Source organism: Trematomus bernacchii, unplaced genomic scaffold, assembly GCF_902827165.1.
Source record: "Trematomus bernacchii unplaced genomic scaffold, fTreBer1.1, whole genome shotgun sequence".
NCBI lineage: Eukaryota > Metazoa > Chordata > Actinopteri > Perciformes > Nototheniidae > Trematomus > Trematomus bernacchii.
Window position 1 is genome coordinate 60,920 of NW_022987531.1, and position 72,089 is coordinate 133,008.

General features: G+C 40.3%; 2 protein-coding genes across 3 annotated transcripts in view; both read left to right on the plus strand.

The window, feature by feature from the left end:
• The first annotated feature begins 11,009 nt into the window (after positions 1–11,009).
• LOC117476053 (cytosolic phospholipase A2 zeta-like) lies at positions 11,010–48,454 on the plus strand. 2 transcript variants are annotated; one of them, XM_034122420.1, is made up of 22 exons: positions 11,010–11,123; positions 13,538–13,560; positions 13,709–13,766; positions 16,833–16,902; positions 17,080–17,216; positions 17,421–17,552; positions 17,744–17,784; positions 17,907–17,949; positions 20,666–20,720; positions 25,098–25,219; positions 26,039–26,134; positions 26,474–26,508; positions 27,068–27,206; positions 37,550–37,686; positions 38,844–39,066; positions 39,526–39,643; positions 39,825–39,962; positions 40,253–40,351; positions 41,292–41,465; positions 42,609–42,781; positions 42,869–43,055; positions 47,113–48,454. In XM_034122420.1, the coding sequence occupies exons 2-22, from the start codon at positions 13,550–13,552 to the stop codon at positions 47,310–47,312; spliced, it is 2,388 nt and encodes a 795-aa protein (XP_033978311.1). In that variant the 5' UTR covers positions 11,010–11,123; positions 13,538–13,549; the 3' UTR covers positions 47,313–48,454. The 2 variants fall into 2 exon arrangements, with proteins under 2 accessions (XP_033978311.1, XP_033978302.1); XM_034122411.1 differs by lacking the exon at positions 11,010–11,123 and adding an exon at positions 11,305–11,347.
• Positions 48,455–64,084: 15,630 nt separating this feature from the next.
• Positions 64,085–72,089, plus strand: part of kcnk18 (potassium channel, subfamily K, member 18) — an 11,053-nt gene continuing 3,048 nt past the window's right edge. The window contains exons 1-2 of the mRNA XM_034121707.1: positions 64,085–64,328; positions 64,620–64,748. Coding sequence (XP_033977598.1) covers positions 64,085–64,328; positions 64,620–64,748 — 373 coding nt within the window. The remainder of the gene's footprint in view (positions 64,329–64,619; positions 64,749–72,089) is intronic.

The window sequence follows — 72,089 nt, forward strand, 5'->3', positions numbered from 1 at the left end:
CAGGGCTGCAGACTTTCCCTGTCTGCCTATGGGCAGACGCACGGGAGTCCTCAGCACTATTTTTTAGCACACTTTTTTGCGAGGCAAGCGCGTCAGGGTGTGCCCGCAGCCCGGACTTCTCCACGGTTACAACCAAGGGAGAGGTGAGTGAGGCGCAGTGGCTGCTAAAGCCGGTCAGGGACAGTGAGGTGGAACGGTGTGCTGAACGACAGTGCGTGCATACATCGGGGCTCCGCCCACTGTACCCATAGAGTCCAGTAGAGGGCGTAGCCTGTGAGAGATATAACGCCGGGTTACGTATTGTAACCCTTGTTATATTAACACAGGCGGAGCCCTCTACCTTGGGGCACTGTCTGTCCTATACCGCTCGCTGAAGAGTGGTGTAGGATGGTGGTCAGGAGGCGAGGCCTCCTTTTATAGGGAAGTGAGATGCGCACGCATTCAGGTAGGCCCGCCCAGGGCCGGCTACGTCTATAGAAATCTCAGTAGGTGAATGCTTGCATGATAAGGTAGTACCCATAGAGTCCAGTAGAGGGCTCCGCCTGTGTTAATATAACTAGGGTTACAATACGTAACCCGGCGTTATGATTCAATGTGAAAGAGTATACTGCTCAATAAATAATGATCACTTCACCACCTCTCTTGACATCTAGGCACTTGAGAGTGAGTCAGAGGCAGAATACAGGGACAGTGGAGAGAGGTCCATTGCTGAGGTGAGTGATGAAAGGGAAATGACAGTTGAGAGTAAATTGTGATGTGGACTCTCATCCCAGGATTTTAAGGAAATCAGTGGGGATATTGAACAGGAAACATTTCAGTCAAGGGGCATCATATGACCAATATAGACAGAAGAGCAACATTTATTTGAACATTTAAGTCAATGATACCATTCCTAGGTGAACTTAACATCCGTATGGAGTCAGATCAGTCTCAATATTAATAAATGCTCACAGAAGGATTCACAAATGTATTTTGCGATTTATATATAAATGACTCTCCACAACAATATCTCTCAATGCACTCACAAATATTTATTGTTGTATATAGATGTACAAAAAATGGGCATTTAAACTGCTTTTTATTAATTCAAAGACAGCTCTGAATTAATAATCAAATATGTTTCCTTTCTTTACTACTGGATGAAATTACAAAATGTACCCATCATTTCCCTCATGCTAGTATAGCCACATAAAAGTATCAAACCACCTGTTAAAATGCACCAGAACACAGGAAATCTATATTTTTTTTCGCCCCCACACCCCCCGTTAAAAATGTCCCCCCCACATTCAGGATGCTTCCTACGCTCATGGACAGATCATTCGCCATCAAGTTAGTTCAAAAGTTTGCAGTTCAAATATTCTGCTGCTTTTCCAAGCCTTTTTACTTTCTTTTCTTCTCTCATCACACATTCAAGCCCCCAGTGTTCATGTATCATTTCAATCTAAATTCTTCACTTTCTTCTTACACATTACATTTCAGCATAGCAATTCAGCGTCAGCTTTTCAGCATAAAGCATTCCCACTAGCAATTTCTTCAGGAATTGCATTCTCTAGTTTCACATGAGTTCCAGTGTGGCAGCTTTTTAACCTGTTAAGCACCAAGCCTGTTTTTCATGTTTCAGGCTCGAAAATGACATGCCCAAAACAAATGACTACAAGTTAACTTCTAAAAGGATTATATGAATAATTTATTTTATCAAAGTAAGGTTACATCTGTGAGTTGGATGTAGAAGTGTCAGAATCAATATAGATGTTTTTTATTTTAAAGAAAATTCAGATTTTACATAGTAAAAAACTGTAAATTATAGTGTCCGTCCAAAAATTATTTTTTACAGATAGTGAAAACTACCCTTGGATGATGGGTTAGTAGACTAAAAGCTTTAGGAATCCAAAGTACAACATATACTAAGTACCCTGTATCAAGATTGATGCAAAACAAGTGACATTTGACATTTTTAGAGAGGTTTAGCCAAAACCACCCCACCTCTGAGGTGATTTGGATGAAAATGTTTTTTTTTCCATATCTCTGGCCCCCCTTGGTCGATTTGGATGGTTGACACCTCTTTCTGACCGTTAGAGCCAATAGAATCGAAGGGGGAGGCTCCCACACACACACGTTGTGAAGAGAAAAGGTGGGGGCTGCGCGCATGTAAATGTGCAGCAGAGTGGACCGATCTCTCGCTCTGACATTTGGAAACGAAAAAGCAGTTTTATTTCTTATGGATTATCAGAAATAATTTCAAAGAGGACACATATACATTCGATTAACCTATGGATTAACTGCAGCATCGTTTTTTTATCGTTTTAATGCCATTGAAGACCAGTTTTGACCAAGGTAAGCCATGTTAGCGTTTCTAGCTACCTCGCTCCACATGTTATGATGTACGCTTTCGTTTATAGCGTCGCAAATGTTTATCACTGAGTGTTGAGGTGGGCACCAAACGATTCTGTGTCTCCAGGACACCCAAAACGAGTGGTTTGCTGTGCATCTAGGATAAGTAATAAGGGAGTTATTGTGAGTTTAAGTGCCGTTTTAGGTTACATTTTTTCGTTCGTGGCTAATTCAGAGGCTAAGTGTTAGCATTGTGGGGTTTTTTTGGAGAAAAAAAATTAAAAAGATCAGTTAGCTGAGTTTCTTCCCGTTACATGGATATAAAACATTCATAGTTTATTAAATATTAAGATTCCTTAGACGTTGTTTCCTGCAAATGACGCGTTTATCCACCCGGTACCGGGCGGATGGTGCGTAACAGGTTAATCACTGCTCCCCCTGGTGGATCCATGATCCATTGCAGCTGGTTTCATTATAATTAAATGTATTTATCAAGGGGGCGTATCAAGTCCTGCGGGGGGTTTTCCTTTCAGCAGGGGTCCACCCTGTGCAGATCACGGACCCACATGGGTAGGGGCGTCCGAAATGAAGTGCTACATCTGTAAGAAGCCCAGGCCATGTAGTTTGAGGTTGAAAGAATCCTTGCAGTAAGCTCTTTAGTTTTACTAAGTACATCCAAGTATCACTGATTTACAATATTGTAAAGCCCAGGACTGTGTGAATCATTGTTTCCAATTATGGAACCACCCTGGCACGAACCAAGAACCTGTGAAGCTGGTTTGTCTCATTATATATACAAGCTCAGACTTGTGCAGCCAGTAGCTACTGCACCACCCGAGCAGAGAGGGAGAGTCACTGGGAGCGTCGACACAGACAGATCCTTTGTTTAATTTGTTGGCCATCATCCCGTCAATCCCTGCCTTGCCAACGAAACTCGGAGAAGGCAGTGAATCACTTCATCACAGGTAAGATGTAATGCTCCTCTAAATGTATGCTGAAATAAGAACAGACGTGCTACTGAAACGGAAAAAAGTGAGGGTTAACACTAACAGCAAGGTTTAAATGTGTGTTGTGTGTGTGTGTGTGTGTGTGTGTGTGTGTGTGTGTGTGTGTGTGTGTGTGTGTGTGTGTGTGTGTGTGTGTGTGTGTGTGTGTGTGTATGGATTACCTCAAGGACTTTAAAACGTGGATGACCTTAAATTGTTTTATGTTAAACACGGCCAAAACTGAAGTTATTGTACTCGGCCCAAAGAATCTACGCAACAAATTATCTAAAGATATACTCACTCTGGATGGCATTAATTTGGCCTCCAGTGACACTGTAAGGAATCTTGGTGTTATATTTGATCAGGATTTATCCTTTAACGCCAACATAAAATGAATCTCAAGGACCGCCTTCTTTCATCTACGTAACATTGCAAAAATCAGGCATATCTTGCGTCAAAACGATGCAGAGAAACTAGTCCATGCATTTGTTACTTCAAGGCTGGATTATTGTAACTCTTTATTATCAGGGTGTACCAAGAAGTCAGTTAAGTCGCTTCAGCTGATTCAAAATGCTGCAACACGTGTACTAACCAGAGCTCGGAAAAGGGACCACATTACTCCTGTTTTGGTTGCCTTACACTGGCTCCCTATAGAACACAGGATAACATTTAAAATATTTCTTCTTGCCTACAAAGCCCTTAACCTGTTAAGCCCGAGAGACCCCGGTACCGGGGCACTGCCGCAACATCTTGCAGGAAACAGTGTCTGAGGGCATGTTCATTTAATAAAACTATGAATGTTTTATATCCATGTAACGGGAAGAAACTCATCTAACTGATCATTTTTTTTTTTTTTTCAAAAGAAAACCCTCAATGCTAACACTGAGCCTCTGAATTAGCAACGAGCGAAAAATGCTAACACCTTACTGCACCGAAAATCACTCACAAAACCTTATTATTTATCTTTTCACCACATCCAACACATCGTTTCACATCGTGAGGTGACACAGAATCGATTGACACCGACATTACCACTGAATTATACGTATTTGCGACATTATAAGCAAAAACGGACATCAAAACAGGTGACGCTAGGTAGCTAAAAATGCTAACATTTTTACCTTGGCTCTGTAGTCTCTCCAAAGTGGTCTTCAATGGCATTACAACGATAAAAACGCTGCTGAAGTTAATCCATAGGTTAATCTAATGTGTCTGTGTCCCTTTGAAATGATTTCTGATAATCCATAAGCATTAAAACTGCTTTTCCGTTTCCAGATGTCAAAGCTAGAGATAGGTTCACTCTGATGGAAAATGACATGCGCGAAGCCCCCACCTTTTCTCTTCACAACGTGTGTATGTGGGGGACTCCCCCTTCGATTCTATTGGCTCTAACGGTCAGAAAGAGGTGTCAACCATCAAAGTCGAACAAGGGAAGCCAGAGATATGGAAAATCCCCCCAAATGACCCTAGAAGTGGTTTCTTTTTGCTAAATCTCTCTAAAATGGTCAAATGTCACTTGTTTTGCATCAATCTTGATACAGGGTACTTATTATATGTTGTACTTTTGTAGCTTTTAGTCTACTAACCCATCATCCAAGGGTAGTTTTCACTATAAGTAAAAAATAATTTTTGGACGGACACTATAACGGACACTGAATTTTCTTTAAAATAAAAAACATCTATATTGATTCTGACTTTTTTGTTCTGGGAATGTCATTTTCGAGCCTGAGACCTGAAAAACAGGCTCATGGCTTAACAGGTTAATGGGCAGGCGCCATCTTACCTTAAAGAATTCATTATACCCTACTGTCCTATTAGGGCATTGCGTTCCAAGAATGCAGGGTTGTTGGTTGTTCCTATAGTCTCTAAAAGTACAATGGGAGCCAGAGCCTTTTCTTATCAAGCTCCACTTTTGTGGAGTCAGCTTCCAGTTGTGTTCGGGCGGCAGACATCCTATCCGTTTTTAAAAGTCAGCTTAAGACCTTCCTTTTTGATAAAGCTTATAGTTAGGGCTGATTAGATTCAGCCCCTAGTTTTGCTGCTATAGGCTTAGACTGTCTGGGGACACATTACATTACATGTTACTTGTTAGATGCTTTTATCCAAAGCGACTCACATACTCAATACTGTGGCCAACCCCCCACAGCAGCCATTTGGGGTGAAGTGTCTTGCCCAGGGACACAACGACATGCTGACTGCAGTGGGGTTTGAACCTGTGCTCCCATGATCCGAACACCAACGCACTAGTCCACTGCGCCACACGCCTTACTTCTTCCTTCTCTCTGTCTATACCTGTGTACTCTCATGTTCAGAATAACCCAGCTTCCCCGAAATTTCTTTTTGGTGTCTGTCTACACCGGGATCCTGAGTCGTGGCTGATCCTGTTGCTGTGGTCCTGAGTCCTGGATCCTGAGTCGTGGCTGATCCTGTTGCTGTGGTCCTGAGTCCTGGATCCTGAGTCCTGCATCCTGAGTCCTGGATTTCGAGTCGTGGCTGAACCTGTCACTGTGGTCCTGCCTGACTCTCATCATACTACTTCCCTGATGGCTCTCACAGGATTGTTGACATCCTCGTGGATTCATCTTCTTATTATAGACACATGCATTTCCAAACATTCGGTCTACCTATGTTGTAAATGTATTATCTTTTCAATTTACACACGGCATTTATTGCACGTCTGTCCGTCCTGGGAGAGGGATCCCTCCTCTGTTGCTCTCCCCAAGGTTTCTTACATTTTCACCAGTGGCGAACCGTCAGGGCCTTCAAGGTATTCAGAGAATACCCTGGAACACTCAGATAAAACTAACAAAAAATCGATTTAATTATATAAATAAAATATATATAAAATGTAAATAAAATGAATAAATGAGAATCGTATCTGTGTTGTTGATCTGTAATATTACAGTGTTACGTTGATTTGCATGTCCTTCTCGGACCATGCACTACGCATTTCAGTGGTTTTGTGTTAGAAAAGAAAGCAACCAATCAGATCTTGTTCTGGGTCTCTGGGTAGAATATCCTTCAACCAAGGTATTCTATATCCTTGATAGAATGCCCTGGCCGTTGCACTGAATGAGAGCGTACATTTGAACTGACAGTTTGATCAGCCAATCATATATTGATTTGTAGCCAATGGGCGTGTTCTTTCAGAGTTTCCCTCGGTTCCAGGGTACTCGAGAAGGCCCGCTAGTTAACTGGCTCGAGACAGAGGATCTAGATGAATGTGACGAAGCAATTCATGCCGTTTTATTGTTTTTAACGTTGAAATGGCAAGTGCAACAGGTGAAGATGAAGTTGTTGCGGAATTGTTGTGAGTACCCTTTTCAAGACGACAATTCAGTGAAAAGACGGACATTATAACCCCGGGCGGCGGCGGCGGGGGGTGTGTGTGTCTACAGAAGGTCCAGTTGTGATAGACACGGTTCGCCACTGATTTTTGCCCAGACTTCTCCACGGTAAACTGTGGGGTTTCTTTGGAAGTTTTTCCTTGTACGATGTGAGGGTCCAAGGACAGAGGGTGTCCTATTGTCGTATTGATATTCTGTACAAACTGTGAAGTCCACTGAGACAAATGTAACATTTGTGATATTGGGCTATATAAGTAAACATTGATTGATTGATTGATTGATTGATTGATGGACTGATCAGTGATTGGTTTGTTGTTAATTAGTAGGAGCAGCTTTTACAAAATATGAATAAAAAGCTATCAGCAATAAGCGTCATGCTAATTTAATCATGAAAATGGTTTGTCATTGACACGTCGAAAGGCTTTTAAAATGGCTATCATAAGAGTATGAATTAATTTACATATAACTAAGGACAATTATAGCCAGTTAGAGGTTAGCAGTAATCACTCTCGTTCAAGTTAAACATTGATTCAAAATGAAATACGAATACAAAATAACTCAAATAAATTGTGTCTGTGTGGGGGGGTCGATGTGTCTTTGTTCAAACTTAATTGTAATCGCTTCAGTGAGAGGAAGTCAGTCACTCCGTTGTTTACCTTGCAAATACTGAGCTACTGGGACCTGCAGTCGCTCAGTCTGTAGGGACTTGGCTTGGGAACTGAAAGGTCGGCTGTTCAAGTCTTGATTGGACCAAAACATAAGGAGTCTGGACTGGTAGCTGAAGAGGTGCCAGTTCACCTCCTGGGTACTGCCAAGATTTCTGTGAGCAAAGCAACGAACCCCCAACTGCTCCCTGGCGCCTTTGTAAAAAATGCATGTGGATTATTAAAGGGTCATCTTCTCAACTTGCTTTTGGCTTGTTTTGTTGCAAAGTCTAGCTGGCTGTGTGGAACCTCTGCTTGCACCACCAGGAATATTCGATTGGGACACGTTGATCCTTATGCTGTAGTGTAAACAAATGGAGAGAATATTTGACAAGTTTATTCACGCACTGCAAAACTATAGTTGCCAATCCTTAGCCTGACTGATAAGACAGCAGTGTCGAACACCACCCTCAGGAGAGAAGGTGACAACCAAAGCATGTAGCATGATGAGGCACTTTGGTGTCTCACCAGGTGCCAATGTTCAGTAATGGAGCGTGCAACACATTACCATAAAGACAAAGTCCCTTGTCTTTCTGTACTGCTTTAACCTGTTGATATTTCTTGCTATGTTATACAGTATATATATTTTGCTTTATAGATCACCATTTCCAGTTCCTCATTGTTGCATATTTTTCATCAATCATTAAGAACCATTTATAAACCAGTTCTAACATAGTTTTCATACATCAACACAGGCACACTATTTGGCAAGATGACTAAGCCTTATATTGGCTACTTAGCGAGAATCAACTCAGTGAACAACAAATACCAAGGATGCTGACTGATGAAGAAGATGAAGTAAGCTAAGTAGCCAATATAAGGCTTAGCAGTACAGATAAATGTGGGCTCACGATTTGGCAAGCAACCGGTCACAGTTGCCCTGTTTATCTCATGTCTTGTCAAAGCTTATTAATGATTTATAAAGTGTTCACAACCTAATTAATAGATTAATTACAAACTATTCGTAAACCCTTTATAAGGGTAGTCTTATTGTAAAGTGGTTCTTTACAATAAGAACATAACTTCAACGTATATACACCAATATGATAATGCAAACAGACATACAAGTTATGGGAGTGATTTATTTCAGGATGCAGGTTCAGTGCATTAGGCTTCCTGATTAGGACACACAATTGTTTTAATAGCAACAATTTAAAGATCAAACAAGCCCATCAGAAAGAGAAAAATAACATAAGAAAACCAGTGTGGTCAAAATTGCATGGTCGTGCCATCAGGTGTGAAACGTTCACTAATATATTGGAATATCATAATTCCTAATTACCCCTTTGTTATGGTTAAGGGCACTGATACATGACGACACATCACTAGAGAACTAAGAACAAGTTGAACATGAACAAAATATGTACAAAAGATGAATTAAGGTGTAAATGAGAACAAGGCAAGGCAATTTATTTGTATAGCACAATTCATACAGTGATGCAATTCAAAGTGCTTGACAGGATCAAACAGATAAAACACAATACATTTTGACGATGGTCAAAGTGAGAAGAAATACAAACACACACAAAACAATTAAAAGAAAGAAAACCATGTTTAACAGTTTGAAAATTAGAACATTTAAATTTAAATTGAAAAAGAAATGTTTTTAGACCTGATTTAAATGATTCTAAAGTGCTAGCCATTCTCAGACGTTCTGGGAGTTTGTTCCATGCATTAGGAGCATAGATGCAGAAGGCTGCTTTCCCACGCTTTGATCTCACAAATGGAACAGTGAGCTGGCCTGCGCCTGAAGACCTGAGGGGTCTGCTGGATTCGTACCGCTGAAGGAGGTCCTTGATATATTTGGGTCCTAGCCCGTTTAGTGCTTTATATGTGTGCAATAACATCTTAAAATCAATTATCTCACTCACTGGAAGCCAATGCAGCGATCTCAGCACTGGAGTGATGTGATCTGTTTTCTTTGTCCAGGTTAAGACTCTGGCAGCAGCATTTTGAATTAGTTGGAGTTTATGGAGTGTATGGAGTTGGAGTGATTTTTTTGTGAGGCCTGTGTAGATGCTGTTGCAGTAGTCAAGCTTGCACTGAGGTCCAATAGAACTAAAACTGTGGTATTACAATGAATGTCATTTAAAATCTTTAATAAAACCGTCTCTGTGCTATGACGAGACCTAAAACTAGATTGGAAGGTGTCTAAAATGTTATTGGAGGTCAAAAAACTGTTAAGTTGTAGGTAGACAACCTTTTCAATTATTTTGCTTAAAAATGGTACATTTGAAATTGGCCTGTAATTACTGATTGTCAGTGTATCAAGGGTGTTCTTTTTTAGCAGTGGCTTAATAACTGCAGTTTTCAAGCCCTTGGGGAAGTCACCTGAATGGAGGTCTGCTGCTGATAGCTTATATTATCTTAACTTAAATCGATCGTTTTACAATTCTTGATCACGGCAGCTACCTGACGTTGTACTCACACGTTACTACAGCTTAAGCACTCACAACTCTCCTTCTCTTAGCAACTGTAACTCCACAGTTGCTTACACTCCTTTCGGGTTTGCTAACGCCCGGTAGCTACTTTAGCTTGATAGCTAGCCATGGCTCTTTCCCCACCCTCGGGTGCTATTTCCTGCTCTACCTGTCTCATGTTTGGTTACTTCCCTACCTAACACTAAGAAAGTGGATCACATCACTCCAGTTCTGAAGTCTTTACACTGGCTTCCTGTGTGTCAAAGAATAGATTTCAAAATACTGCTGCTGGTTTATAAAGCATTGAATGGTTTAGGCCCAAAATACATTTATGACCTACTGCTAAATTATGAACCATCCAGATCTCTCAGGTCTTCTGGGACTGGTCAGCTTTCTATCCCCAGAGTCAGAACTAAACATGGAGAAGCAGCGTTCAGTTATTATGCTCCAAATATCTGGAACAAACTCCCAGAAACCTGCAGGTCCACTGCAACTCTTACTACTTTTAAATCCAGGCTGAAGACTTTTATATATATTTATATTCATATCTTAAACTGCACTGTACCTTTTATTCATGTATTTTTTATTTTAATGTTTATTTTATTATCTTTGCTTTTTAATGACTGTTTTTAAATGCCATTTTCTTAATGTCTTTCATTTTTGTAAATCACTTTGAATGGCCTTGTGTTGAAAGGTGCTTTATAATTAAACTTGCCCTGCCTTGCCCTCGCCTCGCCTCGCCTTGCTGCTTAGCATAATACATTGTAGCAGTGGCATGCATATGACACTTTAGGGCCTTCTCAGAATTTCACTCTACATTTGTCTTTCTAATTATCTACCTGTTCCACTACACTTTGCCTTTCTAATCCACTACACTCACTCTCATCTCAAATTAGCTCCAAGGCCACAAAGCAGAGAATCTTCTGCTCATATTGCTGGTGGAGGATTGCAGATGTGGTGCCCTAAACACTTTAAGAAGCCCAGGCCATGTAGTTTGAGGTTGAAAGAATCCTTGCAGTAAGCTCTTTACTTTTACTAAGTACATCCAAGTATCACTGATTTACAATATTGTAAAGCCCAGGACTGTGTGAATCATTGTTTCCAATTATGGAACCACCCTGGCACGAACCAAGAACCTGAGAAGCCGGTTTGTCTCATTATATATAAAAGCTCAGACTTGTGCAGCCAGTAGCTACTACACCACCCGAGCAGAGAGGGAGAGTCACTGGGAGCGTCGACACAGACAGATCCTTTGCTTAATTTGTTGGCCCTCATTCCGTCAATCCCTGCCTTGCCAACGAAACTCGGAGAAGGCAGTGAATCACTTCATCACAGGTAAGATGTAATGCTCCTCTAAATGTATGCTGAAATAAGAACAGACGTGCTACTGAAACGGAAAAAAGTGAGGGTTAACAGCAAGGTTTAAATGTGTCTGTGTGTGTTTTTTTTCTTCCCACAGACCCTGAAAACTGCAGTCATTAAACCGCTCTTAAAAAAGAATAATCTAGATGCTTCAGTAATGAACAATTACAGGCCCATATCAAACCTCCAATTTCTAGGTAAAATCTTTGAAAAGGTTGTTTTTCAACAGTTGAGTAATTTCTTGCATTTAAATAACTGTTTCGATGTGTTCCAGTCAGGCTTTCGACCAAACCACAGCACTGAGACTGCTCTTGTTAAGGTCTTCAATGACATCCACTTAAACACAGACAGTGGCAGAACTTCAGTGTTAGTATTATTAGATCTCAGTGCTGCGTTTGATACTGTTGACCACAACATATTGCTAGACCGACTAGAAAACTGGGTGGGACTACGCTCCAATTCAAACACTGAGTAAGTGCATTGAACAAATCAATGATTGGATGTGTCAGAACTTTCTCCAATTAAACAAAGATAAAACTGAGGTAATGGTTTTTGGAGCCAAGGCAGAATGTATAAAAGTTAGCGCTGAGCTTCAGTCTGCAATGTTCAAAACAACAGATAAAGCCAGAAATCTAGGTGTAGTCATGGACTCTGACCTGAGTTTCAACAGTCACATTAAAACAGTTACTAAATCAGCCTACTATCACCTAAATAATATTTCTAGGATTAAAAGACTAATGTCACAGCAGGATTTGGAAAAACTTGTCCATGCTTTTATCTTCAGTAGACTCGACTACTGTAATGGTGTCTTCACAAGTCTCACTAAAAAATCTATTAGAAAGCTGCAGCTGATTCAGAACGCCGCTGCTCGAGTCCTCACTAACACTAAGAAAGTGGATCACATCACTCCTGTTCTGAAGTCTTTACACTGGCTTCCTGTGTGTCAAAGAATAGATTTCAAAATATTGTTGCTTGTTTATAAAGCATTGAATGGTTTAGGCCCAAAATACATGTCTGACCTACTGCTATATTATGAACCATCCAGAACTCTCAGGTCTTCTGGGACTGGTCAGCTTTCTGTCCCCAGAGTCAGAACTAAACATGGAGAAGCAGCGTTCAGTTATTATGCTCCAAATATCTGGAACAAACTCCCAGAAACCTGCAGGTCCGCTGCAACTCTTACTACTTTTAAATCCAGGCTGAAGACTTTTCTTTTTGCCGCTGCTTTTAATTGATATATTCATATCTTAAACTGCACTGTAACTTTTATTATCTTTGCTTTTTAATGCCATTTTCTGAATGTCTTTCATTTTTGTAAAGCACTTTGAATTGCCTCCCCCAAAGGTAGTTAAAGTCATTATTGGGGTTAAAGTCCCCTCGTAGGTGGTTAAAGTCCCCTACGTGTGCCGTTTTGGTTTCAAGACCCTGGTTCGCGGAGGACACCAAAAAGTCCTAGAAAAGACAACTTAAACTTAACTAATGTGCATTTAAAGAAAAGAGGAATAGCTTTGGCGAAAACTAAAAAGGTACCATGGGGTACAGGAATCCGTTTTGGTTTCAAGACCCTGGTTCACGGAGGACACCAAAAAAGTCCTAGAAAGACAAGGTAAACTTAACTATGTGCATTTAAAAATAAAAAAGAGGAATAGTTATGGCGAAAACTAAAAGGTACCATGGGGTCAGATTATAATTTTCCAAAGGGGGGTTCGTTTAGCATGAAACAATTGAAATAACTAAAGGACAAGTTAAACAAGAAAACAAAGAAAGAAAGGGAGGTCATAGAAAACTATTTCTGCTAAAAAGTCAGCAATGATTGTGAGTCAGACCTAAACATTTCAGATGTGTGTATCTCACACTGCTGTAACTTTTATTCATGTATCTTTGCTTCTAAATGAGTGTTTTTAGATATCATTTTATAATATGTTTCTTAATGCTATTAATGTCTTTCATTTTTGTAAAGCACTTTGAATTGCCTTGTGTTGAAATGTGCTATATAAATAAACTTGCCTTGCCGTGTGTGTGTGTGTGTGTGTGTGTGTGTGTGTGTGTGTGTGTGTGTGTGTGTGTGTGTGTGTGTGTGTGTGTGTGTGTGTGTGTGTGTGTGTGTGTGTGTGTGTGTGTGTGTGTGTGTGTGCGCGCGCACACAGGAGTTAAACCAGGACTTTAGTTTTGCATTAGAAAAAGAGGGGACGGTCTCAGCTTGTAATTTACTGTGGGAATCCAAGGAATTCTGATTCATTCAATATTTGGCAACCTTCATGTACATATGAATATGTTAGAGGTTTCTTATGTAATAAAAATGTGAATTGTTATGAACATTATCTCGTGTGGTAGTAGTTGTTAAGCACTTATTTTTTCCCTGCCATCTTCTCTTTGGTAAACTCTAGACGTCGTTTGACATGGAGGAGAGGTAACTGCTTTTCATTATTTCTCCAGTGGTTTTTGCTTTTCTCTGTTTGATGTTTTAGCATTTAAGTTGACTTGAAATCATTTCTGTTTTGTTCTGTTTTTTTAAGTGTGAAGAAAGTTTTAAATCCCCTCAAAAATATCATCTCCAGATCAACCACCCAGCAAACAAACCCAGGTGAAGACAATAGCAGGAAAAAGATAAAAAAGGTAACGTGAATGCAGTGACCAAACACATATGTATAATGTGAGGTTCATATATCCGCATTGATCAAATCCTGCAAACAAAATGTTTCACATCACTTATATTAGCCTAGTGGCAGTTCTAGATCAATTTTACCAGGGGGTGTGCCATGCTGGTCCCAGTTATTAAATGAGAGAAGCACATTTAATGGAGGACAAAGGAGACAATGACAGGGTTCCAGAGTACAGCACTTAGTACACTGGCAACTAACCTAATAAAGTTATGGGACATTTATTGACATAATACATATAATTAAAGTCAACGGTTCACTTTTTTCAGTGCAAATGTACCCGTTAGTGACTATCAACATATGTAATTAATATTAACATTTCTGATCAACTGTATCTTTCCAAACTTTGCATTGAGGCTGACAGGAGCGTAACGTAACATTTCGCTTTTTTAATTTGATTGAAACAACATCATTTAAAATAAAAGCAGCACTGATCGAGGTTTTCTGTAACTGTCCAAGTCTGTTTACAGTTTATTTTCCATGAACAAGTCCTTAAAGGTGGGGTAGGTAAGTTTGAGAAACCGGCTCGAGATACACTTTTTGTTATATTCCATGGAATGCTCTTAACATCCCGATAGCAATGAATATCTTAAGTGCTTTGACAAAAAATCCATTAAAAAATGTCATCTGTGGAAGCCGTAATACTGTAAAAAGTACGACCAATTATTTTAGCCGGCCCGGCTAACATATAACATTGTATTGTTTTATTTGTACACTGACTCAGATATAATGAAAAGACTACGAAGCTCAGCTTTGGTAAGGAAGAGACAGGACAGGCAGAGAGAAAGAGAGAGAGAGAAAGTGATGGAAGTCAGGGAGGAACTGCAGGTACAGTCACACAAAAGAATGTAGGCTTAATAACCCCTTCTATCTATCTATCTATCTATCTATCTATCTATCTATCTATCTATCTATCTATAACAATAGTCTTAATTTACACTATAGACAATAGGCATCATTTTAAAACAACATATATCTATTGCAGTTATGATGTCATAATAACATACAATTGTATAAAACCACACAATTTGCTTACATCTTTGTTCTCTTTTGAGAATCAAACAAAACAGATTTAAATAAAATAAATAATGCAAACAAACAAGTGAAATTAACTAAATGGCTGAATTGCTTTTAATTCACTGGCAGGAGCGACAAGTGAGAAGGAGCAACAAGTGAACAACGAGGGAGAGATTGAACAAAGAGAAAGAGTAGAGGACAGAGAGAGTAATGAACAGGAAGAAGACAGAGAGACTAAAGAAGATGGAAGAGAGGGTGCAGGTTGGAAAGGAGAGAGACATGGAAAATGAATGTTGACAATGTTTTGTGATCATTTTAGCCTCTTCTGCATGTCCAGATCATTAATAGTAACAATCAACGGATTCTTATGCATTACACTTTCAAAAATAATTTATGCTGCAGCCCACTGACATGGTTTGAAATCAATATATTATCCAATTTGTGACCCCCCACAGGACTTAAAAAGCACCTAACTACTGTAGATCATGAAAATCCCAAAAATCTCAGGGGGGGTATACCCCCGAACCCCCCTAGCATGTTTGGACCTCGGTATTTAGGAAATCCTGGATACGGCCCTGGGAGAAGTAGTTATTTAATTTAATCTGGCTTGATTAAAAGTAACACGATCGTCGACCCGGCGCATTGTTGTTGTTGTGAGCGTCGTTGGGGAGAAAATCAGCGACGTAAACAGTGACGTCATGATGACGCAGCAGCGGCAGCACCAGTCGGGCTCTGGGCGGTGTGAACAAAACGGGGGCTGAAAATAAAAACCGGTTCCCAACCAGAAGAGCGCAAGCACGGAGCTAGAACGGGAACCGCGTTGGTGTGAAAAGGGCATGAGAGATATTTGGTTAAAAAGAACACAATGGTGCTCTAGGAGGATATTCAGGTGATAAGGTGGGGAGGTGTTACCTTGGTTGGTGATTGGCTAATGGTTACACAAGCCAACAAATCGTTATGACATCATAAAGTGGCCAAAATCTGATCAGCTCATTTTCAGACAGGTTTTTATATAAATGGATCAGGACAAAAAGTCAGCGAATCTTTTTTCCTGAAACTTTCAGAGTCTCTTTACACAGAGGGGACACATGTTGATGAAGAAAAGACACGAAAAAGTGGATTTTGCATAATAGGTGACCTTTAACACATCATTGGGTTTACCCTCAGAACAGTTAGCTGTGCCCAGTCCCCAGCAGCTAAATGTGTGCATTGTGCGTTCCTGCACATCACAGATCTGTTTAATACAGTAGTACAGACCTTCAAGGACTATAATGAACGTGGCTAAGGAGGATCAAGAAAGAGAAAGGAAAAGAGGTTAAAAGACATCAGATAAATCACCAGAAGAAGACAGACAGGAAGTAAACAATAACAGGAACACGGAATGGGCTTTGTAGTGTTTAAGGACTTGTTAGTGGATCAGAAACTGTGAACAGAGTTAGACAGTGCTGCCGTAAAGTTGTTGTCACAGTTCCAGCTGTTGGTGCGCCGTGGAACTGAGTTTTGTTTTTCTTAGCGGAAGAAATACGATAATTTTTAAGTCAATAAAATAATTTCAATCAATATTGGGAGTCGATTCTTTAGTTTGTTTAGTATATGGCCGTGTAATAAGCGGGATAATGTGCAGCGATGCGGTCATTATGGGGAAAAGAACACCAGGTTTATTAATCTACCCGCACAATTTTTCTCTGGTGTCGGAATGTCTCGCGATGTTGGTGAATTCTTAAAAACATAAACACCACTTAATTTCGGGTTAAAATGTGTTGCAACGTGCGTTACTGAGAATTGTAATGGGTATTATATTACCCAAATTTCATTAGTAATGCGTTACATTACTGCGTTACAGCAAAAAGTAATACATTACTGTAACTCCGTTACTTTTGTAACGCGTTACACCCAACACTGGTTATTAAGTATTAACAAACTCTGAATTTTCCAAATTGACCAATCAGAATCAAGTCCTCAACTAAGCCGTGTAATAATTGCTATTATTGGACTTATTCAACAGGTCGCTGTATCCTACTGGACCTTGAATGTCACCATACTGAGGGCAGAAAGCGTTTGCTCCTTAGATTACTGTAAGTTATACTTTCCCATTACATGATTTCTAAGTAAAAAAATGCACTTTGTAAATTATGTTTAATCGCTTTTTACATCATTATGACTTATTAAGTATTTTTCATGAAACTGACACACACACTAGGTAGTATTTTCTAATTGAATTAACAGAAATGTTTCCTGTCTCTGTGTTACAGTTTCTGAATCTGACTGCTATGTTATTCTCACTCTTCCTACGGCAACGGCAACAACCTACCGCACAGCAGCAGTGAGGAACAATAACAACCCAGAGTGGAATGAAACTTTTACATTTAGGGTCCCCACAAAAGTAAAAGTGAGTCTAGTCGATATCTGACACCATCACAGTGATCCATCCCTCCTGGAAAGAACAAGTTCACCCTATCTTTCCTCACTCGTTTTCATGTTACGTTAAATAACCTAATAACAATACAACCTGGCTTTTTTGTTGCATTTCTAACTGCCACTAACTCATTTTGAAGAGTCAAACGTGTCAGTAACTCCTCTGCTGTTTTTCCAGAACATTTTAGAGTTCATGCTGTATGATGAGGATACATGGTCACCAGATGACCTGATCTCCACACTTCAGTTTGATATAAAAAACCTCACAATAGGGCAGAAAGAGACCAAGGAATTTGTCGTACACGCTGAGGTAAAAGCAACAAGGAAACACAGAAAACTCCCCTTCAACCCTTCTTCTGTAGCATTTTAAAATACATGGAACTGATCTGAACTTGATCCCAAGTAGAAAACAGTTTTCTGTATGTCAAGTTGTTGCTTATTTTTGTAGTGAGTATTTACAATGTGGTTAAATGTTATTTCCATGTCCTCTTTTCTTTATAGACAGAGGCCAAACTTCTAATAACATTTGAGTTACTTCAGAGGTAACTAACTGTATATTGCATTTTCTAATTGGTTATTTCACAAAGTATTTACATTTTCTCTTGAGTCCTTATAATACATTGTCTGTTTGGGTTTGAAATGAATAATGTGTGTCTTTTTATAGTGAGGACCCCCCTTGTGATTATTTCACAAATGACATCCTTCTGGTAAGACCTTTGACATGATGTCAGCATTAACACCTAAATTAATACATTCAGGAACAAGCCCTCCTTTCCCCACCCTTTGAACCCCTGGAGCAGGCAGAGCTTAAATGGCTTTCGGCAAAGGTTGCTTTTATTTTAGCGATGGCATCAGCCAAGCGTGTGAGTGAGCTTCACGCCTTGTCAGTGAGTGAAACTTGCATACGCTGTTACTCACTTGGCACAGGGGTGGCCCTTTGGCCTAACCCATATTTTCTACCAAAGAGGCTGCCTTCGGCCCACTTAAATCAGATCATAGAGCTAGCAGCCTATGACTCCTCAGGCTTGCAGAACGTGGAAGCTGCTTCGGCAGAGCACGCACTGTCCAAACAGAGGCTTTCTAGGTGGATTGTTGAGGTGATTGAAGAGGCATGCAGATCAAGAGGTCTGCCTTTGCCTCTTAATGTTAGGGGCCACTCCACCAGGAATGTGTCAACCTCCTGGGCAGCACTACGAGGGGTACATCTAAGTGAGATTTGTAGCTGTCTTTCAGGAACCCTCAGGCCGCTCCCTGTAAGGTGGGTACTGGATTCCTCGTGACTATGTTGGTAATAGTCATCCAGTGTTAAGCACTGCCTCTGGCGGTCAGTAGAAATGAAGTAGAACGATAGTTACGCATGTAACTACGGTTCTATGAATTCTGGATGACTGCCAGAGTTCTCTGTCACTCGGAATCTTGGCGAGAAGATTCCCTTGATACATTTCTGATGGTGACGTGGGCTGTTATAGGCGGGGCTGCCCTACGTCACCCCAGGTCACATATGACTTTGTTGATATTAAATACTCGACTTGCGCATGCACGAGCTGGATAATATCCAGTGTTAAGCACGGCCTCTGGCGGTCATCCAGAATTCATAGAACCGTAGTTACATGCATAACTATCGTTTTGATTCGATTCAGAGTCCTGGTATAGAGACAGCAATGCAGTTTAGCTTCCAACTGGAATTGCAAAAAGCAGTTAAGTGCAGAATACAGAATAATATACATATTATCCACCATAGCATACTTTGAGCTACAGAAACCATTCCAACATATATTTAGCTATTAAAGGCAACAAGGTGTAAGAATTTTGTTTGTATACCTTTTATACTTTTTATTAAGCTTTTTTGAATATTAAGCTTCTTCACTTTTTTTCAACTCTGCTAGTTTGACATTTCACCTTCATGTTTTCCAGCAGGAAATGGATTTTTCAGTTTGAAAATATCATTGTACACATCTGCAACATAAGTCACCTGCAGCAGGCAGTATAACAGCATTCACACTAAATAGTGAAGAAGCTTAATATTTAAAAGAAAAGGTTTAAAAAAGGTATAAACAACATGTATAGCCTCAATGTCCTGAAATAACTGAATAATGTAATAGTTGAATGGTTTCTGTAGCTGAAAGTAGGCTGAAGGAGTTAGATATTAAATGTAAGTAGTAGTGAATGAATGTGTATTAAGAAGAGAAAAGAAAGTAAAAACACTTTGAAAAGCAGCAGAATATTTTAACTGCAAACTTTTGAACTAAAACTATACGTCACCAATAATGTATAAAATATGTGGAACATGTTGAAGTCAGTATGAAGTCTCCATCAGACAGAAAAGAATAGGCTGAGACAGTCTGTTAAACTCCAGTCTGTGTGTTTGTGTTTGAGGTGACGACGTTATCAAACACCTGAGTGTGAGCCCAGAGATCAAAGGTTTCCATGGAGATATGCAGTGAAAGGAGAGCTTTTCCATTGTTCTGAATGAGAAATAAACCTCTTACATTTCTAACTATAGTTAAAAAACGGTAGCTGCTATCGGTAAAATGTCAACGCGTGAAGCATTTCAGGACCCTGAGGAGCATCTGAGTCTGCTTTTTGTGTACTTTCGGCTCAATAATGTAGCATTTTTGGCAGATTTACTAAAGGTGTGCAGCTGGTGCTGTGATGAAAAATCAGGCTGAATTTACAATGGGCCTTAATGGAGACATGTTGAAAGTTTTTGTCACTTCATGCCCTCAAGAGGCATTTTCTTAAAGTTCTTTGCTTAGAATGTTTTTATTTTTCAACCTAAGAGAGGTTTTCTTACAATTCAAGCATACAATTATGTCCCAGGATTGTAGGGTTTGGGAATTATGGCAGTTTTAAAAACAAATGTTAAGGCGAATTTCAAGCTCTCCTCCACTCTAGCTGTGACATCACGCACTCTAAGCCTTAACGACCTGCGCAATACACACTAATGTTAAAATCTGAAGAAGGCCTCTTTACCAAGCTCCAAACTAAGTTAAATATCTCAAAAACTGTAAAAGATCAAGAATCTGAATACAAGTTTAATAGCTGAATGTCTTGTGATCATTTTAAAGTTGGAATGCTGAAAGTATGTGGAAGGAGTAGCATTTTGCAAACAGTGTAGCTAAAAGCGGATTTGAAGGTTCCTCCCATTGAGTTCCATGTTAAAAAAAGAGTTTAAAAAGCTGAATATTTAAAAAAGTATAACATATTTTGAAGAAGTTGAAGGTTTCCCATCATGTGCTGAAAAGGCTGAATAGTTTGGTATTTGAATGGTTTCTGTATCTGAAAGTAGGCTGAAGTTATTCGAGGGCAAAATATTGGGTGAAATAATAATAAGAAGAAGAAGCAGAAGAATAAAGAAACAGAAGAACTATAGTGGAATGCTGTAAACAGCATTCGCACTAATAATCTCTTTGTGTCTTTCAGGCGGCTCCGTTCTCTGCACTGGAAGTTGACGTTCAAAATCTACAAAGGCATGACTGTAAGTAGGCTACAATAATGTTCTATCCTTCAGATTGAATTTATCACTGTAACAGTCCTGTTTGCAAAATGTTTTTTCATCAATTGGAAGACGGATTCAGATGACCTTCACAGATATAAGAAATGTATTGTCATCAAATTCATAGGGATAGCGAAAGGGAAAATTATCTTATGGATGGCCAACATTACCATTTAAACTGCTCTAATCAATATTATAACATTAGCATTAATTAGCATTAATGTGAGAGATATAACTATAGAATCCCTACGGAGCCCCTAAAGGGACATGGACAAAAAAAGAGAGAGAAAAAAAAAAGTCGGGATAATGAGAAAGTAAAGAAACTAACCCGTTATCCCGACCTTTTTATTTTTTATTTTGAGAAAGTTACCGGTGTGCCATGTAGGAAGGTGAGCACGCAGGAGACAACCATTTAATTGCAGACTGTTATGTTTACGTGGGGAAAGGACAGTGCATACATTATTTGAGATATATTTCGAACTCAGACTTAATTTTAAGGACATTTTCGGCCAGGGCTGTGTGGTTCAAATGTAGCAGCCTGCGGTAACTCCAGGAGGCAGCGGGACGTGTAACCCAGCAGCCTCTGCAGCACCAGCGGGCAAAGAGCTGTGCCTTTTACGCACCGCCTACACTGTGTTTACCTTCATTAGAACAGCTAAAGAGTGACCGCAGGCTGCTACGTTTTAACCACACATACCTCTACACACACACACACACACCTACACACATCGAACTGCCCGATTACTCCCCCTTTTATTAGTTTTATGAAGGAGATGGTCACCAGGGGGCATGATGTGAGTCTGTTTGTGCTCTGCTCAGCTCCGCTCTGTGTGTATGTGTTCTGAGTGTTTGTTTCCCTATAAAACAGCTGCAGGCAGCAGGTACTCTGAGAGTCACGGACATGAATTCATAGATCAAGGCAGACTGGTTTACAGACTCTCCTGTTTTGCCAATCCGGTGCTTAAACAAATAGCTCTACACCCCTGGCCGAAATGTCCTTAAAATTAGGTCTGAGTTAGAAATATATCTCAAATAATGTATGTCATTTCCCCACGTAAACACAACAGGTTGCAATGAAATGGTCTTCTCCTGTGTGCTCCACTTCCTCCATGGCGCACCGGTAACTTTCTCCACAAAAAAAAAAAGTTGGGATAATGGGTTAGTTTCTCGTTTCTTTTGTCTCTGTCTCTTATAAAAAAAAATGTCCATGTCCCTTAAGGAGCTCCGTAAATCCCAGATGTGAATTGAAACTCTAGTTTCTAATTCCCCTCAACTGTACGGGGCGTTTCAGCATCATCACATGTAGGTTGGTCTGAAAACCCTTTAACTTCACTGCTGTTGTTGGCCACTCTCAACAGCAGCACACAGCTGTTTTAGCTAAGGCAGGGGTCTGCCACCTTTTTGACCAAAAGAGCCATTTTGCCCCCTTTTCCACCAATTGTTTTTGCCTGGAGCCGCAAATCATATTTGATAGCTTGATAGCTTATGAAGTTGTATATATTGTTACATCAGACAAAAACTACAGTTTTTTTGCATTTATTATTTATTACATTATAGAAAACTGTTTACCTCTAATAATAAACAAAGAACTCTTATAAGGACAATAAAAAAAAATACACAGGCCTACTTTAAAATAAATCAACACAGCACTTGGGGAATCACAGCCCATTCATTTCGCCTTTCTTTCATGCTTTGCAAAGAAAAAGCAACCTCTTAATATCTTTTGGCTTTATTTTCAACGTTTTTATGTTATGCTTTGGAGAGAGTGTGTAAAAGGCGTAAAGGACCAAAATGCAGACACTCACTATGACTCGCACATGCATGCACGTGCACGGTTGTGGCATGACCACCAAAACAGAAATATATGGACAGATATGTGTGCAAATGTATTTAGTGTCCTATCCATGTGGACATGAGTTAAAGCATCAATCTGGTGCACTTTGAGAGCAAAATTAAGTGATCTATGGATACATCTCTCAACACCCATATGAAACAGAACGGTAAACAGATTTATTTTTCTTTATGGATATTTTACAAATCACTCCCCTTTTAAACTGTATTCTTGTTTATTAAAGGTAGGGTAGGTAAGTTTGAGAAACCGGCTCGAGATACACTTTTTGTTACATTCCATGGAATGCTCTTAACATCCCGATAGTAATGAATATCTTAAGTGCTTTGACACAAAATCCATAAAAAAATGTCATCTGTGGAAGCCGTAATACTGTAAAAAGCACAACCAATCATTTTAGCCGGCCCGGCTAAAATAACTGGATGGCCTACCTGCCTGTCAGCCTTCCATCTGTGCACAAACTTATCTCGTGCCCTCATTGGTCATGTGCGTGTGTGTTGGAGGAGGGGCTCTATAAGGAAGTGGCAGATTTTCTCCGGTTGTGTATTTTCAAATTCTAGCGATCTCGAGCCGGTTTCTCAAATTTACCTACCCCACCTTTAATAACAACTTTTTTTTACTGTCATATAGTATTTTATACCTGTTTTTCATTTATTCTCTTATTTTTAACTATAATGATCATATAAAGGTGGCCTTTACCTCACTGAGCTGAGGTTATCAGAGCCTCTCAGTCTCTCAGGAGAGAGAGAGCTCTCTTCCACCTGGTTGTAGAAACAGCTCCTTATATTCGTTAGCATAGCTAGCTAACCAGATGCTAACAACAACAATCCCCCCGGTACCGGCGCGCTCTCTCTCTCTTGCTCGCTCGTGCCACACAAACAGAGCCGAGCTTGAATGACACACAGAGACCCAGAAGTACTTGTACTGTAATGTAGCATATTCTTTTTGATGGCGTTATTGTATGATCATATGACATATGAACAGATCGCCACTGGGCTTACAACTAAAGACACAGCCACGCAAAAAACGCAGCATGTGTACGGCTCCTTATGTGTACTGCAATTTTTCAAGTGCCGGAGCGGCGTTCCGGTGCGTTTCGGCAGCACTACACCCCTGGACGTAACATGATATATACCACGTGATGACACGTTACGGTCGTTTTGTGTTCAAGGAACCTGACATTGGCCAGGAAAAACAGGCAGTCGCTTGTTTAATTCTATTGCGGTCTAGATTTCTTTAATTTTTTTTATTGCAGTTGATCGTTTTTTTTTTGCGTGTGTTTATAAATTACCTCGAGGGCCGTAACAAATGGTCTCGCGGACCGTATACGGCCCGTAGGCCGGAGGTTCCGCACCCCTGGTTTACAGGATCTGCGTTTATCACAATTCTTTGCTTCTGTTGAAGCCACAAAGAATTGTGGGACAGCATTACCTACCATGCTCTGGTAAAGGATGGTCTTGTGCAGGGGGGGGCAACCCGCGGCCCTTCAACCCCTCTGCAGTGGCTCCCTGTAGCTTTGACCAAACATAACTTGGCAAAAATGAACAGCTATTTTAGATTTTGGTTGCACATTGTTTATTGAAAAGGATAATCTTTTATTTTGGAGTATGAGGTGATATTGTGACACTGAAATAATATTATTATTTTATAAGCTATATGCGTCACGTCCTTCTACACCTATATTCTGGCGCTTTACGGGGGTGGCTAATCCTACATTTGAGACCCATATAGAGTATACATTGATAAATCCAAAAAAGTCACAAATTAAATAGAGAATCAAATTCTGCGTGTGGATTCCTTTCCTTTTACTGCCAAGAATGCTGGCTTTCATGCATGCATATATTGTGAGAAATTAGCAACCAAAAAACATTTAATTTCGAAAGACATTTCCAGAAAAAGCAGACAGCATCAGCTGCTCCCTCTGTTATAACAAGTAAAAATATCAATAGATTTTCAACATCTTTTACTTTATTCTTTTACTTTTTGTATAGTATAACACCATATATAATATAAAGCTTTATAAGCTGTGTTAACAAATATTTTTTGCGGCTCCAGATAAACTATATTTGGTGGCAGAGGAGGCAAAGATAATTGATAATAAATGAGCTGACCCCTGGACTAGTGTATACTTTGCTAAAAGAGTTAACAAAGGAAGAATGAACCTCCTTTTCTATCATCTTCAAACAGCTCTTATCATGGCTGCCAGGTTCTTCCGGGTCATTTCACTCTGTTAGGAACCTTCCTGAGCAACAAGACTGTTCGACTGGAGGCAGCAGCAGCAAACAGGAGAATGTTTTGTATTTCAAAACAAATCAGAATGTTACAGTACTTGCCAAGAATTTGAACTTGTATCCATCTATAAATCCAGTGTGAGTGAAAGTGAGCAATACAGCCTTAGTGTAGCTGTTCAGCCTTTTTTAAGTTTACTGACTAATGACTTTACTATAATGAGAACTATTACTTTTGACTTGTCAAGCTTCATATACATTGTTATGTATATAATGTATCAGCTTTTAGGAACAAGGTCCTGAAACTAAGGGGTGCCTATCCGGAGAATCATACATTTAATGGAAAGGAAACCTGCAAACGTTTCTACATCAACAGAGACTTGGAGACAGAACTTGGAGTCGCAGTAAGTTTGAATTGTAATTTAAATGTCAATACGTTTTAAATGTTAGACATTAGTGTAAGGTGTTCCTTTTCAACTCTACTTACATTGTATCTTTGTAAGGTTGTGTGTTCTTATTTTTGGAATGTTATCCTCTGCTCCTTTATGAAGTCCATTGAAAGTGTATCTTTGTGGAGTTGTGCTGAGAGCCAGTGGTTGGCTTTGCTTCTCCAAGCGATCTTGCAAGCTTGTTGTGATTTATAGCAAAATAAGGTTAAAGACTTTTATAACTAAATTAGAACATTGAAGTTTACCTATGGACTATATAATACCAGGTGAGATGTATTAATATAATATTGCACAACAACCCCCCCCCCCCTTCAAAATCAAATGTGTTTCTAATTATTAAACATCACAGTGTGAACAAATATAAATAATTGTTATCCTGGTATTTAGTATTGTAAATACAAGAGGCACTTTTTAGGAAATGTGACACTGCATTAAAATCAATGTAGTTTCATAACCATTAACATATTCCAGACTGTTCGGTTCAACCCAGTCAGACTCAGTAAAAGTGGAAGATAATATTAATATTTCACATTTTTACAGAATGTTTTTGTCCTCTAACGACATCAGAGAAATGTTTCCAAAGGGATGCAGAAGAGATTAACAAACTAGTGAGGGAGGAGGGAATTAAGTAAGGAAAGAAGTGAACAAAACACTTTCCACGTGTTATTCTTCTTTTAATACTTAATAGCAGCTTTCTTCCACAACAACTGCCACAAGCTCATGCCTAACTCAAAGACTGTATAACATGACATGTTTTTTTTCTCTGTGTGTCAGCACTCTGAGGACACTGTACATCCAATGGAAACTTCTATACATCTCCAGCCACTACAACCTAACCATAAAGGCAAAGTGTCCCTTGTTATTGGTCAGGTAAGAATTTTCACTATAGCTGAAGTTAAAAGGTGAGCTGATATGTAACAAATGCTAATTATGTAGCAACAAACATAAACCATTTACAATTGAAACTGAGATAGAGAACTGTTGAATTCATTTACTGCAAAGATGTCTTTCAAATCATTTATATGATTTAATTTGAATGTAATAATCCCCATAAAGCTATTGCAGTATGTGGATCGCTTCACTCTCTGACTGACCTGCCATTGGCCAAGTTACCCTGGTGTTTAAGATAACAGTAAACCTGTACATAATATTGCTCGCTAGTTTAATTTGTATTTGTTTTTATATTAATGTCACATTTTCTATTCACAGGAAGAGATCGAATTGCACTTACATACACATGACGGGTAAGGGACCTTTTACTTTCAGTATAAAGTATAACCAAAAGTATGTTGACACCCAAATATGTTGAGCTCCTAATTCCAAAAGCATGGGCATTTAGCCTCCTTACTGTAATCCAGACACATTTGATAAAAATTGTTATTGACGTGCACTCAATGATGATAAATGTGAATAGTCTTTTCTTTAGACCCAATCATAAGTCTTAACGGACTGTCAAATTTTTCAACAACAAACTGGAAAACTATTTGTTTATGAACCTGACATTCTGCACAGTTTTATTGTCATGTTGAAACAGGAAAGGGACACATCAAAACTTTTGAAAATCTTTAGAACACTATTGTCTAAAATGTAAATGTTAGCAGTAAAATGTCCCTTATTGGAACTAAGGGGCCTCAACAAAACAATAAAAGCAGCCCCAGACCAAAGGTATATGGACAGCTGACCTTGGCCAACATGGATGCAGTGAGTGCTCGGGGTGCAACACATTCTCAACCACAAGACCTCAGTGAAACAATACTTTAGCTTCATGTTTTGTTACACACACTTTACCTTGTAAATCCACAGCACGGAGGAAACTTTTGGAGTTCGTCTGGACTTTGACATTCCATCTCAAGAGAAAGAGTTTCTGAAGAAGAGGAAAGATGTGGTGGCACAGGCTTTGCAGAACTTTTTAGGCCTTGGCTCTTTACCTCAACCTAACAAGGTACTGTAGAGTGCAACTCTCTCACATCGTTACTAATGCCTTTGTGTTGTCTCCTACCCAATGTCAATTTGCTTACAATTTTGCTAATTGTTGCGTGAGACATTATATTCAGCAGAGGTCCCCACGTTTGCAGTCAACCAAAGTAGTTTGTAAGCATCATCTTAACTAGTTGTAATGGACAGAAAAAACACACGACCACATTTCACTGAGTTTGGCCTGGAGAACTGACCGTTTATTTCTGCGCATGCTCATTAGCATCACCACGCTTCTTTCACACTCAGGCACGCTCTGATGATGTCATATACACATGAACGGAAACATGACTTTGTTCTTATTCAAATATGCTTAACATTCCCACTCAAAGACATGTTGATAACTCTCTACAGTGGTACACAGAATCCAATAAACAAAACAAAAAATGTCTCTAGCAGTGTTCAATTTTTACATCTGCAATTCACATTACTCTCCAAACAAATACCCTTTGAACTTTTCAAATGTAGCCTTTGTCAACGGCTTGGTTAGGACAAGAGCTACCATATCTGCAGTAGGACAATATGTAATAGATATCTTCCCCTCAGCATGTGCAGATCGTACAAATTATATTTGATGTCTACATGCTTGCTTCTCTGTCTGCATACAGGGTTTTTGGATTGAGCTATTGCTCCCTGGTTGTCCTCATATATCTTTACTGGTACATGTGGGCTATTACGGTCTACCCATTTTAATAACTGTACAAGGTACATGCTCTCTTGAGTAGTAGCCGCTAATGCCATGTACTCGGCTTCACAGGTCGATAGCGCCACTGTTGGCTGTTATTGGCCGCTATAAGTAGGTAATCTACCCATATCAACAGAATGACTCTTTCGTTCTCAGACTCTTTGCTGTAGAGTGTAGACACAATGATCAGCATCATTTTGCACAAACCCATTCTCTGTAAGATGATCATGCAGTAACTTGTTCCAGTTTCGCCCGGATTGCTTTAAACCAGCGTTTCTCAAAGTGTGGGGCTCGCCCAAATAAAGCAGGTTAAAATAATTAGATTGCATACATTTTCTTTTAGTAAACACTGAAAACAGGTCCCACAGACCCAAACAGCACACAAAGGTTAAAGGTAAGCATATAATAATGTTAAAATGTGCTAAATATATACACTGCAAAAAACAAAAAAAGAGGAGAAAAAGTTGCTCACGACTTGTTATATTTTTTTAAAGTAGCCCTCATCCTAAAAAAGGTTGGAGACCCCTGTTATAGAATGATACATTTGACCATTTTAAGCTTGGCCTACCATTTTATTGGAGCGATGAGGAACAGGTGGGGCTTGAAAAGGCCCACTTGTTCAAAGTGGGGTTTTATTTATGTATTATAAAACCATACAATGACTTGTTGAGTTTGCACACTAAGTGTTCCCCTGTTTTTGATTTTGCCTCAAAACCTTCGGGCTGTTCCATATATAACTCGCAGTCTATTGGTGCATGGACAACCCAGTCTCACGGCATTTCGTGTTATAGTCACGACATAGTCCCCTTTTTTTCGTGTCACACAGAACGATTTTAAAAGCAATGTATTTCTATTGGTAGTATGTTTCGTGCCTGCAACACGTCTTTTTGTCCGGGTCTTGGAATACCGGAAGCTGTGTGGTTCATAAAAACATTTTCTTACTCAATATCAAGCCACGATTATTGTTTTTATTTTTAATTCTATAATTTCTGACTTTTTTTGCTGTCCGTGAGGAAAATAAATGGGGCTCAGAATACTGAAATATGTATTTTTAAATCTTTTTTTCCTTCTAATTTGTTATTCTTTTCTAAATAACACACTGTTATTTACTCAACAATAACACACAATTATCCTTGTTTTTATTTATTTGTTTGATTCTATAATCTCTGGGTTTTTTGCCGTCCATCAGGAACTGAATTTCAAAATAAACTATCAACAAAATTGCGTTGCCAGACAACAGCTTCGGGTGAAAACAGTATTTCCGGTCTCGAAGTTTTCATAGTAAAACCGAAAGTATTCCCCTCACTGTCAACTAAAAACATCAGTTTATCCAACATTGATTGGTTTAAATTGTGTACAATGCTTTTGTGTTTTCCCCCTTCGATTCGGAGAAACAAATAGTTTTTTCGGAGTTTAGGATGGCCGAAGACACTACACTACCCATAATCCTCAGCTAGCGTTTGGGACTACAGTCCCTTTGCTTGACAAACCCCGTGATTAGTCTTCAAGCTCTGTGATTGGATGTTCCAACATGTTCTATGGCATATCTCTACATGGAATTGTAGTTTTAAAAGACGTTTTCGTATTTCCCATAATTATAAGTTGCCAGTATTAAACTGTGTACACCCCTGGAGGTTTAGGAAACACATTGGTGTTATCAAATTTAAAACATATACTTAATAAATGGGTGGAAATTGCCTGTGTCTATAATGGGCAGCATTAATATATACCCACATGACAGCTCAGGTCAGAAGAGCTTTATTTAATAGCTGGTCTTATGTCTGTGACCCCTCCTGTTGTTAATTGATAAGCCTGAACAGTGGCGTTTTTATATGTACAAAAGTGGTGGGGCACAAAAAACTTAGATGTCTATATATAAGCTTCTGCTGTGACGTGCAGTGAGGTTCATGGCTGGTGAGGCACTGGCACTGACTCTTCAGGTTTACAAATATTATATTTTGACCTAAACCAAAATATAATATTATTTTCAAAAGCTTTTTTTGTCTGATGCTTCGATTAATTTTAAACAGACAGTTCAACAAAAGGATACCCAAAAAATGTAATTTTATCATTTAAATATTGAATTGTTCTCTCTTAGTAAGATCCCATTTTCAATAAAATTGCGGTCTTACCTTGACTTGAAGATGAAGTCCATTTGCCTATCCTTCTGGACAAATATCTCTATTACCTTTTTGTAAAAGTCCTCCTTATCTTTCAAAAGTCTATCATAAATCTAAATAGATGGATTTATGATTCAAAAATTATAAAAGTAGGGTAGACATGTGGATATTATCCGGCTGAACAAAACGTGCATTTATCTAACAGGTACGTTTCCCACAGATCTTATTTCGAGCTATTTTCTAAAATCCTATGGAGAAATCTCATTGCTTTTTTGTCGAGGGAAGCCATGCGCAGCTTACTTCCTGGTTTTAGGACGCGTCACTGCACCTCTCTCGTCTCCTCTTCACACACCACACTTTTCGCGGCACACGTACTTACAGCCAATCAGCTCTGAATTATGTGAGATGACGTATGGTGGGGATGGCAGCTCAGTGCCCCTATGGTCATTATTTTGTTGCCACACACATTAAATAGGAAAATACTCTGAGCATGCGCAGTGTAGTTTTTACAGTCACCATTCAGTTAGACAGTGAGAGGGAGGGGCATGATCAGGTTTTGTCCCACATGGCTCTAAACAGCTCAATAGGCACACACTGTGCACTAATTAGAAGAACACAGACTAAAACAGCAATGTACAGACGAATCAGATGATTAAACATGATCTTAAAATATATTTTATATTTTTTTTAATATTTTTTTTGCATTTTTTGTAATCATTATTTGTAATACTTTCTGCTGTCACTAGATTAGGGTGTGGCCACTTTGATGGACAGGTACGTGCCTCACTGTCAGCTAACAGCAACTTGTCCACTCTGCTAGGCTACAACGTTAGTTAGTTGTAGTTACTGTACTTGACCCTTTAGCCGTGTTCGTGGTGATTGTGCCTTTTAGGGAATATTGTTACAAATACCAGACAATTAAAATGTCGTGCTGTGCGCTTGAATGTACTAACAGAACTTCCAAGAAGTCTAAAATGATAATATTATACATGTTAACCCCGTTAGCAGGTGTTTGTGTGCTTGTTAGCTTAGCTTGTTATGTAGCTTATTAGCCAGCTAAGGACGTAACCCTTTATATATATATATACAGTTTAGTTTATGATTCAGCCTTGGGTAAGACTTTTATAGTATATGGCTATGACGCCCATAATGCTAAACGGGAGCAAATGTTAAAAGGGGACCCAATTATCCCAGTGGTGGCCGCCGGAGCTAACGGAGCCGCAGGGGGCTAGCTCCAGCCGGCGTCCAGCTGCAGCCGGCATCCCGGAGCCCCCTGCGGCTCCGTTAGCTCCGGGCGGTGGAGTCCAGCGTTATAACTGGAGATCAAGGAATGCAGCGAAACGCGGACTTGGTTCGCCTGCAGCCCGCTGTAGTATTAGCTAAATAAATTATGTTGAACAAGGCTTATTAAGCTGAACATCGCCACAATCGTTCTGCTATGTATCGGTACTTCTTTTATTTTATTAACGTGATGACAAGCATTAAGAATAACAAAAAATAGCTAATTCTCTTGCAGAGTGTCTCGTTTGATTATGAATGTAACGTTTATATAGGGGAACTACACTGTTTTATCAAAACCAAAGTGCCACGCAGTAACTTGGTATGCATGTATTTCATGTTAGCTTAGCTTCTTAGCCTGAGCTAGCTCTGTTTACTTCCAGTTCGGAGGCAGCAGGTCCCGCCTCGGCTCCGCCTCTTTGCCCTTATTTGGAGCAGGCTGGAGCAGGCGGGAGTTAGACTCTGACGTCACTGTCGAGCCGTTAGTGGCCGACTCCGCCTACTAAGGGCTTCTCTGCAACTCTGCAGAATCCTATGGGTGACGTCACGGACACTACATCCATTTATATATACAGTATATGCCTGAAACATGCACTTGTCAAGGTTCAGAGGCACATTTTGCAAATATGGCAGTAGTCATCGATCATCTTAAGATAAGATAAGATAAGATAAGATGTACTTTATTGATCCCAAGTAATACACAGCAGCATGTAAAACATGCAATTTATTGTTACTTTGTAATTCTACTCCACTACAATTCAGAGGTTAACCTGGTATTTTTACTCCACTACATTTATTTGAGTTACTTTGCAGATTCTGATTAATGATGTGAAATATAAACAACCCTTAAATCAGACTTTAGTTACACCTGAGTAAAATTCAGGGAAGGTGATTGTCAAGTGCCAACAATCAGGCGAGATATTAGATAATTGGAGCTTGAAAAGACTAAACATTTATCTGCAGATAAAGTATATTCATTACTCGTTATACTCTACTAATAGTTAATGAAAGACTGTATATAATGGCTATTTTACACATCCCTTTCAAGATTTCAAAATGTTCTAAGGTTTATTGACATATCATATACACAGCTACGGTGTAGTTATGCCATGAATGAAAAACTTGGGTTGCAGGTTCCTCAACAGTGCATTACAAGACATCTATCAATATTTCAATCAGGAGAGACGGTTTTGATGTAAGAATACATATTTATTGCCAGGAATACACGAATGAATGTAATGGTGTTTTGGCGATTAGGCCCCGTAGTGCAGGAGTATCATTCGGGAGGGGAAAACTCCGATCCGATGAAACCCCCCCGGGGTCTAGACACTGGTGGTGGTGAATGGATAGTTGGGTTCGGTCTGAAGGGGAGTGGCTTAGCTTGACCCTGGATTTGGAGGGACAGGAGGTGAAAAGGGGTGGAGGAGGGTTGCGTTGAGTCACCTGAAATGACAGCTGACAGAGAGGGGAGAGCAAATTTAAAGGGGTTAGCGGAGCGCTATGATAGGCTTGTGAGAATAGAGCGAAGTGATTGGTTAAGCTGGGGAGTGACGCCCCGATCACTTATTGAGAGGAGAGAGAGTAGTAACGTAGCATAGTAAATGAATGAGTAAAGAAGGTCTTCCTGGTTGAACTTGCGCTGAGCTCCATGTGTATACCTCCACCATTAAACTGTCCTATTCTGCAAATTTCTTATACTATCTACATACATTAGAGCAGGGGTCACCAACCTTTTTTAGGGTGAGGGCTACTTTCAAAAAATAAAACAAGTCGGGGGCTACTTTTACTCCTCTTTTCTTTCTTTTTTGCAGTGTATATATTTAGCACATTTTAACATTATGATATGCTGACCTTTAACCTTTGTGTGCTGTTTGGGTCTGTGGGACCCGTTTTCAGTGTTTACTAAAAGAACATGTATGCAATTTAATTATTTTAACCTGCTTTATTTGGGGGTGGACCTCACCTCCTCTAGGGGGGACCTCACCTCCTCTAGGGGGGTCCTCACCTCCTCTAGGATTATTTTTAAATGTTGAAGTGAAATGCATCAATCTGGAGCACTTTGAGCACAACATGAATTGATGGATACAGCTCTCAACACTCAGATGAAAGGGAGCTGTATACTTTTCAATAATCCAAACATCTTTAGAATATGATCACAACCAATAACAAATCATTTAAACTGGTTTATTCTTATCTTATGTTACCTAGTTAGCATTCTTTCTTTTTATTTATGCATATTTTACTAATCACTCCCCTTTCAAACTGTTTTTTTTGTTTTTTTTACTCTCCTATAGTACACATTGGAATGATTTCTTACTTTATCTATATTAAATAGATAAAGGTGTGCTCTCCCTAGCTCTCTCCCTCCCTCCCTCCCTCCCTAGCTCTCTCGCTCTCTCTGTCTCGCTCGCTCACAGAGGCTGTGTGCTCCTCCGTGGCGATGACGGCTTGCGTTAAAAAATAATAATAAACATATTTGTAAAGTGGGGGGGACACAAACGGGATTTCAAAAAGTGGGGGGGGACATTTCCCCCTGTCCCAGGTGGAAATTACGCCATGCGTGTGTGTGCGTCAAGTGCAATAAATATATATGCAAGTTGCAACACACACAGAGTAAAACTCTGCCCCTCATGTGTTGTATAGGCTGGCACCACAAGGCTGTTCAATGGGGCTGATGTGTTGTGTAGATTCTGCCAGAAGGAAAATCAGCGGGGAGGTGCCACATTGCTTTTCTTCCCGACTGCAACGCTGGTCCCGCAAATCAAGCAAGAACGTGATTGGTCGATATTCATTGTGGGGGTGGGGGGAGGAGGGGTGTTAGATAGATATAGAGTTGTAGTAAGTAGATAGAGTTCGCTATGATTTAGGTTTCGTTTATGCATAGGGTAGATTCTTTTAATTACATTTCCTTTTTTGTTTTGTGTATTTTATACATTTTGGATTTGCTTGGCGAGCTATTTTTAGAACATGCCCCGCGGGCGACTCACGTTGCCCCTGCGGGCGACTAAGTGCCCGCGGGCACCGTGTTGGCTACCCCTGCATTAGAGTATAATTAATATGTATAATATCAGTTAAAAGAAGTGCTGCAGGAAAGCAATATATTAGACGTTAAGTACTTTGTCAGGTTAAATATTTATCTGTAGATACCCCCAAAGCTTTTTTCTTATTTAAAAGACGACCTTAACATAAAGTATTCTTTAATGTTTAAATAAAGGTTCATTTGTTTTCCTGTTTTGCACATCCTCCTATTAATATCTTTGGACGTCCTGCACTAAACTGTTTTATTGTAGAGATCACTTACAGTATCTTCATGAATTTTTTATATTCTATATTTCTATCATTGACCTTCTACTTTCCCTTCTACTCTTAATATTTTTTTCATCAAATATAACATATTCAACAACTAAATTCAATAATGTGCTTTAACCACTAGGTGGTTGCTGATATATTTATGATCCACGTCACATATTCAGTTTTGGCGGCAGTTCTTCCAGTTTGTCTAGAAGTCTTCTCATCAGGGCTCTATAAATACAGAACTACGGCAGATATGTAATATTTAATGCAGCCGAACCGTGTATTACAATGCCGTTATGTGATGACTTTCAAAGAGAAAAGCAAGCACACCGAAGCTGTTGCCTGGCAACGCAATCGCACAACGTCACGTCCGTTAATTCCACATCCACATGGATTAACATCAATTTAATACATTAATGTTGTAAATTCCCCTTGTTTTCCTTGATCTGCGTTATATCGTTCGTGTTTTAGTCAGGCACATTTAGGGACAGCTAAAGTAGTGCAGCTACGGGTCCTCGAGCTGGTTACACATGTGCGTTCATGACAGGACATTATTGTGGTCGCATCGTCACATGCATAATTACCATCGTCACAGAGAGAATGCGTTCGTGAAGAATAAAACATTTATTCATTCTCTACTCTACGTTATCATTATCGTCATACTCATCAACCCATTCAACATCCTGTATGTGATTCCACATCAAGCATGATGTATTCTGTGTTGATGATCAGAACCAAGCTAATATAAAGTCCAACGACTGTACTTCCTGTCTCCGTGTCAACTCTCTAACCGGAGTGCTGTTTTGGATAAAGCGGCTCCAGCACAAACATCACAAAACACATAAGATTCCCCAATAATTAATGTAGCCTTTGTTTCTGCTAAAAGAGGTGTCGACCAGCTAGGGCAACAAGAAAATCGGCGAAATCGAGTGTGACGATTAAAAAATCAATTAAAAACATCTAATTTTGACAATAAAAACCGACCAATAGGCGCGGTAGAGCATTTGCTTGGCACTTCCGGGTATTTCTCCACTGGTTGGGCCATGTTAACAATACCGTGTAACTGTCAAGTTTGAAGGGACGAAACCGTGACATATTCACGTCTCCCAGCATGGTAGATCGTCACATGTTCACGTCTTGCCGTGATACCGGGTTGCTTTAAAAGTCTCAGATCCATCTGGCCTTTCTTTTACTGCTTAACACTAATGAATAAAACACGATACATTGAAAGTGTGCCAGAAGTCAAGTCAGATCATGTCATGAGATATTCACACATGGCAGTATCATATGGATGCAATTAAGTACATGAGTATGAGTATGTTAATATTGCCATTTTGAGCATGTTAGCATGCTGAAGTTTGCATGTGGTTTAAAGCAGGGGTTCCCAACCTTTATTGTGCCAAGGACCGGTAGATACATTAAAAAAAAATCGCGGACCGGTTGTCAATTTTAACTGATTTGAATATTTACTCACCACCAGCAGGTAGCAACAGAGGCTAATTGTATGTAACAGCCTGAACAAATACTAGAACAATATGCATCCAAAACATATTAACAAAGTTTAAAAAAGAACCGGTGTTGTTTTTTGGTTTTTCGGAAAACCAAAAAACCGACGTTATTCAGTTTTTAAACCAAAACGGGAAAACAGATAAATCAACGTTTTGGTTTTGTTTGTATGATTTACGGATAATCCAGTGAATGCTGGGAAAACGAGGAGAAGGCGCATTATGAAGGAGATGTCCGGTCGCCAGGGTGTGTGTGTGTGTGTGTGTGTGTGTGTGTGTGTGTGTGTGTGTGTGTGTGTGTGTGTGTGTGTGTGTGTGCGTGCGTGCGTGCGAGCGTGCGTGCGTGCGTGCGTGCGTGCGTGCGTGCGTGCGTGCGTGACACTGGCATTTGTTTTCAGAAGATATTATGATAGTGTCGTTCGTTCCGGTGCACTCCGACAGCATTTAGCACTACATCGAGATTAAGATGAAACTAATTTATTTTGGGAACAGCCGCATATATGCCGGTGTCGGACAGACACAAACACACCGAACACACAGAGCTGAGCTGAGCAGAGCACATACACACACATCATGCGCCTTGGTGACTGACTGGACATCTCCTTCAGAAAACGAATAAAAGGGGGAGTAATCGGGCAGTTCGATGTATGTAGATGTGTGTGTGGTTAACACGTAGCAGCCTGCAGTCACTCTTAAACTGTTCTGATTAAGTTAAACACAGCGAAGGCGGTGCGTAAAAAGGCACAGCTCTTTACCGAGTATACGTCCCGCTGCCTCCTGATGCTGCAGCCATTTCATGAAGTGAAGGAGGGTTTCCTTCTATAAAACAGCTGCGGGCAGCAGATACCGTGAGAGTCCCGGACATTAATTCATAGATCAAGGCAGACTGGTTTACTCTCCTGTTTTGCCAATCCGGTGCTTAAACAAATAGCTCTACACCCCTGGCCGGCATGTCCTTAAAATGAAGTCCGAGTTTGAAATATATCTCAAATAATGTATGCACCACCATTTCCCCACATAAACATAACAGTCTGCAATCAAACGGTTGTCTCCTGTGCGCTCCTCTTCCTACTTGGCGCACCGGTAACATGCTCGTGCGCACAAGAGGCTGAGACCATGGCTGAGCCGCCGAATCCCACGGAACATCATAAAAGCCATTTTCAACGGTTTTCTGGTGAAAGATTAACTAGCTACTGGATGAAATAATATGACTGGTGGCATAGGTGCGAAAATTAAACACTTTTTGAAAAATATTATGATAAAATATTTTTATATATTTATAATTCTGCAAATATTACGATAAACTCACAGCTATTTCGCGGCCCGGCAGTAACACCTCCGCGGCCCGGTACCGGTCCGCGGACCGGGGGTTGGGAACCCCTGGTTTAAAGCACTAAATATAGCCTCACTCTTTTTATTCTCTGTTCAGGTACCAACCATAGCAGTGGTGGCTTCCGGAGGGGGGGCCAGAGCAATGACGGGCATGCTGGGTAGTCTGAAAGGTCTGAAAGACACAGGAGTCCTGGATGCTGTCAGTTACATCACTGGTGTTTCTGGATCCACATGGTGAGTGAACAAGTGTCGTTTTACATTCAGGTGAAAATATGCTAATATCAATCTTCTCATTTACTAAGACAGGCAAATAAAGGCAATGTCCTACATTTTGGGATGTGCCAAACAGAAAATATATAATTTAATACCAGGAAACAGGGCAGTGGGGCTGTGAGTTAAGGGCATGAACTGGTTATTTACGGGATTGAACCAATGCTTAGAAAGGAAGAAGACTTTAACAGAGGTCCACAAAGACTTAATTCTGTCAATTGGTACATTGGTTCATTTGCTTTATTTCTATAAAATATTTTAAATGCATCGAGACAGACAGGTAGGCCTTCTATTCAGGATAAAATGGGAAATCCAACATATTAGGAATATTGGACTATCACTGTCAATGTTGAGAATGTATGGAATATTTTAAATGCCTAAAATGCAACAATTCTCCAACTTTAAACTGTTCGTGACGTGATAATAGTATGCCAATATTGTGCAGTGGCAATTACCAACTGGAGTGGTTTAACGACAGCGGACGCTTTAAAGTACAAATGTACTGTCTTAATAATATCCCTTGATGCATATATCCCCATGAATGTTTTTTCCTTTAGGTGACAATATTTGTCAACGTAGCTCCATGAATAAAGTGAAGTTTACTCGTATTACATGGATGATCTTAGCATAGCCAACGAAGCCAGTCTGTAACACGATTTGAAACCAAATAACTATATAAAATGTAGAATATTTTTCGAGTGTTTAATGGAAGTACGGTCATAAGATATATAAAACTTCGTGTCACGGAACATTTATCAGACAGACGTATGACATTAATATTCCCCATAAATACTGTGAATGAGTATATCCTAGTTGCTTCGACAATAATAGCAAACAGGTTGTAATTTTAACAGGTTGTAAATATATGGCATGTTATAGGGTAAGTTGTGAATAATATGTCATACAAACGCCAGGTTAGTGTTGCCCAACATTTATATATATTTATAAATATATGTGTGTGGTCGCGTTTTAGCCACTTAGCAATGTCGGTGCTACTGCTTCAACAACACCTTGCCATAAACTGTTTTTGGTGGTTATATGGTTATATAGTTTGCCTGGTTATATGAATTGCTTTTAAATGATTGAAACCCTTTAAACACTATTATCTCCCATGTGAGCAGGGCCATGTCTACTCTGTATCAGGAAGATAACTGGTCACAGGAGGACATAGACAGTATCATCTCAGCATCAAAAGAACAGATGACCAAGAGTGTCCTGAGTGCCTTCTCTCCTGAGAAACTGCAGTATTACAGCGAGGAAACCGCTAAGAAAGAGCAAGAGGGTCACCCCGTGTCACTCGTTGACAATGTGGGCCTGCTGCTTGAGCATCTTGTCTTTGGGAAGGTGAGAAGCTGAACTTATCCTGTTATTACCTTAAGTTATATATGAATTTTAAAGTTTTTAGATTACATTTTGCACCCTAATTTTCACTTCTGTTAAGTAATGTTAAATACCTTTAACAGCCGTGTCTGTCACACTTGTATTGCTTCGCGTGTGCGTGTGTGTGTGTGTGTGTGTGTGTGTGTGTGTGTGTGTGTGTGTGTGTGTGTGTGTGTGTGTGTGTGTGTGTGTGTGTGTGTGTGTGTGTGTGTGTGTGTGTGTGTGTGTGTGTGTGTGTGTGTGTGTGCGTGCGTGTGTGTTCATGGCAAATCATTCTTAAAGCCTATGAAATATAGAGGAGACCTGAAAAAAGACATTGGAATTAAGGGGAGTAGGGGACCACTTTTATACTTGTGGCCCGGTCTGGGAGATTGATTCCAACGTGAGGTGGTATCTAGTAATGACATGTGATTGGAATTGCAGAAAATCGACAGTACCGTGTCAGAGCAGCAGAGAGCAGTGAATGAAGGCCAGAACCCTTTACCCATATACACCGCGGTCAACATGAAGGATGGAATAAGGGGTTGTGAACATGCAGCTGGTACATTTCCCAGATATTTTTCATTAGTATTTGAATAACTGTAACAGCTAAAAAACTGACCAGGCTGATGACAAATGACAGGCACATACACACCCCTCATTGAACAGTATAAACACAAAATGAGAATTTTGAAGAGATTATTGATTTTGTCTGCTACTAATATACCACATCTTGTTGACAGAGTGGTGTGAGTTCACTCCCTATGAGGTAGGCATCCCGAAGTATGGGGCGTTTGTCCGAAGTGAGGACTTCGGGAGTCAATTCTTCCTGGGTCGTATCATCAAAAAAATCCCAGAAGTCCGCATTCCTTATCTATTAGGTAAACCACTGTTCCTGTTGCAATGCACACACAGTAAAAACTGAAATGTTCACTTCAATTAAATGTATTATGTCAACAAAGTTCACTTAACCATATTAGGTTAATTCAAAGCAATAATATTACGTTTAAATACAAATATTATTATTATTCAACTTACCTAATACGGTTACGTGAAATTTGTTGCCATCATACATTTAATTAAAGTCAACGTTTCAGTTTTTTCTGTGCAGTACTACAATTTGTTACTTGTTTTAAATTATTCCAATCCTCCGTTTTATTTTCCTTTCCAGGGATATGGAGCAGTAACTTTTCTGTCAGCCTTCGCAAACTTTGGTTGGGTTCTACTGGGACTAGTACATCTAGCAACACCTCGGACGAACCAGATGAAGGTGACATAGCTACAGCTATTTTGTTTCATAGTGCACCAATACATATTAAAGGTCACCTATTATGCAAAAATGCACTTTTTGATGTCTTTTATACATTAAAAAAATAGGTGTGCGTAAGGACACTCACAAAGTGTCAGAAAATAAAACCCTCTCTCTTTTCCTCTTTACCAGAATGGGTGATCTGTTTGGTATTTTGAGCAAAACACTTCATAGACATGTTTTTTATATATCTGAGACCTATAATATATGCCTAAAAATAGTACAATATGAGATCTTTAAGTCATTGTACAGTGAAGAAATAGGCTAGTCTTTCTAAGATTCTCGTGTAAACCTAAACACACACTTATTTGTTTTCAAAGCCCTAAATGGGCTGGCTCCGGCCTATATAGCTGAACTCCTCCAGCGCTACACCCCAGCCAGAGCTTTAAGGTCTGCTGACCAGCTGCTGCTGGTAGTGCCCAAGACCAGGCTTAAAACCCGAGGGCACCGAGCCTTCGCAGCAGCTATAGGCTCTGGAACACTCTGCCCCTCCATGTGAGGTCGGCCCAGACCCTAGGGGTTTTTAAATCTACACTTAAGACACACTTCTTCTCCCTGGCCTTTTAGTCAGAGCGGAGCACGACTCCTGACTTTTCCCTGTGTTTTTTTATATATCTGTTGTAATTTATTGTCTTTTATTGTGATTGTAGAAATGTGTTTTTATGTGATGTAGTATTTATTACATGTACAGCACTTTGGCCCAACCAAAAATCGCTTTTAAATGTGCTTTATAAATAAACTTTGATTTGATTTGATTTGATTTGATTTGATTAAATCTTTATAAATAGCGTGGGATAAAAACAGTTGATTGGCCTATATTTTAACAAAGACACTCATGTTTTACCCTAAATCATACCAAATTAAATGTATATATTACTGAGATGTTATGTTCTTTTAACAGACAATGGAACTACACCATCAACTGTGCACACACTAAATCCCATCAAAGATATGATCAGGAATCTGCGTGGGTTCCTCTCATTCCGTCCAGTCATCGCTGAAATGTACAATTTCATGTGTGGTCTCTTCCTGCACTGGGACTACAATACACACAGCAACTTTCTAGCCTGGAAAGGTAGGTTCTGAAATATGTTGGCTACACTTTTAGAAAAATATTACTCACATTTGGAAAATAGAAAACTTTTGAACTATAGTGAGCCTGAGAGAGTTCAGCCTTCTGACAGCCTGGTGGAAAAAACAGTTCTTTAGTCGGGTGGTGCTCGACCTCAGGCTGCGGAACCTCCTCCCTGAAGGCAGGAGGGTGAAGAGGGAGGTGGAGGGATGTGTGGGGTCACCAGCAATGCTGAGTGCTCTGCGGGTGTTGTAGAGGTCCAGGAGTGAAGGGAGTGAGGCACCGATGATCCTCTCGGCTGTGTTCACGGCGCGCTGCAGGGTCTTGCGGTTCGATGCTGTGCAGCTTCAGAACCACACCGTGATTTTATTTGCTTCATGACTAGCTGCTCAAAGCACTTCATGATGGTTGAAGTCAGCGCTACAGGGCGGTAGTCATTGAAGCAGGAAGGTGACTTCTTCGCCACAGGTGTGATGGTGGTTACCTTGAAGCACGAGGGAACAACAGCCTGGCTCAGGGAGATGTTGAAGATATCTGTGAGGACATCTGTGAGCTCAGCTGCACAGTCCTTAACACACGACCAGGAATGTTGTCAGGCCCATTCTCAGCTAAATTCTGCTGTGATTAAATGCCCTATCATGTTCCAAACCACTTCAAGGATTATTTCTGAAACAGTATGGAGCTCAAATGCTTTTTCTCTTGTGGGTTTACCACAAGGTGAGTTCCTTTTTTTATTTCCTGCTTTTTTACACATGCTCTCTCCAGTACAGGTTAGCTCTGACGTTTAGCGATGCTTGCTAATGTAAACAAAGACCATATTACGTCCAAAAGAGATTGTGCATTGTTTCTGATAGCAAAGTTTCTGATAGGGCCGATATTACGTCATTTCGGACGTAAATCTGGATCAGCTCCGTTGTACCCCCGTTTTTAGAGATTTGGGTATGGAGGAAAAGAGAGAGGATTTTGTTTTCTGACACTTTGTGAGTTCTTTGACACACCGGTGACACATATTAATGTATAAAATACATCAAAAAGTGCATTTTGCATCATAGGAGACCTTTATCTTTTGGTTTCCTAGTCAACAACCACGTCTTACATCTGGCTGGGATTTATTTGTTATTATATCCTTCTCTGTGTTCTGTCCAGACACTCATCCAGATGCCTTCCCAAACCAACTGACACCCAGTGACTCCACCCTGCGCCTGGTTGATTCTGGTTTGGACATCAAGATTGGCTGTGTGCCTATACTGCGGCCAGAGAGAGACGTGGATGTCATCATATGTCTGAATTACGCATGGGACGAAGATAATATCTTCAAGGTACTGCAGGAGGAGAAACAGAATGTTTCCTGAATGAAATCCATCAATATAAAAATCATCAATTTATAATCATGTTTAATCTATCAGGTCCTACAGGGGACAGCTGCTTACTGTGAAAACCACAACATCCCCTTTCCAAATGCTGATTATGCCAGTCTGGCCAAGGAGCCTCAGGAGGAGGTCTACATCATCGAGGACCAGGAAAATCCCAAGGCCCCGATAGTGGTCCATTTCCCACTCGTCAATGTCACATTTAAGGACTTCAAACAACCTGGTATGCTCATTTAAGTTGATGCATTTCACAACAGCAATGTTGATGTTTACTTTATTATGTATTTTAACTTATGCTTTATGTCTTGAATCAATTGCAAAAAACTGAAGGAAAAGTCTCTTTAAGCTATTCAAGTCGAATGTGTGGCTGATAGTGGCAGACAGGGTACCTGCAATGCTCATACTGAAATAACACAAAGAGCATTGCAGAATGATTTAAAAGGTGACACAGCTTTTTGACAGGAAATTATGTGAGAGAGGAATGACCAGATCCCTGGTTGTTGTGGTTCATGGTCGGCATTTTAACCCCAATGCTTCTTATGACATCTTATTCTTATTAGTCCAGTCCTTAATGCACATGAGGGTCATCCCGGATGTCACCCAGGTCAATAAGGTCCTTGTTAGGGAACCAGGGCAACCCAATGCCAAATGGGCTACTGGAACAAGACTGGACCAGGGCAGAGAACATGGAACCACTGGAATGCTACCACACAAGTAACCCCTAATAATAATAATAATAATAATTTAGATTTTTATAGCACCTTTCAAGAAACCCAAGGACGCTTAACAATGGGAGATAGAATAACTAAGTAATAATAATCACACAGACACACAGGTTGCTGGGTACTGCATTTTAGCTGGGGCCGAAGGCCTGAGTGAACAGATGGTGTTTGAGTTGTTTCTTGAAAGTGTCCAGAGAGTCAGCATTCCTAATAGCAGAGGGGAGATAATTCCAGAGGGTGGGGGCTGCGGCACTGAAGGCTCTGTCGCCAAAGGATTTCAGTTTGGAGCGCTGGATGGAGAGCAGCCCTGTGTCGGAGGACCGCAGCTGACGAGAGGGGGTGTAGGGCTGAAGGAGGTCAGCGATGTATGCAAGGGCTAGGGAGTGGAGAGATTTGTAGGTTAGCAGGAGGAGTTTGTACTGGATGCGTGACTTGACCGGGAGCCAGTGAAGGTGGATGAGGGTGGGGGTGATGTGTTGCCAGGGCTTAGTGCGGGTGAGGAGCCTGGCTGCAGAGTTCTGGACGTACTGGAGCCTGTCCAGGGGTCTCATTTATAACGCCTTGCGTAGGATTCACGTGGGAAGGTTGCTTACGTAGTACAAAGCAAAAAAATAGGTACAGGAATGTTCCGACATTTTCCGATTCACAAAACATTGCGTACCGGCACTTCCTACGCCTGTTTCCCTTTATAAATCACAATCGACTCGAAATGCGGCGCAGCTTTTGCAGGCTTCACGTAACGCCCATATTTGCCTATAAATAGTCAAAGAAACGCCCATTCATTCATTCATTTTGACTGACTGCATGAAGAGGATCGCAGGAAATGACGACAGCACAGCTAAAAAAGACATCTCACACCGTGTCAGATTTTGGTTATTTTGGGGAGGTCGAGATAAATCATATTGTTTGGTGGATGCAGTTTGAACCAGAGTAGCAGCATGGAGGTCGGATCGTCACCAAAAGAAATAAATAAATAAGTGGTCCGAAAAAAGTTAATGACAAAAAAATTACACATAACCTTCCTCGCGCAATGTGTTTGTACCGGGGACAGGAGACACCCCCTTGAAAAAGAGAAATGATCGGGGAATCCCTCCGGAGTGGAGTCATGACGACTGGATCTGAATTATTTGTTTGTATTTGGTGGTTTGTGTTCCAGCTTTCGATCAGCAACTATATATCCATAATCCACCAGTTAAAGGAAATACAACTAATGTGTTGTGTTATATTAGCTGTACAATTTACCACATATGGTGTTCTTAGTTTCCATACCTCCTGTGTTTTACGAGCGACTTATCAAGTCTTGGCAAACGGCATAAAACACGATTAAACGTGATAGTATATAAAACCATGCTCGTATCTACAACCTATAGAAAAGCAAAACGGCATCAGTTTAGACGTTATTCTGTCCTCCTGCTTACCTCATCATTTATGAGAAAACATTTCATAACATTAACACAACATATTCGAGGTGGTTTTAAATAACATATCCGTATTTATTTATTTCTCCAAGTTATGTTTTTGTGTGCACTGAGGAGTCGCAAACAGGCGTTTGTTTAATCATTTTAAGATTGGCTTTAAATTAATCAATGTTTGAAAATGAATTCTTCATATTTGATAAATGAGAGGTAACATTTTATTTATGGTATTATTTCCACATATTTCTCTCCATTCTTCCTTCTACCAACGGTGTCGCAGTTTCTCGTCTCTCCCGTTCTTGTGCTTAGTGCGTACGCATGGGTTAGAGTTTGCGTGGAGGACCGCACATTTTCCCGTCAAGTTAGTATTTTATAAATCGCAAACATTGCGTAGAAACTGGCGTACGCCATTTTTTGAGCGTATATCCCTTTATAAATGAGGCCCCAGGGCTTTGCTGGTGACCCCGAACAGAACTCCATTGCAGTAGTCCAGGCGAGAGGAAATGAAGGCATGTATCAATGTTTCTGCAACGGGGTCAGGGAGAGAGGGCCGGAGTCTGGAGATGTTTCGTAGGTAAAAGAAAACGGTTTTGACAGTAGACCTGATGTGGGAGTTGAAGGTGAGGCTAGAGTCCAGATTGACACCCAGGCTGCAAACCTCAGGGGAAGGGTGGATGTAGCAGCCATCGACGGTGAGGAGCAGATCTCCAACTTTCCGGAGCACAACCATGAGCTCCTTTTTGTTATTGTGAAGTTTGAGTAGGTTTGTTGACATCAAGGTTTTGATGTCGCAGAGGCAGTTGACTAGTGACAGGGGAGGTAGCTGGGATGATGGATTGGTGCTGATGTAGAGTTGGGTGTCAACGGCATAGGAGAGGAAGTTGAGACCATGTTGGCGGATGATTTCACCGAGGGGGAGCATGTAGATGTTGAATGGAAGGGGGCCAAGCACCGAACCTTGCGGCACGCCTTGGTTGACAGGGGCTGGGGGAGAGCTGGATTTTCTGATTGTCACAAACTGTTGCCTGTTGGAGAGGTAGGAATGGAACCAGGAGAGGGCTGTACCAGAGAGGCCAAGGTAGGGGATAGGCGGTTGAGTAGGATGGTGTGGGAGACTGTGTCAAATGCTGTGGAGATGTCCAGGAGGATGAGGATGCTAATGAGGCCTCAATCGGTGGCTATAAGGAGATCATTGGTTATTTTGATGAGGGCAGTCTCTGTGCTGTGGTGGAGCAACATGGGGATGTGGAGGAGCAACCCCTGGAGGAGGTGGTGGAGCATGTGGTGGAGCAACCCCTGGAGCAACATGGGGATGGGGACCAATGGTTCGTAGTGTACACAAACATCTGTGCAGGGATTGGGCAGGAAGTCCCAAGGTCAAAATGTCTGTCACCTCCAAAGGTGGCTGAGAAGGACGAATCCATGATCCTGTGGAACTTCCAGATCCGGACTAATAGAATGGTGATGGCTAACCAATCGGACATCGTGATGGTGGACAAACAGCAAAAGAAGGCAGTGGTGATAGATGCAGCGATCCCAAGCGACAGCACCATCAGGAAGAAGGAACACGTGGAGCTTAGGAAGTACCAAGGGCTCAAAGAGGAGCTAGAGAAGATGTGGTAAATGAGGGCAACAGTGGTTCAGTGGTGATCGGAGCACTCGAGGCAGTAAAACCCAAAGTGGTACAGTGGCTCAGCAAATCCCAGGAACAACATCCGAGATCTCTGTCCAGAAGATTGCAGTACTAGGAACAGATAAGGTACTGCGCAAATCCCATAGACTCCCAGCCCTCTGGTACACTGAAAAAACTGAGTCGTTGACATAATGTATTATGTCAACAAATGTACCATAACTGTATAAGGTTAGTCGAAATCAATCATATTAAGTTTAAATAATTAAACTCAGCTCAACTTAATTATATTGATTTCAACCAACCTAATACAGTTATGTTAATTTTGTTGACACGATACATTTAATTCAATGTTTCCGTTTTTTTTATGAGGAGGACCCGCGCCTGAAGGAAAGGGAGCCAGTGGAGATTTATTTGTATGTCTTTAATAATTTAATGATTAGGATGATGTATTTTATTGGGCTGTATGAATCATGATTAGACTAACTGTATGATCATCATATGACTTTACAGGTGTGAAGCGTGAGACGGAGGAAGAATTAAAAGCTGGGGAGGTGGATGTGAGGAGCAACGGATCTCCTTACACAACCAAGAACATGACCTACTCAAAAGAGGATTTTGAGGCTCTGGTGGAGCTGACTGCTTATAACATATCAAACAGCAAGGAGAGAATCCGTGAAGCCTTATGCAGGGCCCTGGAGAAGAAGAATTAAAAGATGAAATATAACAGCCTCTTTCTACAGCAACAACTTCCTTACTTTGGCTGTGAAAATTCTCAAGACACTAAATCAAAAGGAAGGGATTACATTTTCAGAAGGAGGAAATGGGATTTTTTGTTACAGGCTCGGCTGAGATGTTTGTTTATTAACTTTTTTTTAGTATTTCTGTGCGAAAACAGCCAAATTGCATTGGGTGCAAAGAAAATAAGCTAGTATTCAAATGGCAAATAATTTGCTCTGCTACCAGTTTTTCAGCAACTAATGACTCTGTAGGAAGGACATTTCTATAGTATTGGAAAAACATCTTTGGACATTTTCCGTAAGAGATCAACAATTTTGGTTTTAGGATTAGTTAGAATTGCATTGAGATCTTGAGTGTATAACTACTTCCATTCAAATATACAGTATCCTTTGCTTTGGATGGTTCAAGAGATCTAATCACTCTTGTAACTTCTGATACAATGACATTACTTGCTAAAAGCTGGCACAATTGTAATAACTGGATGAACATTTGAGTAATCGGGTTAAAACACTGTGTAATGGTGGCAACTGAATTTCAAAGTCAAAGTCAACTTCATTGTCAATTCCTCTGTGTGTGTGTGATACAGACAGGGAGATATGATTTTTCTCACCGTCCCAAAGAATATAAATATATAAAAAGAATACACATATATGTATATATACTAGGGCTGGGCAAGTTAACGCGTTATTATCATGTTAAGGCATTAATTCATTCATTAACTCCGACAATCGTTTTATTGCACATTAAAAACATCTTTGATTAATATTATTATTTTGAAAGTCCGTTGCTCACTGGCTCTGAATACACATACAGACAACCATGGGTCACAGGAGGGGTGGGGTGTTGATCACTATTGAGCATTTGGGGCGGGCCTAAGACTGCTGCAGTGCTAACATTAACCGAATCCCTGATGGATATGCTCTCACTCTGCTCGGATCAAATTGAACCGGGACATTTTTGGGGTTTTAACAGCAATGAAGACAACATAACCGATTAATGTTTGCAAATAATCTCTGCTAGATCAAATTGAACAATCGAGGTGTAAAACATTGTTTGTGATAAAGTTATAATTTATGTAAAACCAATCCACAATAATAAAGACATGGGTTGCATATTCTCACTTATCTTTTCATTGATGTCTATTATTTATTTAACTGATTATTCATTTATTTTCACCTTTATGTTGTTTAAATTAAAGTTGTAAAGAAAAATACCAATGGTGATGGAAACTATTGAAGCAGTGGAGACGAAACTCAGAGAGACACAGGGAGAGCTGGAGCTTTGATGGCAAACACTGTGTGGTGGAAATGTACCGAGACAAATAGTAATACAATGGTGAGAAAACCTTTCCGTTATAATGAAATGAAGATTCTTGAAATGTAAATGTTCTTTTATTCAAAGTCCAGGAGTAAGTTAAACAAGAGGAGACAAGGTGACGTCTCAGGAAGTTTAAAGAATATTTAATAAAGTAGCGTTCTAATGGATCTGTGATGTGAATGCGCCTGCATGGGCACTGATTAACTGAACTGAAACAGGTGTGTTAATCAGTGGAGAGACTCACAGCTGGGGGACTGACAGCTGAGAGAGAAAAGGCAGTGGAGAACTGTGAATGGGGGTTGGAGGACGCTACATGTGACTCGGCACTCTTTTGGGTGGGAGGGTGTCGTTCGCAGCGGATAGCAACACACTCTCACTCCCTAAGCGTCCAGGAGCGACGCTTGGTCAGGGTCCCGTGGCGTCCAGTTGTGACGCGCCGAGGCTCCTTCAGCTTCATAAACGGACGCAAAGAGCTTTCAACTGATTGCAATGTATTCCCATCGGTGGCGGTATTTGACGCTTAGGGAAGCACGGCATTCGTTTATGTCGGAGGCTGTTAAAGGCAATGTGAGCGTCCATTCCCATTGGATAACGGAGAATTGTACACCCGGAAGTAAGTATTCCCCTTAATGTCGATTGATTTGACAGTGATATCTCCACTACTCATCAACTCAAAAACACCAGATTATCCTTGTTAATTAAACGACATTGATAGGTTTTAGTGTGTGTACAATGCTTTTGTCACGTTTTCCCCTTCAATTCTGAGAAACAAGTCGTTTTCTATGAGTTTTGGATGGCCGAAGACATGACATTACCCACAATCCTCTGTAGCAACCATAGACTGTATAAAACAATTAAATAATACATTATTCCGAGTGTGCTTGCTTTTCTCTTTGAAAGTCATCACATAACGGCATTATAATACACGTTTCGGCTGCATTAAATATGACACATCTGCCGTAGTTAACTCTATTTATAGAGCCCTGATGACAAGACTTCTAGACAAACAGGAACTGCCGCCAAAACTGAAAACTTGACGTGGATCTTAACTAGTAAAGGCAAAAGGTTCACTAGTTAACTAGTTGATGCCTCTTTTGACCTTACTAGTTAACTAGTGGGGCTCAAAATGTCTACACGTTAACTAGTGAACCTTTTGCCTTTACTAGTTTACTAGTGAGATACATTTAAATTCAACTAGTGAACTAGTGAGGCTTAAAATGTTTACTAGTAGTACTAGTAGATCCCAAATGTGCACTAGTCACACTAGTTGCACAGAATATGTCACGATCTGTCTGTGTTGTGTTTTGTCATGTCTAGATCTGTCTTTGGTTTCCTGTTTTAGTTTGAAAAGTGTTCACCCCCCGTCTTGTCTGTTGCTTCCTGTATCTGTGTTCGCTCCTGCCTGATTACCCGATTGTGTTCACCTTGTGCCCCTGTGTTTTCTCCTCCCTCCTCACCTGTGTCTTGTTTGTGTGATTAGTCTTGTGTGCATTTAAGTTCTGGGTTGCGGTCGAATAGTCCAAAAATCAGCTCCTAAGTTCTAACCCTATCGTCTATTCCTTGACCTCTGTGTGAAACGTCACGGGGTTAAGGGATAGTGGATAGTAGAATTCAAAAGGATTTAGGAGAAGAGACTGCGGTACTTTAGAGAATCCGACTGCACTTTCACTATCCGACGTGTTTATGATGCGCCAGCGGACGTCATAAATGACATAAATAAGTGCGTCTGCTGCAGTGGGGAAACTATGGAAACTACAGTTTTCTATACAGCGGACTACAACATGGATGTTTAATAAGAACGAGGGACTACTGTAAACTCATCTAGAGACTCTGCACCGTGCTCTGATGCTGTTGTTTTATGCTTTATGAACGGGGACAACAGAGAAACATATTCTTCATGACCAAAGTTGGAATTGAAATAAAAAAGGAAAGTGAAACTTATGCTCGTCACCCTCTCCCTCCGGTCCACATTAATACAAATGATCCCAATACGTATGATTGTATGAAAAGATCTTAAAATCAATACAAATGTATTTATTATAAACGTTAGTCCTTAACATCTATCACTGTGTATATCACCATTCAAACATCTTTTAAAAGTTGAACAAACCCCACACAGCTCAGTAAAGACTGTGAAATGTTGACTTTATTTGATCATTTCAGTAAAAACTAACGTTCATATTTCTCTTTTTGATTATAATACTGATGAACGTTCAAAACAAAACACTTTGGCAACTTACCACATACGTTTTAAAATGCTTAATAAGCACCGTAACTTTCATGATATAATTTCTCGTTCATAATCGGTTGTTTCCGTGAATGGCCGACTGTTGTGTGACGGCAAATGCCGCGGCCGCAAGGCATTGTGGGGCAGCATTTTCTCCTCTCCTTTCGGTTAGGGAGGTCCAGTGGTTCCTAAGCTAAAGGAGGTTATAAAGGAAGTTTGAAACCTCCTTTCCTTTCATTTAGAGAATTCGAACAGCACTTATCATGGCTGCCACTGAGGGACTTCCGGGTAATTTCACTCCGTTAGGAAGGTTCCTAAGCTAAATGGACTATTCGACCGCAACCCTGGTTTTTCTGTCTGTCGTTGTGAGATTCTTGATGTTGCTGGAAGGATTTTGTTCTGAGGGATTTCTACGTTTTGCCTTGCCTTATTTTACTTTGTTGCCTGGCCTAGTTCCGCAATAAAAGTATTTTGGATTTCAAACAATATTCTGCATTTGGGTCCTGTGTACCTTGCCCTCCAGCCATGACATAATGCTAATGAGGAGGAGGGGAAAGAATGCATCGAGGTCTCCTATTTGGCCCTAAGCTAGAGTGCCACCCAGCCCAAATAGTTTCTTTAAGAGCTTAAATACACTGTGTTTTAAAAAACAGTCATATGACGATATTTACAAAAATATAATTATGATCATATGCCTGTATATCAAATTAGGTAAGAACATTGAAGATTTTGTTAAAATTCGAAAGTTGCCTTAGGACTGCAGACAGGAATAAAGATCGTCTTCAAAACATTTTATTAAACTGCAATTAGAAAGGTGTTTGGATTAGAATAGCACTGTGATAACAGAGTGACATATGTGGTGGGTAGAAGGAGGAATAACCCTCTTCAGATCACAGCTTTCCTCTGAGGCTGAGAGATCGCAGTGACTTTCGTAAATATTAGTCTAAGGAGAGGTTCTACGGATCTATCATTACCCTGATTTTAAGATCTGTCCAGTGTTTCAGCTTTATTCATTTCATGAGCACCGCTGATAAAATGTCCAACGATCATATCCGCTACTTTTGTGTCTTGAGTGCCAGTGTTTTCACACACAAGCATACACACACTCGCACCAACAAAAACACACACCAGTGAAGGCAAAATGTTCACTAGTTAACTAGTTGCCGCCTCTTTTGACCTTACTAGTTAACTAGTGAGGCTCAAAATGTCTACACGTTAACTAGTGAGGTACAAAGTGTCCACTAGTTACACTAGTACAATTGTTTTTACCTTACTAGTTAACTAGTTACACACACTTTATCTCACAAGTTAACTATTGGAGCCTTAGAGGAGTCACTAGTAAATTAGTGACACAGATCTTTTTCTTACTAGTTACCTAGTGGAGGGCAATTTTTCTCACTAGTGAGGTTGTTAGACTTTGACCTTACATGTTACACATTTTTCTTACATGTAAGGCCTTTCCTTCAACTAGTTTAGTGGGAATGCTGATACAGCATTCCAACTATATGTTATGCTACGGACAAAATTCTTATTATTCCATCCAGTTATTTTGTCCGTCTTCTCCCACATTCAACATCGCAGAAACTCCGTTCAAACAACAAAAGGTTCAGCTCGGTCGGGGATCGATGGCTATTGCTTTTATCATTCATAACTTTTATAATTCCAGAGATACATCCCATAATTCATCACATTTTTAACATTTTAACTTGAACATTGCGCAGAGTGCGTGATGTCACAGCGAGAGGGTAGGAAATCTTGAAATTTGCCTTCATATTTTTTTTTTTAAAACTGCCATAATTCCCAAACCCTACATTCCTGAGACATAGTTTTTCATGACAAACGTAGGAAAACATCTCGTAGTTTGAAAAATGACAAATAATTAAGCAAAATAATTCAACAAAATGCCTCTTGAGGGCATGAAGTGACAAAAACGTTCAACATGTCTCCATTAAAACCCATTGTAATTTCAGGCTGATATTTCCTCACAGCAGCAGCCGCACACCTTTAGTTAAACTGCCAAAAAGGCCACATTATTAACCCGAAAGTACACAAAAATTACACTTCAGATACTCAACTTCCTTGACATGCTTCACGTTTTGAAATTTCACAGATATCTGTTATCGTTCTTCCACAAAACGTTCACATGTAAGAGGTTTATCTGTCATTCAGAACAATGCAAACCTTTGATCTCTTCATAGCTCGTTAGCTCAACTATAAACACCTGTGTAATGGAACACGATGATGTCATCACTCCAACTGACAGCAGTCAGTTCTAACTGTTCATTTCTCTCTCTCTCTCTCTCTCTCTCTCTCTCTCTCTCTCTCTCTCTCTCTCTCTCTCCGGTCCATGCCTCAACAGCTCTACGCCAAATCTGAAATCTCACCATGCCGTTTCCATCCCTCGCCATAAAACACGATGTCCCTTTAACTCCTATGAAAATGTTCAAAAAGTGCTCAAAATTCACATGTGTGCTAACAGTCCAGCCGTGAAGACATCTACGAGACAGTTTTGAGATTTCTTCAAATGCCGTTGCCATGGCAACACAATGCTCGCCATGAAACACGGTTCTCTCATAACTTCAGTGAAAATGCTTCAAACGGCCCAAAACTTCACAGGTTTGGTAACGATGCAGCCATCAACGCATCTAAGCCTATTATGGGGTGTCATCAAATGCCGTTGCCATGGCGACAGATCATTCACCATCAAGTTAGTTCAAAAGTTTGCAGTTCAAATATTCTGCTGCTTTTCCAAGCCATTTTACTTTCTTTTCTTCACTCATCACACATTCAAGCCCCCAGTGTTCATGTATCATTTCAATCTAAATTCTTCACTTTCTTCTTACACATTACATTTCAGCATAGCAGTTTAGCGTCAGCTTTTCAGCATAAAGCATTCCCACTAGCAATTTCTTCAGGAATTGCATTCTCTAGTTTGGCTTGTTTTGCACTAGTGAGCAACTGTATGCAACTAGTTAGATATTGATTCAACATGTATGCTTTGTCCTAAACTAGTTGATATTTTCAGCCCACTAGTTGTGGTTTTCTTCTCTCGAGTTCAACAAAATGACTTACTAGTTGACATGTATGTGCAGCTATTTTACTAGTGATGTGTCAAAAATGCACTAGTCAACATCTATGACTTTGAAGCAATTCACTAGTAAACTACTTGCACGTACATGTCAACTAGTAAGTCATTTTGTTGAACTAGAGAGAAGAAAACAACAACTAGTGGCCTGAACATATCCACTAGTTTAAGAAAAAGCCATACATGTTGAATCAATAGCTAACTAGTTGCATACAGTTGCTCACTAGTGCAAAAAAAGCCAAACAAGTTGAAGGAAAGGCCTTACATGTAAGAAAAATGTGTAACATGCACGGTCAATGTCCAACATGTTTATAACAGAACCTGACTAGTGAGAAAAAATGCTCTCCACTAGTTAACTAGTAAGAAAAACACCTGTGTCACTAGTTTACTAGTGACTCCTCTAAGGCTTCACTAGTTAACTAGTGAGATAAAGTGTGTGTAACTAACTAGTAAGGTAAAAACAATTGTACTAGTGTATCTAGTGGACACTTTGGACCTCACTAGCTAACTAGTGCACATTTTGAGCCTCACTAGTCAGCTTGTAAGACCAAAAGAGGCTTCAACTAGTTAACTAGTGAACATTTTGCCTTCACTAGTTAACGTGTAAGCTGGAATATGCATCCCATAGTTAACTAGTTGCCATTCATATGGCTCACTAGTGAACGTGTAAGGCCTTCACGTTCACTAGTGACTAGTTGAGATCTTCATATTAGGTTGAATAATTAACGAAAGTTAGTTATAATCAAATATAGTCAATTATATTCTTGTATAACCCACAATGAAAATGTTTCATATGTTATGATTTTTTATATTTACAGTATAAACAAAGTGGTTTGTTAAGTTGAGTGAAAAGCCTATTATGGTTTATGGGTGTCACTGAGGAGGCAGTTTCTTCCCTCTCACCTCACAGCAGTACACCGGGAGGGGGGCTCCTGACTTAAGACGAGACACCCCAGGTGAATAGGGTAATTTTTTTAACTTAAAGATATCAGCTAGACATTTCTCCAGTTAATTACTTACAATAAGGCAATTGTTTTTTGTATTACAAGTTTTCTGAAATAGCATGTTTAAATATGCAAATGACCATTATCTCATGAAATAAGCGCATATTTTAACACATTTCAGGAACCGAAATCTGAACTTTGGATAAAGCCAGGATCAAAATTATTGTTTCATTTTGTAGTCATATTAGTATCTAAGGCTTTTACAGAAGGGATTTTGGATATCTCTTTGTATCACTCCATAAATCAGAAAATACTGTCAACAGCCCTAAAATATCCATTTTCACCATGTTTTTAGGTATAAAATGTTGTATAATTCAGGCTATGAATTATATATGAGCAAACCCTTCTGTAAAAGCCTTCATAATATTGATAGGAATATAACTGGAAGGTTTAGTGTATGTAACTGCTACTGAAGTGGAAATGTCGAACTCAGAGTAGGAGAAAAAACTCATTTTGAGAAAACGACCTTTAAAGATTGCAGTGTGACGCTAGCTAAACCCTCCTGTTATCTGGATGATAGCTTGCGCATCGACGCACTCCCTCAAGGTATTTCATGTTCGGGGTCATTTGTTTTTTGTATAACCTTGCTTTGTGCAAGTGACAATTGTTGTCGTCTTCTCTGTGAACGTTTTTTTCGCCGTTATTTTGCCATTTTCAGATTTAAGTTTCTAGCGGAAAGCTAACCAGGAAGTGCTTTAGCACACCACGTGACGCATCTGAACGAATCACGTTGTCAGAAATTGACACCAGCCAATGAGATTTTGTTTCTTGGTTTAAGACCCCTTTGTACTTTCACGATTGGTTGCTGATACAAAGGAAATGACCATATTTGGATCCGATGAGATTGTGCAGGAGAGACGGAGCTTTCCAACGATACCTCTGATGACATGGTGCAAACAGCGGTCGCGGTACTTTATGTTACGTTAGAATGTTAACTTTTGGTGAATTTAGGAGAAATATACAGACGCAAATAGACAAACTATAGTAAAAATAAACACTTAAATGTGTATTGCGTACGTTTTCCTTCCAAAAGCCTGAAAGAAAACATGTTATGGAATCAAAATAGCACAAAATCTCAAAATTGACCAGTGCAGGAAAAACGATGTTTTTGCCTGCCGTGTCTGATTTATGGAGTGATAAAAAGAGATATCCAAAATCCCTTCTGTTAAAGCCTTAGATACTAATATGACTACAAAATGAAACAAGAATTTTGAACCTGGCTTTATCCAAAGTTCAGATTTCGATTCCTGAAATGTGTTAAAATATGCGCATATTTAATGAGATAATAGCTCACATTGTCTTGCGACTTAGGCCATTTTACAAGCTTTACAAAATGGCTGCTTCAAGAAAAAGAAAAACTAACAGATAAATTAAGTTATTTTCATGGTTCAGGGCTTGTCCCCTGTTGGTAAGTGATGTTTACGCTAGGCTATAAATGTTGTGTAGTTATTTAGTCTTTTACTTTCACAATGTATAGTTACTGTAGCTACCGAAGCTATACTGTAGGTACCAGGGGCGTCGCCTGGACCTGAAAACATTTGGGGCTTAGCCCACAGTGGCGGCGGCACTACAGTGGTATTTTTTACTGCAACACTCCCCACACGCACACACACAGTACACCCGCGACTGTTACAATGAAGGCTCGATAATCAGCTCACGGCATATAGGCAGGGGTAAAGTGGTCTTTTTTATGAGTGGGGGGCAGACCTCACCTCCTCTAGGGGGGTCCGGGGGGATGCTCCCCCGGGAAGATTTTTTTTTAAATATTGAAGTTATAAGCATCAATCTGGTGCACTTTGAGAGCAAAATGAAGAGATCTATGGATACCTCTCTCAACACCCTTATGAAGCAGAACTGTAAACAGATGTACTTTTTCTTTATGGATATTTTACTAATCACACCCCTTTTAAACTCTATTCTTGTTTTACTGCCATATAGTATTTCATAACTGTTTTTCCTTTATTCTCTTATTTTTTTTATAACTATAATGATCATATGAAGGTGTGCCACGGAAATAATCTTTTGAATAATTTGTGACCAAACCGTTTGAGACCCACTGAGATAACTTAGACTAAAGTTAAGTATCACACTCAGAGAGTCCTTTAGCTCACCTGAGTCTCTCAGTCTGAGAGGAGAGGACTCTCCTCCAGCTTCTTGTGGAACAAACAGCTCCTTATGTCCGTTAGTGCAGCTAGCTAACCAGATGCTAACAACACGGTCCATGCTGGCACCGGTCCCTCACTCCCCCTCTCTCCCTCTCTCTCTCTCTATCACACTAAATGCGCTATTGCCACACACACACAGAGCCGAGCTTGAATGACACAAGCACACGTTTATTTCCATGCAACTCTCTGATTGGTCTGGTGTCATGCCTCTGTTTCATTCACTGAACACAGGAAATTACAGTGCTGCCGTCCTCTCTTGTGTCATGATGAGGTTCACATAAAGCACGGTTAATGTATTATATTATTGAGGGAGAATTGTCCGGGGCTACAGAAAAAACATTCGGGGCTAAAGCCCCGGATGCCCAGGCCAGGCGACGCCACTGGTAGGTACTATAGTTACTGTAGCTAATGTAGCTACTGTAGCTCCATGAAGCATGCACACATTTCCCTCTGGGACAATAAAGACTAATCTAAAAACTAATCCAACCTTTCAAAAGTAACGGTTACAATTACTGCATAAATATGAATTAGGAAAAGTACATTTTGCGTTTGTCTGTTTCAATTTTTAATATTGTATTATTGTCTCCTTTTTCCACATTACATTTCCATCTTATTAGGAAAGATTAAATGTTTTTTAATTGAATTTGGCCAAATGATATTCATCAAAATAGCTTTAATGTATTAATACATAGGACCACAGTGCAATTACAAAAATGTTTTTCATAATGATCACACAGTTGTGACCGTACGCCTACTCCTTTTTGGTAGGAGATGCAGTTGACTTTTCCGACACCGATCAGGAATCATCCAATGAAAATGAGTCCGTCATTAAAGAGGTGGAGCAGCATGTACCAGGCCAAGACCCTGTATCAGATGGAGCAGACAATAACTTAAACACTCTCATTGAATAAGAGAGTGTTGCTGAAGATGCCAAGCAGACCCGTCCACACCATGAAGAAGACACAGATGATGATGATGATGATGATGATGATGTTATCATAGACCCAAACTACAATCCATCCTCTGATGAGTCCTCTGTCCCTGAAAATGAAGACAGTCTGGCAGCACTTTCAGAAAATGATGGTCCTCATCTAGAGGATGTATGAAAACAATACGGTCAAAAGGAAACAACATAAATACCTCAGAAACATGGAAGCAAAATGAATCCAAGAAGAAACGTCTCAAAGGAATGGCATACAAGGCCAAAGGTGGCAAAGAAATAGCTGCAAAGGCTATGGGCCTTCCCTGCAATTCGAAGTTCTGTCAACGAGTCACGACTCGAGACTGTCAATCCATTACAGCAGAGGCAGTGAATATTTCAGAAAGTTTGGTCAATGGACAACTGGGAAGAACATACGTCACCACTTTGGTCACAAAGGTTGCCATGAAGCAAAAGAAAGAAAGTTGGTGAGGGATCCAGGCGCCGTTCATAATTTTCCTACCAACTGAAACTTCAGGATGGAACGAATCTTAAAGTGTGCAAAGCTATTTTTCTTCTACACTTGGTATCCCTGAAAGAACCATTACACACTGGCTGAACAAAGACACCATCGACCATGACGAACAAGTGGCAGACCCACCAACTACATCTCCACCTAAGAGTGGCAAAAATGCAAAGCTGGAAACTGCTGTCACAGATTTCCTTAAGGACTGGTTGAAGGATCTGCCCACTGTTGATTCGCACTACTGCAGAAGCACAGCGACCTACAAAGACAAGAAGTTCCTTCACCCAGGCACAACCATCTCCCAACTACATCAGGAATATCAACAGGCAGCTGCAAGTAGGGGGACCGCCGTGGAAGATTCTGTGGGCACGCTCTATTTCAGGTTTAAGGGCGCATTCACACCAGCCTTTTATAGTCCGGTTGAATCGAACCCTGGTGCGTTTAGCCGCTTGGTGCGGTTTGTTTGGGTCGTTGTGAACACAGTCTGAGACCTCTTAAGTGAACTAAACAACCGGACTCTGGTCCCCTAAAATAGGTGGTCTCGGATCGCTTGCTAGTGAACTCTGGAGCGGTTCATCGCTGGTGTGAACGCAGTCCGCACCAAAACATAGGAAGCGTAGTATTTACGTGTCACAAGAACGCGGGTGTCTTCAAAATCGTTAGCGAAAGAGTGAAGCAGAATGAAGTGTTGAACAGTGTCCTGTAAAGTAAAAACAACTATCAAACTAAAAACTATACATAAAAGTCAGAGCCACCTGCCGTCGGTGAAACCCCCTCCTTACAGCAGAACGTCTCTCATTATATGTGTTATAATGTTTTGTATCACACGTTGTCTGATTATATAATCATATGCGCCATTGCTGTTGATATGCTCTCCAGATTAACAATGGCATGAAAATAACCTGCCGATGCTCCATGGCGGAGGCTCCGGTAGAAAATTGCCGGGATTTGCGTTTTTACCCCCTTAATGTCTGACCAATTGTTGAACAGCATTTCCGAGGACATGACTTGTGTTTAAAATTTATAGTCCGTTTGAATTTTGCCTGTGTGAACGCAAACCGAACCTTCTGAAAAATGAAACAATGTAACAAACTGTGGTCTGGTGCGCACCAGAGAAGCGGACTATTAGGTGTGAATGCACCCTAAATTGCTTCAGAGCGGGGAACCAAGTGGGTATCATGCGTTCCAGAAACTGCACCGGGGCATCACCCTCCGCGTCCTCGCGTAGACCATAAACCCGAATGTTGCACCTCCTATTACGGTCCTCAAGATCCACTATCTTCTGTTCGAAACCCAGCATCTTTTCTTGAACGGTGGAAAGGACAGTAGAATCTTTCTTAGTGCTATTTTTCAAAGCATCCAGCTCTCCTTCAGCTGAAGTAATCCTTGTAGTTAGAGTGCATAGCATCAATCTTGTTAGCTACTCGATCGAGGCTAGCATCTAGCTCCTCATGTAGCAAGGTCCACACCACTTCGGCGATGGATTTAATATCTTCATCTTTCAACCTTTTAGTCGATTTTCCCTTTGCCTCCGGCATTCTTATAGCTTTCCAACAGATAATTCAGCGTAAAATGACTTAAAGGGGACCTATCATGCAAAATGCACTTTTGTACGTCATTTATACATGAATATGTGTCCCCGGTGTTCCAGGGAACTCACCAAGTGTCAGAAAACACAACCCTCTCTATTTTCCTCCATACCCAAATCTCTAAAAAAGGGGCTGCAACGGATCTGATAAAAACTGATCCAGATTTGAACACTGTCCTGACGTCAGGACAGTGGCGCTACGGCTATTGGGCCAACTCCACCAATCAGGAGGAGACAGCCACGGCCATTGCCGTTCGAAAGCGCTGGAGACGCTGTAGTACATATGCCAGGCCTGTAGGTGGTGCTGTTCTCACAGAATCAGCCCTTGCAATAACAGAGCTATAAAAGTGCAAATTGAGCGAAATTAGGCATGGCTAAAATGCATGATTTTGAAAAAAAAAAGTATAAATATGCCTTATAGGTATGGTCCTACACTATATTATTCAAATATAGCAGGATAGGTCCACTTTAAATGTGTAATAATAGTGGGATGTTGTCGGGGAGCTCAAGACTCACGCAGCCATTTCGTTCCCGCGGTCAACCGGAAGTCCATCCTGTCTTTTTCTGATGTTACTTTTACAATATTCTAATATCTCTTGGTCATTTAAACATTCCCTAATAATAGTATTGCATCGTCAATAAGTGAGGGTTAAAGACGGTGTGTTTAGTGTGCAACACCACGTGTCATTTCTCCTTAAATTCACTTTCACAGAACGTAATATTAGCCACATGCTAATGCTAATTGAAGCTAACAGTATTTACTCGCAAAACCGGAAGTTGAGTCTGAACATCCGGTTTGCAGAATAAAACAGCTTTAAATTAAAACAGTGTATTTAATTTAAATTACGCCATATAAATATTGATTTTATTTCTTACACTTCCAATATTATTGCAGATTGGCTAACAAAGCTAACCAACTCATTTCAAATATACTGACAAACAATTACAATTGTGAAACACTAACTCATCATCTTTGGCTCTGACAGCATCCTCCAAAACATCCTCTGAATGTTGCATCTAAAACGTTAACATCAACATTATCTTGAATAATGAACATCCTTAAAACACTCTTTGAACATTAAAGCGTTTTCTTTAAAACATTCAGAGAACTTGTAGGCAGAGGAGGAAGAAGTACTCAACTGTTATAGTTAAGTAAAAATAGAAGTACCAGAGTTTAGGAATACTCTTTTACAAGTAAAAGTCCTGCATTCAAAGTGTTAAGTAAAAGTAGAAAAGTATTATCATCAGTGTAAGTACCAAAAGTAAAAGTAGTCATTGTGCAGATTGGTCCATTTCAGAATAATATATATGATATGTTTTATAATGATTGATCATTAAAGTGTTCTCAAAGCTGGTAAAGGTGCAGCTAGTTTGAATGACTTTGTATACTGCAGGGTAGCTTGTGGATTTACTCCAGGTGGAACTAAAGTCTGATTTAACACTTGATTATATTTCACATCATTAATCCAGATCTGCAAAGTAACTAAAGCTATTAAATACATGTAATGGAGTAAAAGTACACCATTTACCTCTGAATTGTAGTGGAGTAGAAGCACAAAGTAGCAGAAATTTGAAATACTCAAGTAAAGTACAAGTAGCTTAAAATTGTGCTTAAGTAGAGTATTTGAGTAAATGTACTTAGTTACTTTACACCTTTGCTTGTAGGTAACGTTTGCCGAAGTGGTGGGATGCTCCCCTTAGCGGGGGTGGTCTTGAAAAATGGGCCTCAAACATAAACAGAGTCATCAGTGATTTAGCAGGCCTTGTATCTCAGAATAAGTCACAGTAACACAAACACAGCTGACTGAGTCTTTAAAAGCTTTGTCGAGCACATGTTCTGTATACAGGCCTCTGAAGAGCTGCTGTTAGTGATGAGCAGGGCCCAGAGCACCGTGACTCGGCTGTTTATTTTAACCACATCGCAGCAACAATGTTTATTCCACTGATGCTGAGCAGAAACACTGTTCCAGTGAGAAGCCAACATTCCCTGGACCAGTGCTTATTGAAATGTACACATAGTTTAGTTTAGTAGTGTTATTACTAGAAGCTACTTCAGTCACTTTGTATTTTCACGTCATACTGCTGCTACTTTTATAAAGGGGCCTCATTATGCTTTTTGGGGTTTTTCCTCTCCTGTGGTGTGTTCTATAGGTTCTTGTGCATGTAAATGGTCTGCAAAGGCTAACATCCCTGTGTTCCCTCCAGCGGGAGTTCATCTTTGTTGATCAAAAGTAAATATGACACGATCCAGCACGTCACACCCTCTATAAATTAGAGAGACTTTCATTTAATGTAACCAGGTATTATTATGGCTGGTGTTTGATCACACTTTGGGCCATTTATAAAAATATATATCAAATCATGACACTCATGTCCGACCACGAAATGAAGCACAAGGATAGATTGTCTTTGGTTCAGTATTTCCCCGGAAGCTCAGTGCACTTTTAAAGGGGTGCACTGTTATGTTGTCGAAACAATGTCTTATTACAAATAATTGTAATAATAAAGTTAAAAATTAAGAATTCTGTGCTAAAGCTGATCTCTTATGATGTCTTAAACAACTGAACTTCCTATAAAAGTATCTAAGAGGCTATATTAGGCTCTTTAGTGGCAGGGTAACTTTACCTTTAATCATTTACAAGTTAAAAGTAGCTTCTCAAAAAGAATCTTTCGGCCTGTTTACTGAACCATCTCAAAGTATTCACAGAGTGGGGTCCCAGTTCTCTGACTCACAATTGGCCCTCACATGGTTTACTACATTTAGCAATCATACTGCAACTGTTTTCCCTAGGGGCACGACAGGGGGCAAGACCATTTGTTTCTAGAGATTAAGGAGGAATAATTGCAGTTGCAGTGAGACCTCCATAGGAACATTGGATCGGAGTACAGTTAATGTCCTGCTGGAGCCCGACAGACCTGTCCACCCCTGTGGTTTAGTTACAAACATTGCAATGGAAGATGCTATTTATAGAAAGTATGCATATTAAACTGTTTTGCTATTGCTTTTATTCTCTGATATTATCTGATAACTAACTGTTATGTTGTCGAAACAATGTCTTATTACAAATAATTGTAATAATAAAGTTAAAAATTAAGAATTCTGTGCTAAAGCTGATCTCTTATGATGTCTTAAACAACTGAACTTCCTATAAAAGTATCTAAGAGGCTATATTAGGCTCGTTAGTGGCAGGTTGAAAAATGTGATGCTTAATATAGAAAATGCAATGAGCAATCACCAAAGCAGGACCTGAACACATCATGGCATAGCTAGCCCGGTATACTTCTGAACAGGTGGAATAAATACCATGAAACCACTCCTACTTGCAATTGATGATAACAAAATAAGGGTTTTCAAGGTTAAACCTTAATTCTTGCAATTCACCCGGAAAAAAACCTCTGAATTCTCTGACCAGTTTGTCCCGCTCCTTCTTTATTACATCACCGAACGTTTTTTCTCTCCCCAAAATACAAGAGAAAACTTTTTTAAACTTGTCAGTAATGGTGAGTAATCACAGATCATTATTTTTTTTATCGACAATATAAACATGTAGACTACAACATGTGCAGTCTAAACAAATATTGATTATCATTGAAATAATTAATACAGGCCAAATACGCATTTTGGCTCCTTCTATGTCACTAGTTGATTATTCTGGCTGAAGCTTGTCTACATAATAATAATCAATAATCAATGATGATGGAGTAATTGACTCTGTTGGGCAGTCAGAGATGGGAGTAACACACTCCCAGGAGGCCTGTGTAATGTGTGTAAGGATGATAGTGTGTGTTTACTGAGTGGCAGCCAACAGACGGCACAAAGCTGCTCTCCACGCGGCTGAGCCTGCGGTGGGAGAGGCAGAGGAGGAGGGAGAGGCAGAGAAGGAGGACGAAGAAGAACAAGAAGAACAAGAAGATGTCTGTGGCAATAAAGAAAGGATTAAGTGCTAAGGCCGAGAGCAGAAAATGCGCGGCTCGGTTCTGGAAGATGTTCCCTCACCTCCTGCTGTGCCTGTCTCTGGTGGCCTACGCTGCTCTGGGGGCGCTCCTGTTCGAGCACATCGAAGGAGGGAACATGGACCCTCCCAACCAGGAGTACCAGCAGTTTCTGCAGCAGATCGTCACCACCGTCCAGAACCTCAGCAGTAAGTTTCTGTTCTGTGAGCATCCAATTTCACTGTACACACTAAAAATATTAAGTTGAACCTACTAACCTTGAATCATTTAAACTTAATATTGTAGTGTGAAATGTGTTGAGATAATACATTTAGTTGAAGTCAACATTTCAGTTTTTTCAGTGCAACCAAACTTTTCACTTGTATATACTTGTAAAAAACAAATGTATGAATTGGGACCTAGTCATGCGTATCTTTATTAAACAGCGTTTAACAACTCACTTTATTTAATGAATGATTTGTTCTACACCAAATATCTACATATTTTCTCAACAGATTCAGATAACGTCTCTTCAGTGCTGGAGGAACAGATGGGTGGGTTGAAGGCCACATGGCTCCAGTCTCCAAAAAAATGGGATTTTTATGGCTCCTTGTTCTTCTGCTGCACTGTATTCACTACAGTTGGTAAGTCAACACGATTACATCAGTCATAGTCTCTGCAAGTTGATGGCTCATATATGTAAATATATATTGGTGCATGCCCCATACAAATATTCTTAAGAGTTCTTTCAATATTCTCAATACTTTAATACTCTGATGGTGCATTCACATCAGACGCGAGGCGAAGATTCCTCTTGCATTTCCCACGCAAATGTAACCGCTGCATTGCTTGTGTTTAGCCACATCACTAAAACAAGAAGCTTCGGAGGGGCTTATCTCCATTTAGAAACCTATAGACAAAAAAGAAATTGCAAGTTTTATTCCCAAAAATAGCCAACAGCTGGGGCTCGCCACTGATTGGCTTTTGTGAAACAGGGTCACTCAGGCCCCATTTACACGGGAACGCAAACGAAAATGAACCGAATTCGATGTCAAAAAAGTCTTCCGTTCACACGCAATCGGCTCAATTAACGTGTCTGTTCACACGAGACCGCTCGACCCACTGGAGATGCTGTAGTACATATGCCGGGCCTGTAAGTGGCGCTGTACTTCCGTCACAAAATACACCAAAAGCAGCGAAGAAGACCCCCCCCCCGAGCATGGTTGCCATGGTTGCCTGGTTGCCCTTCTGTTTATTCTCTGCGGTGGATTTAGCAACATGTAGTTCATGTAGTTCTCCATGTCCACTTGTTGCTGATGGTTGTGGTAGAGGTGCTGTAGATTTTGCACTAACATCTGTACGGAGTCGTTTGGCCCCCCAGAGCGTTCCGTCCGCAGATCTATCCACCTTGGGACCCGTTATCGTTTGAGGGGTCCGTTTCTGCGGTTCCGTTACGGCCTCATGTGAACGAACGGGCTATACGAAAGAGAAAAGTAGCAGATACAACCCGAACAAAATCACCCTCCTTCTCTCTTTGTGGAGAGGTGTTTCTGTCGTTCACGACATCAGAGCTTTCTCTTGCTGAGCTGTCATTACCACATTCTACGCTGTTTTCACATTGGTCTCGATAGTTGTTGATTTGGAACACCCAATTTGAATGAAAATAATGTTTTCAGCTTCACTGTTTTGGTCCACCTTGTTTCCAGTTGATCCTGTTTTTAGTGGGATAGCTCTGATAAAACCTGGCACTAATTGGCAAAAAGGCATAGTTATTAATAATTGAGCAGGGCACCCGCTGTGATGCAGCTGGAGGAGCAAAACACACACTTCAAGTCAGATCATCACCCTTAGCTATTTTAATGACCTCTCAAACTACCTAAACTAGTTATAAATATGTTTATTTTTTACTGTCGGCCGGGTCACTCATTACTGGATCAGCTGCTGCATGAGACAGACACTGACGCTGTCAGAAGAGAGGGAGGAAAAAGAGACAGGCTCCGTGTATTTTATTATTATATATCATTATATAGAGTCGTTATTCATTTGTTTTAAAGCTTAATAAATAACAAAGAAGACCTTTGACCGGCACTTTTATAATTTTGTCCGGAAGATTTAAACTTTTACACACGTTGACCGGCGAAAAACTCTGCCCGGTTCCCTCGGCCCCCACCACGGTGAATAAACAGAAGGGCAATCATGCTTCTTCGCTGCTTTTTCTGGAGGAAGTTACAGCGCCACGTACTGCAGATTTTTCCAGTGGTTGGAGCTAAACGGAGCTGTCTCGTGTGAACAGACACTATCCTGTGTATATTGCATGTGGACGGAAGCTTTTTTGCGATTGCGTTAATCCTATGCGTTTTGCCATATGCGTTCCCGTGGGGCACCAGCCAAAGAAGACACCCACAGAAAGAGTTATTGACATGACAAATGCCTGCAGAATGTGCCAATGCTTATGAATGAACAAAAAAACAGACTCCCTTAAACAATGTGCAGAGTTGTGCTCTGTGTTGGAAACACAATCCCTCAAACAAACTACATAAAATAAGAACAGCTGCACCAGGAGCCGCTGCATTCGATAAGTCATTACGGGGGGATGAAACACCACCAACCAAGTTTAGTGTCCCGGTGGGGATACGCCATGGGGCTGTCGGAAACTTTAGAGGTTTTCTATATTAGGTATATTTAACTCATCTGTATGACTTTCAATTAATCAGTATGTGCCGGTAATGGAGAACAGCCAACAAATCATCTGACAGGGAAGAGCCTGAACCTTTTAATCTTCCAACATTTACAGACAGACTGAGGTACTGGTACATTCAAGCTCTCTCCTCTAGTTTCATTGATATCACTCCTTTGCCATGCAGTATACATACATAGCCATATGTGTTTCCTGTGAGATTACAGTCTGTGGACATGCTTGGGTCCAGTATGGCAGAGATAAGTGAACGATTCTGGTGGTCATAAAGCGAATGGTCCAACCTGTGTAACGTCAGCAACAGAAAGTCCCCCAGGACCAAAGCCACACAGCTGGGATAGCACTGGTAAAATGTTAGCTAAATGCTAGCTGAAGCATAGTCCATCTTCCAGCCTCTTGCATGGATTGAATCCAAACACATTTATTTGTTCCTATTAGTGAACCAATATCTTATCAAACACTAATTTCGTCACTTTAAGATTTGCATATTCATTTATATTAAAAGATATTCAGATAGTCAGGCTAGCAGTGCGGCTCTTGGGATTGCAGGTTGTTTGGTTAAGCCCGCGTCACACTGTCCCGAAATTGACACCAGATGGACACACGAATATGGAATTGTGAATTTCACGAAGATGGCCCCGAACCACACGAAGGCAACATTCACATTACATTTAAGACATACAACTGCAACGAAAGTAACAAAAACAATGATGTTAAAGTACTATGATACTGTACTGATATCTTCAGACTTTGTTCTTTACTTTATCCGTCTTTATATGTAGAAGATATTAGTTTTCTCCGTCATGTTGTTTCCATAGCAACAACAACTTCCTGTCAACTCGCCTTCAAAATAATATATTATATCCTTTTCAGTTTCACAGAACACAAATTGGGTTATTTACATAATATGTTTACATTATTTTGTTGTGCAATAAAACAACCCGATGGACACACGATAAAGGAAATGTTCAAATTCGGCTCTGATCGTAACAACATCGGGCCATTCGTGAGGGCATCTTAAGCCATCGTATGACCGCCGGTGGAGTTTCTCAGGCTCCGGCAGCAACTTCGTGAGCGGTGGCAAAATCTTTGGCATGCCAAAAAATTGCAGAAGGACCTTGCAAAGGTTCATTTTTGTGTTGAATTCGTGTGTCAATTTTGCCCTTCGTAAGGCCATCGTGAGGGCATCTTGTTATCATCGGTGCCATCGGGCATTCGCCCCGATCAGAGTGAGGGTGAATGCCCGATGGCACCGATGATAACACGAAGATGACATGATTTGACAAGATGCCCTCACGAGTGCCTTACGAAGTTGCCGCTCACGAAGTTGTTGCCGGAGCCTGAGAAACTCCACCGGCGGTCATACGATGGCTTAAGATGCCCTCACGAATGGCCCGATGTTGTTACGATCAGAGCCGAATTTGAACATTTCCTTTATCGTGTGTCCATCGGGTGTCAATTTCGGGACAGTGTGACGCAGGCTTAAGTTGGTCAACCCCTTTATTTAAGACTGAAATAAGGTATTGTTATCAATTGCATTCATTGTAATTATGTAGATAAATGTATGTTCCCCCTCGAGATGAATTATAATGCAAACATCAGCATGATCGCATTTAGTTCTAAGTAACACTAAGTGCAGGCTGACAGACCCCACAGGCAAACTGTTGAATCTGTCTTAGCTTCAAACCTCAAACCAACTAGCTGAAGATATCTAGAGGAAGTCAGTTATTTCAGAACATTTTCTTTGTTAATGTTTCACGTTTCATACTATTTTTATGTTATTTAATATTATTCCTTATTCCATCTTGTATTTATCTCGAGCTTGCTCTTTTTCTTGACATTATTTGATGCGTAAGGACTATGTGAAGACATAAGTAGCCTATGTCTGTTACTTTCAGATACATTATAAGTGGTTAAGGAGCACCAGCTAATGGCTAATGGCTTCGCAGCAACAGGAAGCCCACAACTCACTGAAGAGAGGGCACTCTCAGAAGAGAATGCTTTTTACAACACCACAAAAAGCTTATTAAAGGATGTTAGATGTTAGAGGCACATTGTCTTCTGTTTTGCCCTTTTAGTTGGGAACTTCCTTCATCTTTTCACCACGAGTATGAGGGTTCAAGGCAATGCTTCCAGGCAGATCAATTTTTGTCTGCCATTGTATTATTGCATGAATGTCCATTGTTTGAAAAAGTAGCATTTGTTGATTGATTGGAAGGCATGTATTTTATGACACATGGCATGCATGCCATTTGCTTGTTTGTATAAAGGATAATACAGTTACTCACTGTCGAAAAGTAACTAAGTACACTTACTCAAGTATTGTACCTAAGTACATTTTTTATGGTGTTATATTTGTGCCTCTATCCTGAGCACACAATGAAACATGTTGAGCATAGAAAATGCTATTGAGCACGCACTTGAACATTTTTGAGCACAGAGAAATATATTTTCTCTCATAAAACTCCTGCTCCGTGCTTAAGCAGACCGCTGCATGCGCTCTCTCTCCCTCGCTCGACCTCTCCACCCTGTGCACGCTCAGCTTTGCCTGCCTGCTCGCTCAAGTTGTCACAGCGTTACAAATGTGCCACAAAACCAACCAATCGGAGAACTCGAGAAGGTCAGTTCTGATTGGCTGGTCGTCTCCAATCATATCTTCTATCTGATATACAAGAAGAGAGGGATTTTCGGTTGCCATCAGGCTGTTGACGTTCTTATTACACATCCATCGTTGACATTTACAGGACATGACAGACTCGAATGAAGAGAATAGTACGCCACAGTGTCAGGTGAGTTATACATTTCTAGTTTTCTGACATCACGTTATTGTTTGCAATGCCTTTGGCTGGTCCAGTAGAGAGAAGAGTTGCGACAGCGGAAGTCCAAAATGCTTGATCGTCACGTGGTTCAGAGAGACTCAGAAAGTTCCCGGAAGTTCGTGGCGGGCCATTTGAATCACGATTTGAATGCATTAATAACAGGATAGAAATGCAATTTTTGGTAATTAATATATTATATATATCAATATTTATACAACATATCGATATGTGTATGTAGTTACATCAATATGTTTTTTTTTTTTTTTTTTAAAGTAAAATGTGCTAATATTTGAGGATTAAGATCAAATAAGAAGTACTTTATTGATACCAATTGGGGAAATGTTTACGCTGCAGCAGCAAAAGACAAGACATTGTACATTAGATAGTTAAAAGACTAGAATTATACAATCGAAAATGTAAACATCTTAAAGGGGACCTATCATGCAAAATGCACTTTTGTACGTCTTTTATACATGAATATGTGTCCCCGGTGTTCCAGGGAACTCACCAAGTGTCAGAAAACACAACCCTCTCTATTTTCCTCCATACCCAAATCTCTAAAAAAGGGGCTGCAACGGATCTGATAAAAACTGATCCAAATTTGAACACTGTCCTGACGTCAGGACGGTGGCGCTACGGCTATTGGGCCAACTCCACAAATCAGGAGGAGACAGCCACGGCCATTGCCGTTCGAAAGCGCTGGAGACGCTGTAGTACATATGCCAGGCCTGTAAGTAGCGCTGTAGTCTGCCACAAAAGCAGCGAAGAAGACTTCCCGCCCATAGTTACCATGGTTACCCTTCTGTTTATTCTCCGCTGTGGATTTTTTTCTCCCTCCCCGAGGCAAGTGTTTGCTCCCGCTGCTTTAATTCAATGCAATCCCTCCCCGTCGAGGCAAGCACTGTAATTCTCTCCGGTTAGTCCACCAGCAGATGACAAACACCCACCTCTCCGCCTCTTCCAAGGAACGAGGGGACCGTGCGGCAGAGTTTCAGTTTCAGTTTGTTTCGTCGGTCAAGATGTCCGGTAAAGTTGAAATCTTCCGGACAAAATTAGAAAAGTGCCGGTCAAAGGTCTTTTTTGTTATTTATTGAGCTTTAAAACAAATGAATAACGACTCTATATAATAAAATACGGAGGACGGAGATCTCTTTTTCTCCCCCTCTTCTGACAGCCCAGCAGCTGATCAGAGCATGTCTCCCCTCTCCTGCAGGGGGGCGTGGTCAGCAGAATCAGACCCGTAGACAGCAAACAGCACACAGAGCGAAATGAGGCATGGCTAAAATGCATGATCTGTTTGGTATTTTGAAAACAGAAACGTATAAATATACCTTATATAGGTATGGCCCTACAATATATCATTTAAATATAGCATGATAGGTCCACTTTAAATAGAAATAAAATTGCATTACAAAAAGTAGAAAATATGAATAGATAGTGTGAACAGCTATCTTACCTGTTAACATATACATGTTAGGCTAACGTTGCCTTGGTTACAGAGCCTGTTGCTGTTGTTTATTGCTTTGAATTCTTTTAAACAAATATTATCTTCTTAAACTTGTATGGTAGTCAAGAACATCACATCCTAATGTTTATTGATATATTTAGAGGGAGGGGATGGGAAGGAAGGCTTCAAAATTCAGATTAGAATAATTTCTACCATTTCTTTCATTCATGGTGGTTTCAGTAATCCCATGGTAATTGAGGACATAAGTAATCTAAATGACTAATGTAATCTTTATGACTTTCAGAAAGGACAGGAGACCGACAGGTGCCTATCAATGATTGTCAACTGACAGCACAATGAGTCAAAGGACTAGCAGCAGCAAAAATGATGATGTTCAATGTGTTGTTTTAGGAACATCCATTGTAAATAAATGGAATTCAATAAACATTAAATAGCATGTCATGCAGTTTGTCTGTGCCTTTTCCTCTGTGTTGTCCTGGCATATCGTCTCCCCCATGGTTTGCTGTGCTGCCTGGGGATGCTCCAATCGCTCAGAGAAAGGAGTATGAATGTATGGTTTCCCCACTGACACAGAGAGGAGGAAAAAATGGCTGGCTCAAGTCAGCAGGAGCAATTTAACTATCACAAAAGACAACAACAGCAACAACATATGTGAGGTAATCATATTTTTCACAAAATGAAGACCACACCATTGGGAAGCTTAATGTCTGGTTTAATAAAAATAAGGAACAGGGAGAGGCTTGCAAAACTTGAGTTGAGACTCAGACTAATGGTGTGTTCACACCGGACGCGATGCGATGTTTGGGGGCGGCGCGATTACATGTAAAGTCAATGCAGAGACGCGGACAGACGCGAATTCGCTCCGACGGCAAGCATGAAGCGGTGGACGCGGCGCGAATCACGCGATTGAGGCGATTGAACGGTGCCGCGTCAAATTCACGTGACACGTTCTGGCGGAGGCCAATCAGCGGTGAGGATCTCAGCCTGCCGTCACTGACGTTCA

Excerpts from the sequence above, each read along its gene's own strand:
- LOC117476053 (XM_034122420.1), top strand. Across the intron at positions 37,687-38,843 it reads GGTGTTTCTGGATCCACATG|GGCCATGTCTACTCTGTATC; the intron begins GTGAGTGAACAA and ends CCATGTGAGCAG. Across the intron at positions 39,644-39,824 it reads GGGTTGTGAACATGCAGCTG|AGTGGTGTGAGTTCACTCCC; the intron begins GTACATTTCCCA and ends TCTTGTTGACAG.